We start from the raw sequence: 72,089 nt of genomic DNA, 5'->3' as shown, positions 1-72,089 counted from the left end.
TTTTTCTATTTATCTTTTCAAATTCCTCTTTCTGGTCTTCTACTATCTTCTTGATCTCCTTTGTCATTTGCCATCCCACTTATTTTATTAAGTGGAGTTATATGAACATCTTTGGTTAGTTGTTCCAGTGTCTGTGTCTTCTCTGGTGTTTTAATTTGGTCATTAGGCAGGGCTATATCTGTCTGCATCGTGATATGCTTAGTGATCTTCTGTCGTTTTTGATGCATGTAAATATCTTGATTGATTTTCTTTGGGAGTTGATTTCTTTCAACTTTGTGTTTGCGAGATGGATGGATGTGTTGCAGGGAGCAGGGTATGGGGCCAGGCACAACAGCGCAGTGATTCATTTCAGGGCAGATATAGATGCAGGTTGGGGATGTTACGCAGGTGCTTGTGAACATGGGTGCCCAGTGGCCAGGGACGATGTAGCTGTGCAGGTGAACGGGTCTGTGGGGACAAAACCTTGGTGTGTGCTAGTCTCAGGCATGGGGCCCTTTGGTGCATGCATAGAGCTGTCCCAGCAGGTTGGTGTTATACTTCATGTGTTGGGGGCAGATGTGATCCAGCTGCACAGATCAGCACCTTCTCAGAGATGGAAAGCGTGACTGAGGACCGTGCACATGTGTGGGCCTAGGACTGCCATAAACTGCCATTCCCAGAGCTGAAGGACGTGATTGGGGGCCCATGTGCATGCACGGGTTTAGGATGCTGTAAACTGTAAAAACCTGCGGAGAACAGGGAGAAGGAGGTAGTGCTCCGGAGGGGTGCAGGAGAGGTGGGTTGGGCTGCACGTAGGGTGAGGGTGTGGGACAGGTACATGCTGTGTGGGCTGTGGGGGCGAGGGCAGGGGCGCCTGGAGCACAGGGAGTGGGGGTGGGTGAGGGGGTTCAGGTGCGTGGGGTGTGAGATGAGTCACCGGTCACGGGACTGCTCTGGTAAGGGTAGCATGTTCAAGGAACATGGCCTGGCTTACTTCCAAGTCCCCCGCTCCCCATGCATGCGCTCTGATGGGCTCTGCACCTCTGCATCAGGGCCCAACTTTCTACTTCTCAATTCCTTGGCCTCTGCAACCAGGGCCACCCTACGTGGTGCAGAAGGCTCTCCCAGGTCAGTTGCACTCTTGAATGGCTGCCTCAGTTGCCCTCCCATCCTTCCTCTAACTTTTCTGTAGAACAGGGCTGAGCTCGAGCTACTCTGTTTGGCCATCTTCCTGGAAGTCTTCCTTACAGTTTATTTTTATATATTGTTCTTGTATCCTGCACCCTTGCTGAACTTACTAGCTTTTGTGTGTGTGGATTCCTTAGGGTTTTCTATATGCAAGATCATATCACCTTCAAATAGCCCTAATTTTATTTCTTCCTTTCCAATCTGCAGGTCTCTTTTTCTTTTTCTTGCCTAATTTCCCTGGTAGAACCACCAGTACAACATTGAACACAAGTGGCAAAAGAGAACATCTTTGTCTTGTTAATGATATTAGGGGGAAAGCTTTCAATCTATTACCATGCAGCATGTTATTTAAGGGGCTTTTGTAGATGCTATTTATCAGGTTCAGAAAGTTCCCTTCTATTCCAAGTCTGTTGAGTTTTTGTTTTGTTGTCATGACAGGGTGTTGTAAAATGCATTTTCAGCATCTATTTAGAGTATCATATGGACTTTTCCCTTTATTCTATTGATGCATCATATCACATTAATTGATTTTTGTATGTCGAAGCAATCATGCATTTCTGGGACAAATTTCAGTATTTAACATGGTTATAATCCTTTTTATATGTTGCAGCATTTGGTCTGTCAGTGTTTTGTTGCTGATTTTTGTGTCTATTTTAATAAGAGATATGATCTCTAGTTTTCTTTTCTTGTGAAGTTTTTGTCTGATCTTGGTAATACTAGTAATATCAAGAATGATTTTGGAATTACTTTCTCTGCTCATAGAATGATTTTGGAATTACTTTCTCTGCTTCTATTTTTTTGGAAATGTTTATGAAGGATTGGTATTAGTTATTCTTAAGAAGTTTGCTAGAATGGTAGAATTCACTAGTGAAACCATTTGATCCATGACTTTCCTTTGTGGGAAGTATTTTGATTATTTTTCCAAAATCTTTATTTGTTATAACTCTATTTAGATTGTCTATTTCTTTTTCCAAATGTTTTTTTGTGTGTGTGTGTGTGGAATATAACATATATACCAGGAAAAGAAAGAAAAAAGCAATAATTTTCAAAGTGCACAAACAAGTGCACACATTTCAGAGTTTGTTATGGGTTACCATTCCACTATTTCAGATTTTTCCTTCTACTCCAAAATGCTGGAGGCTAGAAGGAATATCAATATAGTGATTCAGCAGTCATACTCATTTATTAAATCTTATTTTCTCTGTTATACCTTCTCCTTTGATCCTTCTCACAATCTCTAGGGATCTTAGGCAATGCCTGTTCTGACTTTTTCATGTTGAGAAGGGGTGTCAACACTAAAGGATAGGGGGATGTAATTAACTGATAATCTTGGAGAGGCTGGTCCCTCTGGGTTTCAGGATTTATTTGACCTAAGAACCCTCTGAAATTTATAGGCTCCAGGAAAGCAAATTTGGTGCATAAAACTTTTATAGAGTCTCAGTTTGAGCCCTAGGTGTTCTTGAGAGTTAACAGGAGGACTTCTGGGAAGATAATGGAGAAGAGTGGAGTGTGTTCACTCTGCTCCATGAAACAAGATAGGGGATGGAGAGAAAATGACCAGGACTGAAGATCCAGGTTTGTGAGTAAACAAGGAGGGTCTTCAGGCAAGTTTGGGAGGAGAGCATTGGTGGGATCCACCAGGGAGAAAGAGTGGGTCATGGGACTCCCAGGGGGCCATGGGATCCCCACCGGGCGGGCTGTGGGCTGTGTTACATGAGGTACAATAGGAGGGAGCTGACAGTCCTTGGCTCCAGCCTGCACAGCTGCCAACTGGTGAAACCTCCACACGTGGTTGTAGTGGGTGGCACCTATGGGGAGATGGCAGCCAGCCGATCGTCCACCATGGGCTGGGCCTCAGGGTGGGAGGATAGTGGGCGTAATCACCTGGCTGAGTGTGGGAATAGCCAGCCCTCAGGCACGGTGTCCGGCAGACCCTCCAGCGCTGTGACTCAGCTGATATCCCAGGTGCTGGTCAGCTCCCAGTCCCCCTGACAGAGACTGACCAACAGGCCACTGGGACCAGGAGGAGCCCAGCTGCTGAGCAGGCCAATTTCAAGTTGCTTTGGTCAGGAGGGGTGGGGCTAACAGAGGAAGAGATTTGAGCATACCACCTGCTGTCCAGACCCCGTAAGCGCACGTCAGCTGCACTAGAACAGGAAGGGGTAAACCGGAGGCAGGAGGAGTCTCATGTTTGTCACCTGCTGGTGGGCACCAGCTTGACTTCACTTCCAGTATATCCTGGGTGTCTGCTTTTGATTCTGGGGCCCACTACTGTTTAGGTGTATTTTGTTGTTGTTCTTATTTTTGTGTTTCATATTTTTATTATATTATATGATTTTATTATTATTATCTTTTCTTTTTGTGTGTGCATAGGCTGAGTCAAGCCTGGTTTTTCTGCGTGGTGGGCAGCCATTCTGCCACTGGAGTACCCGTGCAGCTCAACCCAGCTTCTAATAGGCCTTTAAGTTGAGTTTTATCCCCTACATGAGATCCAGACTGTTGTGGGGCGCACCGAAAGGGAGACCACAGAATTTAAAACTGCAAGCCAATTTGGAGTCTTTATTAGCCGGCCAGCGACTGCCTCAGAAACCTCCAAGAAAGAGGATTCAGAGAGCAGCAGCCAGAGGTTTTCGTGGCGTGCTTATAAAGGCTAAAATCATGTTGTGGTTTTTGCAGTTGCTAGCAAGCAAGCGGAGCATAGAAGCAGAAGAATACCGTTGGCTGTTGCCAAAACACATCCCATTCCCTCGGTTTCCTAACATTGGTTATTGTTTAACTCTTGGGGACATTCCGCCCCAATGTTGTGGGGACGTTCCCTGCTTGGGCCTGATTAATGGCTCCTGGCCCTCCACACAGACCTTGATTTGGCAGAGAAAAACCAACAAAGTGCAGAAGGAAGCACTCCACAAAACCCAAATAAATGCAAAGCTTTAGAAAAGTGAAGGAAACCAACTTGCAAAATAACCATATCAAGATAATCTAATGCCCCATGCACAATAGAAAATCACAAAGCACATGGAGATCCAAGCAGAAGTGGCCCAGCCAAATGACCAAATCAAAATTCTAGAGGGGACACAGAATGTGGAATAACTACTAAAGGGTATTTATAAAGAAAGGACATCAGGGAGACACTACAAGAACTTCAAGAAGAATTTGGGAGGTGTACTGGTTTGCAAAGGTTTATGTACCCTAGAAAAGCCATGTTTTAATCTTAATCCCATTTTGTAAAAGCAGCTGTTTCTTCTAATCCCTATTCAGTACTGTATATTGGAAACTTTAATTAGATTATCTCCCTGGAGATGTGACTCAATCAAGAGTGGCTATTAAACTGGATTAGGTGGAGATGTGTCTCCACCTATTCCAGGTGGGTCTTGATTACTTTACTGGAATCCTACAAAAGAGGAAACAATTTGGAGAAAGCAGGAGATTCTGAGAGGGCAGAGAATGCCACAGTGCCACAAAGCAGAGAGTCCTCCAATCAGCAAATTTTGTAGCTGAAGAAGGAAAATCCCTCCTAAGGAGCTGGAGAGGAAGCTTGCAGATGACACCATGCTTGCCATGTGCCTTTCCAGCCAAGAGAGAAACCCTGACTGCATTTGCCATGTGCCTTTCCAGATGAGAAAGAAACTGTGTGTTCACCATGTGCCTTTCCACTTGAGAGAGAAACCCTGAACTTCATTGGCTTCTTGAATCAAGGTATCTTTCCCTGGATACCTTAGATTGGACATTTCTATAGACTTGCTTTAATTGGGACATTTCCACAGCCTAAAAGCCATTAACTTGCAACTTATTGAATTCCCCTTTTTAAAAGCCATTCCATTTCTGGTATTTGCATCCTGGAAGCTAGAAAACTAGAACAGGAGGTTAAATAGAAAAATGTCAGATCTCACAAAAATGAAAGGTATAGTATTTCAAATTTAAAATATACTGGAGACACATGATAGGAGATTTGAGGAAGCAAAAGGAAGAATAAGTGGTCTAGATGATAGAACAATTGAACAAAAGTGCACAAAAGAACAAATGTCAAGAAAGATGGAAAAAATACAACTGGATCTTAGGGAAATGATGGACAACAAGATGTGCACAAATATAAGAATCATTGGTGTCCCAGAAGGAGAAGAAAAGAGTAAAGGGTTGGGAAGGCTAGTTGAAGACATAATCAGAGAATACTTTCCAACCCTTGTAAAAGACATGAATATGCAAGTCAGAGAGGCCCAGCAAACTCTAAATAAAATAAATATGAACAGGCCTTCTCCAAGACATATCCTAGTCAGATTTTCAGGTGTTGAAGAGAAACAGAAAGTCCTGAAAGCAGCATGGGAAAAGCAATCTATTACATACAAGGGAAAACACAGAAGGCTGACTTTGACTATTCATCAAGCACTATGGAAGCAAGAAGACAGTGGAATGATATATTTAAGATCCTGAAGGATCTTATCCAGCCAAGTTATCCTTCAAAATTGAGGGAGAGTTTAAAATCTTTCAAGACAAAGATTGAGAGAATTAGTCAATGAGAGACCAGCCCTACAAGAAATACTAAAGGGAGCCCTGTGAGCCAATGAAGAAAAGACAGGAGAGGGAGGTCTGGAGGAGGGCACAGAATTGAAAAATGTGAGTAAAAGTAATTTAAAGGACAAAAGAGAGAGAAGGAAAATAATATATAGATGTTACAAATAAAAACTAAAGGACAAGATGGTAGAGTCAAGAACAGCTTTTATGGTAATTACTTTGAATGTTAATGGACTAAAATCACCAATTAAAAGATACAGACTAGCAGGATGGATCAAAAAACATAATTCACCTATATTCTATTTACAAGAGACATATCTTAGACTCTGGTATGTACATATGATGGAATATTAAGCATATAACAACATGAATGGAACTTGAAGACATTATGCCAAGTGACATTAGCAGAAACAAAAGGACAAATACTGTATGGTCTCACTAATATGAACTAACATTAATGAGTGAATTTAGAGAATTGGAGTTAAGAATACAAGTTATCAGGAGATAGAAATAGGGTAGAGATTGGGTAAATGATGCTGAAGGAATACAGATTGTGCAACAGGACTGTGCTGGTTTGAAAGGATGTATGTCCCCTAGAAAAGCCATGTTTTCATCTAAATCCCATTTCATAAAGGCAGAATAATCTCTATTCAATACTGTATGCTTGAAACTGTAATTAGACCATCTCCCTGGAGATGTGATGTAATCGAGAGTGGTTGTTAAACTGGATTAGGTGACAACATGTCTCCACCCATTTAGGTGGGTCTTGATAAGTTTCTGGAGTCCTATAAAAGAGGAAAACTTTGGAGAATGAAGGAGATTCAGAGAAAGCAGAGCAGAATGGCATAGCCATGAGAAGCATAAGTCCACTAGCCAGTGACCTTTGAAGATGAAGAAGGAAAATGCCTCTGGGGAGCTTCATGAAACAGGAAGCCAGGAAAAGAAGCTAGCTGGTGATGCCATGTTCACCATGTGCCCTTCCAGATGAGAGAGGAACCCTGACCGTGTTTACCATGTGCCTTTCCAGATAAAAGAGAAACTGTGACTGAGTTTGCCATGTGCCTTCCACTTGAGAAAGAACCCCTGAACTTCATCAGCCTTCTTAAACCAAGGTATCTTTCCCTAGATGCCTTAGATTGGACATTTCTATAGAATTGCTTTAATTGGGACATTTTCTCGGCCTTAGAACTGTAAACTAGCAACTTATCAAATTCCCCTTTTTAAAAGCCATTCTGTTTCTGGTATATTGCATTCTGGCAGCTAGCAAACTGGAACAAGGACTGATTATAAAAATTCAGAAATAGATAGCACAACACTACCTGATTGTAGCACAATAATTTAAGTACTGAATGAAGCTGAATGTGAGTATGATAGAGGGAGAAGGGCTGGGAGCACCTATGAAACCAGAAGGAAAGATAAAACCAAGATGGTATAATTTAGGAAAGCCTAGAGTGTATAATGAAGCTGATTAAATGTATAAGTTAAAAAATGTTTTTTGCATGAGGAAGAACAATGGAATGTCGGTATTGCAGGGTGTTGAAAATAGATGGTAAGTGGAAAAAAAGTACAATCAATGTAAGCTAGGGTCTATAGCCAACAGTAACATTGTAATATGCATCCACTTAATGTAACAAAGGCATTATGCCAAAACTAAATGTCAACAGATGGGGCATTAGGAAAGGGGTATGGATTTTTTTGTGGAAGAAAAGGAAATGTCTTCAGATAAAGTATGGTGATGGAGGCATGCTTATACACTTAGGCTGGATTGTATGTGTGAATAAAATTATTTTGAAATGAACATAAAGAAACAAGTGCTACAGAAAATGTGGAGAAAAAGCTGTACTTATGGAATGTTGGTAGGGAAATGAGAGGTGAAATCCCCTGGAGGGCAGTGTGGTGGTTCCACAAGAGGCTACAGTTGGGTTTGCCATCTGTTCCTGAAACCCCATTGCTCAGTATATACCTGGAGGAACTGAGTGTGGGGATGTGAATGGACATCTGCACACTGGAGTTTCTGGGCAGTGTTTGTGATCCACAATGAATGGAGGTGGACTAAGGATATAATGACTGAGGAATGGAAGGGGGAACTAAGTTATATACAAACTGAGTGGTCACAAGAAGGAATGAAGTTGTGAGGCATGCAACTAGATGAATGATCCTTAAGAGCAGTAGGTTGAATGAAATGTCAAGGAAAAAAAAGATGAATATTATCATGCCTCAATCATATGAACTAACTATAATATAATAGTTTTATATTATAGTTAATATAAAAAATCGATGTTTTTTAACTAACCCGACTATAATATAAAAACTTGGTGAACTAAAGTCGAGAGCATGGGTTATCAGGTTGGGGCTTATTGTAAAGGTCTTGGATTGTGAACTTTTACAGCAGTCACATATATTCAGGAGGTATAACTGTTAATTCTAAATTCTGAGATACTGAGCTGTTTGTATATAACATAGTCTTTCCCAGAAACTTCAGGTATTTATGTGACACCTGAGACTCAGAGTCAGAGCTCTGAAGCTATGAAAGTCAGCAGTACCCCATACAGGAACTGTTTAAAAGGTTGAAAAAGGGATCAGACTTTAACTAGAGATATGAGTGATGCTGATCTGGATAGGACTAAGGTGTGCTAGAAGATTGGATAAAGGATATCGTCCATATTTTAAAATCTCAACTTCTGGGTGAGACAAAAGGGAGAGATGTTTATTTGGTGCAAAGTTTATATTTTGGGTAGTGCATTTCCTAACTTAGCTTTTATAGTCAGTTTAGCTGAACACCATAAGTACATGGAATCTTGATTAGGGAGTAAGATTTTGTTGGTTTGTTCAGGTTAGTGTGGTGCTCCAATGAATCCCAGAGCGATTTGGGCAGTGAATAAAGAAGTATTTGCAAAGATTTGGGGAGAAAGGAGGAAAAATTCAACTTCCCCATTTGGAGAATTTCTAAAACTCTCACAAGCAGTGGGGACAACCAAATCAATAGGCCGAGACTTCAATCTTGGGGTTCACCCCTCTGAAACTTATTCCTGAAAAGGACAGGCTAAGCCTACTTAAAATTAGGCCTAATAGTCACCCCAAGAGAATCCCTTTTGTTGCCCAGCTGTGACCTCTCTTTCTAAGTAAACTCAGCATGTAAAATCACTGCCCTCTCTCCTACATGGGACATGACTCCCATGGGTGTAAATCTCCCTGGCAACATGGGACAGAATTGCTGGGATGAGCCAGAACCTGGCATCAAGGGATTCAGAAAGTCTTCTTGACCAAAAGGGGGAAGAGAGAAATGAGAGAAAATTAAGTTTCAGTGGCTGAGAGATTTCAAACATGGAGGTTATTCTTATGCATTATATAGATTTCCATTTTTAATTTATGGTGTATTGGAGTGGGTAGAGGGAAGTACTTGAAACTGTTGAGCTGTGTTACAGGAGCCTTGACTCTTGAAGATGATTGTATAAAGACATAACTTAAAACGTGACTGTGGGATTCGGAAACCTTGTGTCTGATGCTCCTTTATCCAGGGTTTGAATAGATGAGTAAAAGAATATGGATTAAATAAATAAATAAAGGGGATAGGGGTAAAAATGAGTAGTGTAGATGGAAATACTAGTGGGCAATGAGAGGAAGGGGTAAGGGGTATAGTATGTATGAGTTTTTTCTTTTTTCATTTCTTTTTCTGGAGTGATGCAAATGTTCTAAAAAATGATCGTGTTGATGAATACACAACTATGTGATAGTATTGTGAGCCAATACTATTGATTGTACACCATTATGGAATATAAATGTGTGAAGATTTGTCAATAAAAATATTTAAAAAAAATAGTGAATGCTTATCGAAAACAAAAGTTCCCCAGAGTCCAAAAGTTTACACCAGAAAGCAGAAGTCTCTAAAAATTTCTTTCACAATAAATTTCCCTCTTAGCACAGCCTTTGCCGCAACCCGTAAGTTCTGATATGTTGTATTCTCATTTTCATTCATCTCCAGATGAATTTTCCCACAATTTCACAACCTATTTTTCTCACAATTTCTTCTTTGATCCACTTGTTGTTTAAGAGTGTGTTATTCAATTTCCATAATTTATGAAAGTTCTCATTCTTTGATGGTTATTGATTTCCATCTTCATTCCATTGTGATCAGAGAAAGTTCTTTGAATAATTTCAATGTTTTTAAATTTATAAATACCTGTCTTGTGCCTGCTGGGCCCTTCTTAATGTATGTTTTAATTAGCAAGCTGCCAGAATGTAATATAATAGAACTGGAATGACTTTTTTAAAAGGGAATTTAATAAGTTACAAGTTTACAGATCTAAGTCTATACAAATATCCCAACTAAGGCATTTGAGAAAGATACCTTAATTCAAGGAAGTCTGATGGGTCAGGTAAACCTCTGTCAGCTGAGAAGTCACATGGCTGGCATCTGCTGGTCACTTGCTCCTGGGCTCCATTGCTTTCAGCCTCTGTTCCTGTGGGAGTTCCTTACTTTGCTTCTCCAGTGCTGGCTTTCATTGCCTGGCTTTCTTTAGCTCTGCCCAGGTTCTGGCTTGCTTAACATCTCATGGTGAAATCTTCTGGGCGCCAAGCATGTCCAAACATCCGTGTCTCTGTTCTCCAAGTATTTGCATCTGTGTAAGCTCTGCTCTGAAGTTTCTGTCATTTCTCTCTGTCAGCTCTGAGTCTTCTGTTCTTTCTCTCTACAAAATGTTTCCTCTTCTAAAGGATTCCAGTAAACTAATCAAGACCCACCTGGAATGGGTGGAGCCACATCTCCATGGCTCCATAATTTAATCAAAAGTTTTGGCCCTACAATATTGAATTAGGATTAAGGATTGAATCAAGATTAAAATATGGCTTTTCTAGGGTACATACTATTTTCAAACCAGCACCAAATGACAGAATTAAAAACCCAATTTTTTTTAAGTTAGGAATTTGTTTGCATCTTTCTAATTTAACGTACCATTTTCTGTACCTTATTTTTCTCATAGAACATTGATTTCCTTCTACATTTACTACTTTGTTTCTAAAAATTTGGTTGTAAATTTCTCAACGTCAATTTATACCTTCAGGAAAGGTAGAGTGGAATAGAGAACATTGAGAATGTGTGTATACATGTAAGAGCCTGTGAGCTTTTCTCTTTGGGTCAGTGACAGGAGAGAGTGCACTTGGGAGCCAGTGAGCGCTGGGAAAATCCCCCTGCTTCCCAGTGAGTGGCTGTGCTTGCTGTCCTGCAATGCTGGCATCCCTGGGACCACATCCGGGGAGAACAGAGCCCCATCTGCCAGGTGCAGTCAGCCACTGTTTGCAAGGAATGCCATCAGGCAAGCACCATTGAGGCACACAGGGGACAACTGAGTGGTAGGAAGGACACCTTCACCTTTCAATACCAGTAACTGGCTAGTTTTTTCTTAAAACAATTTTACTTGATGGCCCTAACAACCAACTCTCCACCTACCAGCATTTTCACAAGAACAAAGGCCCAATGAGATTTATTTTTCCCTTTTTCACACTATATAACTCTTAAAGAGGAGTGAGAAGAGAGAGAAAGAGGCTGACTGCACTTTTGGAGGACTCAGCTCGGCCATTAATGTCATCCACTGCATCCCTCACTGCTTTGAGACAAGGATGATTTCCAAACTTCCAGTAATAAAAACAATGCACCTTTATCAACTGTCTTAAAGATAAAATTGAATTGCCTTCCTATTCTCTCTATTGAATGAAACAGTACAAAGTCATTATCACATGAAGAGCCTGCCCAATAATATATATTCAAATAAAACAGAGAAAAAAGGCATTGCAGAAGTGCATCAGGTAGTTGATTTATATCAATGTTGTTGTTTTTCCAGGTTTTAACATTTTTTTGGTATTTTTCAGCCTTTAAAAAATGTGTACTTGTGATTTATTTTCTTATCTTAAATGTTCACTTTTGAACTTTATTTTGTATTGGTAATTTGGTATTTACTTTATTAGAAGGACAGCAAAATCAAATAAGGCTCAAACCTTGTGGAACCTGGAGGTGCCCTAGAATAAGTGATATTCTTCTGCCCATTTTACAGATGACGAAATTGAGGCTCAAAGAAAGGAGATAACTTGCTCAGTCAACAAACTACTCAGTAGTAGACCTGGAGTTTGAACATGGGCAGTCAGCTCTAAAGCCATTGCTTTGAACCACCACATTATACTTCCTCCTCTATCAGACAAGATAGATGTGATGAGGCCACTAAAAATTTCTTTTGCAAAGAAAATTATTTATTACATAATCTCAGGCTCTTAATTGCTCACTGAATATAGGGGGAATTGAATCCTTATCTTAAACCCTAACCCCCCATCCTCACCTAAGACCCAACTCAAATGTTATTCCATCCAGAAACTTTCCTCATCCAGAGCATCCTGTCAAGTAGAAGTCATCTATGATTCATTTGGCTTCTTATAAAAGTCAATAAATCCCCATTGTAAAAGCCAAGCCATTTCTGGTATATTGCAGTTCACCAACTTAAGCTAATCAAAATAGTATTGGTAGCTGATTCCATGTCATGGGACAGAAAATAATCTCAATGGGTCTGGAATATTCTGTTATTACCAGGAAACAAAGATGATTCTAAAAATCTCATGTTCCATATTGAAAGGATGAAGATACCACCATTCAAGAATGAAGTGTACCATATAACCCTCAAATCTCATTTCTAGGTATATATTACCTAAAAATTGACAAGTGGGACTCAAACAGACATTGGCATACCAATGTTCATATCATCATTATTAACAAAAACCAAAAGATGGAAGCAACCCACTTGCCCAACCACTGATATATGGATAAAGAAAATGTATATACCTACAATGGAATATTTTTCATCCATGAAAAGGCATGAAGTTCTGATATACGCTACAACATGAATGAACCTTAAGACATCATGTTGCATGAATAAGTCAGACTCAAAGGAACAGATATTGTATGATTCCATGCATGTGAGATAATTGGAGTATACAAATTCCTACAGACAGAAAGTCGAGTACAGGTTACCAGAGACAGGGAACAGGGGGAAATGGGGAGTTAGTACATAATGGGTCGACGGTTTCTGTTCGAGGTGAAGGAAATTCTTGGTAATGGATAGTTGTGAGGAAAGCACAACAGTGTGAATGTGATTAACCCTACAAGAATTGCATGCTTGGGGATGCCTGAAACTGGAAATTTTATGCTGCATATATGTCTCCACAATTAAAAGAAAGAGAGAGACTAAAGAGACAATGACAAATGCAATACGTGTTCCTGCACTGGATCTAATAACAGAGGAGAAAAGGGTCAAAAGATCATTACTGGGATAATTGAAAAAGTGGAATATGCTTTATATCAATGTTAAATACCTTGAACTTGATAAGCGTATTTAAGGAATTATAGTTCTTATTCATAGGAAATGCACATAGGAGTATTAGGTGATGAAGGAACTTGATGTATGCAACTTATACTCAAATGTTTAGAAAGTAGATAGATGATAGATAGATAGATAGACAGATGATAGATGAAAGATATTTTCTGAGAAATAGAAACAGAGAGAATTTCCTGTAAATAAAGGACTTGATGCAAATGTTCTAAAAATGATCTGGGTGGTGAATACACAACTATGTGATGACATTGTGAGTCACTGATTGTACACCATGTATGGACTTTATGTGTGTAAAGATTTTCTCTATAAAAATATTTTTAATAAAAGGACTCTTGGAACTACCCCAATAATAGGGTAGTCCTTTCAAGGTTTATAGTACACCTTTATGGAAACGCAGATTCTGAGCTTCCTGGGTAAAGAACAAACCCTGAACTTCCAGCAACCCTAAACTAATTCCTAGCAGTAGGACACTGAGCAAATGGGATATAGCTCTGTAGATCCCAGGTGTCTGTATTTGTAAATATGAGGCTAGGAATACCTACTTCGTGGAGTTGCTTTGAGTATTAAATAAGACGAGGCATAGTGCACTTAGCAGCTTGTCATAGAAGTGCATTCACCCGAAAAATTGAGGCCTGGGAATTCCCAGCCAGTTTCTCAGCTTTACAAGAGCATCAGGTCACCACACAGCTGGCTTTGCCTCTTCCTGCCAGCCCAACCCAGAGCTGTCATCGTGTGTGCTTCTAAGAGCACATTTCCTTCTAACGGGCAGTGATGTCATATTCAGTGCTTAGAGCCAAGAGGGAAGCCCTGGATAGTCAGGAATTTTTATTATTGCTCAGCTTTGAAGAATCTGGCTGTATTAAAAACAAACTCCCAAGCATCAGGACTGTCAGGTGCCCTCTGCACTTGTCAGGAGTGCGCTCTGCAGAGGGGTCACTAGCCACTGCCCACTGGACCTGGGCTTCAGGTTTTTCAGGGTGTTTGGGAGAAGGCGAAGCACTCATCCCACTCCCATGTGCAGAACATGCTCTGTGAATCACAGCCCTAGAACCGGAAAGGCCCTTTGAGAGAGCAGGCACCCAGAAAGAACACAGGCTTTGGAGTCACACAGACTTGGTTTGGAATGGCAGCTCAAGCACTTACTAGCTGGTTAACCTTAAGCAAGCCTTCAAGCCATGACCTTCATTTTTCCATCCGTAAAATGGGAGAACTAAAACCTGTTTCACAGAATTATCATGAGCATTGCATTACAAAGTTCATTGTTTCCCAAAGATTATTTGTGTTACTGGTGTTTATCAAATAACTTATGGTGCAGACCACAAATAAACATTTTAAGTTTTTGAATAAATACTTATTTTCATGTGTATTTGAAAAATGCTGGAGTTCCTTTTTATAGCAAAGATACAGTGTCCTTTTAAAATAGATGAATAGGGCGGTGCAACGATGGCTCAGTGGCAGAATTCTCACCTGCCATGCCAGAGACCGGGTTCAGTTCCCAGAGCCTGCCCATGCAAAAAAAAAAAAAAGTAAAGTAGATGTATTTTTCTACTTTTTGAAGTAGAAAAAGCGTGATTTGATTTAGAGGAAAGTAATATTTCAGGTATCAGGCAGACAGGGCAGAATTTGTCAAGGTGGTGGACAAGTGGCTATAGTTTGGGAACTGTGTCAAGAGCCCCTCTAGACTGTAAGCTCCATGAGGGAGCCTGTTTCCATTCTAAGTCAGCATTACAGTTTACAGGCCTGAGACAGGGCAGGAGCCAAATACAATCTTGCAATTTAATTAACTGCCAGGAAATGATGTGTAGCAGGCACTCGGCAAAGATGAGTGTTCTAGTTTGCTAGCTGCTGGAATGTGATTTAACAGAAATGGAATGGCTTTTAAAAGGGGGAATTTAATAAGTTGCTAGTTTACAGTTCTAAAGCCGAGAAAATGTCCCAATTAAAACAAGTCTATAGAAATGTCCAATCGAAGGCATCCAGGGAAAGATATCTTGGTTCAAGAAGGCCAATGAAGTTCAGGGTTTCTCTCTCAAGTGAGAAAGCACGTGGCGAACATGGTCAGGGTTTCTCTCTCATTAGGAAAGGCATGTGGAGAACACGGTGTCATCTGCTAGCTTTCTCTCCTGGCTTCCTGTTTCACGAAGCTCCCTGGGAGGTGTTTTCCTTCTTCATCTCCAAAGGTCACTGGCTGGTAGACTCTGCTTCTCATGGCTATGTCATTCTGCTCTCTCAGAATCTCTAACTTCCTCCAAAATGTTTCTTCTTTTATAGTATTCCAGTTAACTAATCAAGACCCACCCAAATGGGTGGAGACACGTCTCCACCTAATCCAGTTTAACAACTCTTGATTGAGTCATATCTCCAGGGAGATGATCTAATTACAGTTTCAAATATAAAGTACTAAATAGGGATTAGAAGAAACGGCTGCCTTTACAAAGTAGGATTAGGATTAAAACATGGTTTTTCTAGGGTACATACATCCTTTCAAACCAGCACAGTGAGGTTTCATTCTTGTCTCTCTGCCAATCAGATCTCCTGATACTCAAAGTATTTTCTAGTTTATTTTGGAACCAGATGTCACAGCCACATTTGCCTTTGGGAGCCTGGGCACCCCTTTGTGGGTCAGGCAACTGTCTCCCCTATTGTCAAGAGAAGGCTGTACATTTAGCCCCTTTTCTGGCTTTCTCCTGGGCATGAGCTTTTGGAAAAAGTTTTTAACAATAATAATAAAATTTGAAGGCTGCTTGTTTAGCAGAAGCAGTGAAGTTAAAAGAAGCTTAGCATGGTCATATAACTTTTAGTAGCCTAGTAACAAAAATGGTTAATGATCATACAGCTACCTCTGACAGGCACACTCTCTGTCATGGATTCTACCTCTCTGATCTTCCAAGCTTGCAAGAATCCTGCCATCATTCCCAGTTTGCAGAAGAGAAAAAATAGCTTCAGAAAGATAAATCTACCTGCCCAGAGTCATTACATTACTTTGCCTCACTCCCCTTCTTAAAGGAATAAATGAAATATGGAATTATATGAGTACTTCATAAACAAAAAATGAACTTTATTGTGCTGTGATTACTGGTATAACTTGTGCCGCTGATGTGTTTTGTCACCAGCTGGGGCATAAGATAAGGGCAGATGTTTTTAAACAGTCACAGAGAAACTACTTAGAGACCCAGCTTTCCAAGAGGTCCCTCTCCCCATGTGATTTCTGGCTTCCCTAAATCAAGCCTGTCTGTAGTTCCCAAAAACCTGAACCAGGGTTGGTTTTTTCCTCTCTGCTCCTCTCCAGGCTTCTTCCAGGCTCTCCATGTGACCCATGTGATTTCAGAGCATAATTCTTCAGGTTCCGTGTTATATCTGTCTGCTCCAAGCTTAGACACAGCTCTTTCCTTTTACTCCCCCAAACCAGAGCCAAGGCCAAGCTGACTAAAGCACAGAGCTCAAGCACTCCCTGCCACTGGCAGCATTGGCTCTTGGGTTCACAGGCCATGAACGTAACCTTGGAGTCCCTGCCTGCATAGAGGTCACCTCCCAGGCAGGGTCAGCTAACAACTCCCACCTTCCACCTGGCTTGGCTTCCCTGGATTCCAGAAGTCTCCAGTCGCTCACGCCTGGGTGTGTTCCAGCTCTGCCAGCCCAGTCTGTTCTCTCCCCCACATAACTGAGAACAGGGACAGCCATTTCCTTTAAGGAAAACCCCAGCCCCACCAGCAGGGTGTAGCCAGAGGCAAAATCTCAAGAGTCAGTAAAATGTTTCCCAAAGTGGTGTGTGCGTGTGTGAAATCCACATTTAGGAAGTTTTGCTAATTCTTTGAGGGGATGTGCTGGTTAAAAAGTTACCCAATTCACATGACTAAACAGATCACACCTGCCTACAGCAACTGCATTTTAACCCCTATCTGTCCACCCCCCCACCTCACCCACCCACGCACCCCCACCCCTGCAAAGCAGCAGATTGGTCGTCTCTAACCCCCATCCTCTTTTTCTTGGTAATTCAACCATTTATTTGGGTGATTCTCCCCAAACAAGGTGAGTCTATTGGAAAAGAAATCAGTCTCTCAATGCAAAATCTCATCACTGCCAGCAATTCCCAAATGACACTAAAAATAGGATAATTTGTGTTTGCTTCCCTCCAGGCTTAAAAATGATGAACCCAGGTGTCCCTCCCACCCTGCTCCTTTCGCTGCATGAAGCTGTTCGTCCCAGTTGGTGAGGCCCAGGGATGGCACAGACGCAGCTGGAAATGCCAGCTCGTGTGGCTTGCTGGTCAATCCAGAGTGTGCTTGTGTTAACACAAAGTGTAAAGCCAAAAAGTGCAGCCAGGAAGCCCCATGTTGCAGGCAACTGAATCCAGCCCCAGCCTCTTTGGCCATTTGTATCTCCCCAGCCTCGGGCAGTCTGGGCCCTCTTGGGGACCATGCACTGTCGGGGCCAGCCTCAGTGGCACCTGTTGAGGTCCCCAATGTGCCTGCCCCTACTTAGGCTCTTACATGCAATGCCCCCCAGCTGCCCCCCAAGGCTGGCAGTGTCTCCCTCAACCCCACTCCAATCCCCAAATCAGGCCCCAGGACTTGACTAGAGCACATGTCTTTCCTTTTGTGTAGCTGTTTGGGTTTGTGCGCCTGACACTCTTGGTAAGGCAAGCAGGGCTCTCCATATCCTGCCGAGAGAAAAGAGACTTTAAGGGCAGATGGGCCTCAGGAAATGGCACTGAAATCCAACTCTGGTCAGTTAGCAGGATACGACCTGCCTTTCAAACTTAACTCCCCTCCCCATCCCTTATGTCCAGTCACCCCTGCCCTTTGCCGCTTCACATTCAGACAACTGTTAGGACCTTAATTCTTCTGGTCATTTCTCACTTAGACAATTATAGATGGACATTAGATCTCTGGTCTCCTAACCTTCACCTCAGCACCACCCAGTTGCACATGGTTTGCTCAGGTCGATATGGTTGGCTATTCAGAGCCTTGTGGCTCTCCCACAGCCTCCTCATCAGATGCCAGCTTCTGATTCTGGTCCTTTGAGACAGTGTCCCTCTCATTTGCCCTGCCTGACTCACACATGGTATTGTCCTCTGTTCTAGTTTGCTAGCTGTCAGAATACCAGAAACGGAATGGCTCTTAAAAGGGGGAATTTAATAAGTTGCTAGTTTACAGTTCCAAGGCCAAGAGAATGTCCCAGTGTCCCAAACAAATCTATAGAAATGTCCAATCTGAGGCATCCAGGGAAAGATATCTTGGTTCAAGAAGGCTGATGAAGTTCAGGGTTTCTCTCTCAAGTGAGAAGGCACATGGTGAACACAATCAGAGTTTCTCTCTCATCTGGAAAGGCACATGGTGAACACGGTCAGGGTTCCTTTCTCATCTGGAAGGGCACATGGCAAACATGGCATCATCTGCTAGCTTCTTCTCCTGGCTTCCTATTTCATGAAGCTCCCCGGGAGCCATTTTCCTTCTTCATCTCCAAAGGTCGCTGGCCGGTAGACTCTACTTCTTGTGGCTATGTTGTTCTGCTCTGCTCTTTCTGAATTCCCCATTCTCCAAATGTTTTCTCTTTTATAGGATTTCAGAAACTAATCAAGACCCACCCAAATGAGTGGAGACATGCCTCTACCTAATCCAGTTTAACAAACACTCTTGATTAAATCACATCTCCAGGGAGATGATCAAATTGCAGTTTCAAACATACAATACTGAATAGGGATTAGAACAGCTGCCATTACAAAATGGGATTAGGATTAAAACATGGCTTTTCTAGGGTACATACATTATTTCAAACCAGCACATCCTCTGTACCCTGTCACTGGCCACTCTAACCTGTTTACTTCATGATGGAACCTCACATGGTTGACTTCCTCTTGGATCTGGGAACTCCCCGCCTCACGTCCCCACCCCCGGCCCCACCAATGTCCCTTTTGTGTATCACCAGTAGCAGACGGTCAATAAACATTGGTTTGGAACAGCTTGCCTCTTCTAGCCCACTGGACTAAACCCCTCCCCTCATCTAACCACATCTCAAGGCCCATCCTTCAAAAAATTTGCCCAATTTAGTTCCCACATCTGTAAAATGAGCTTTACACCTAGGAGTACAGTGTGAATCAAGGGAGAGAACACCTGCCAAGTATTTAGCACAGGATGGACATATAATAAAATTTCATCCCAATTCATGAACTTCAACTGTTGGCACATCCCCTGGGCCCCTCCCCCCATCTATTACTCTCTTCTGTATGAGCTCTTTGACCTTCTATATTTATTCACTTAAATGTGAAGTATTCATTTAGGGGACTCTTTGGTCATATCTTCATTGAGTTAGGTATAAGCTCATTCATCCATTCATTTGTCTGATGCATTGCTGGGCCAGGCGGTACAGCTCCACATGGTCCCAGCTTCTCTTTGAAGGAACTGACTGTTGTGGGGGAAGGAGGCCAAGCAGAGAGATAGGTCAGTCCTCCTGGGGACAGAGGAGTAGGAAAAGTCTCTTAGAGAAGATAATGCTTGAGCTGAATCTTGCAAAAGTCTTTTGGGGGTCTTTAACTGGCAGATAGGAGATAGAAAATAATAAAAGTGCTTGGGGAACAGAGAGGAGTGGATCCAAGATGGTGGCTTAGTGAGGTGTGGGATTTACTTCATCCTCCAGAGCAGCTAGTAAATAACCAGGAACAGTACAGAACAACTGCTGGGGCCACGTCAGTGACTGGACATACAGCATACCCCAGTCTGGACCAGCTGGACCAGCTGCGAGCCCACCCTGAACTGTGAGTCCCCCAAGCCGCAGAGGCTGGTGCCCCTCCCACACAGGCTGCTTCCCAGAAGGGAAAGGAAAAACTTACTAACAGCAAGGGACTGAGCTCAACCAAGTTCCAATTGTGGAATTGATTAACAAATTCTGACTACTGAAAATAGGTCCCCAGCTCAGATAGCACCAGTAAGTGCTAAAGTTACTAGTTTTTGCCCCAGCACAGAGGAGGCAGGGCTGACAGGAAAAAAACCAAAAACCAAACCAAAACAAAACAGAAGTTTTTTGGATTGGATAGCACAAAATACTTGAGAAGGTCTGGACTGTAAACAAAAAAGGGAGTGGGGGTGTACATAAGACTGTAAACAAAAAAGGGAGTGGGGGTGTACATAAGACCTGGAAATACATAGAGCAACATACCAACTTTAAGCTCTTGATTAACAAACCCAAGTAACGGGGTTCTGCTCTGAAATGGATTTTTTTTGCTTTGTTTCTATTGTTTAACTGCTCATTAGACACAACGGCAAGGCTTCTCAGGTTCCAACTACCCCAGAAAGGGTGGAATTAAGCTTGTCTGAGAGACAAAGGTGAAAGGAGTTAATTCCCTGGAGGCTATGCCTTCCCTGGCAGAGGGTCTGGGCCCTGAAGGAAAGGAGGGGGCACATAGGACCTAGAGGTACACAAAGCAACATAACAACTTAAGCTCTTGATTGGCAAACTCAAGGAATGAGGGCCTTGCTCTGAAAAGGATTTTTTTTTCCTTTTTGTGGCTGTGTTTCTATGACTTGACTACTCTTTGGATACAGCTGTGGGGCTTATCAGGCTTCAACTGCCCCAGGCATAGGCAGAATTAAGCTTGTTTGAGAGTTTGTCTGGAGCCTATGCCTTCCCCAGGAAAGGGGTGGGGCCCAGCTCAGGTGGAATCCCTCCCCCAAGGAATCCAGATCCCAGGGACAGAAAAACTGAAGCAATTAAAGCCACATACAACCTCTCCTCTGTCTCAACCACGCCCCCAGCAGGGAAAGTCTGCTGAAGTTAAAGGTACCACATCACTTTATGCTGGTGAACCTGCAGGCAAGCATCACATACTGGGTGGGATAGGAAAAACACAGCCTAGAGGCTTTATAGGAAAGTCTTTCAACCTGCTGGGTCTTACCCTCAGGGAAAACTGATGCAGGTGCCTCTTTCTTCCTGAGAGGAGGCCAGTCTGGTCTGGGAAAATCTGACTGGGGTCAAACCAACAATTCAAATGAGATACAGGAGTTGAAACAATTAATTCAAGATGTTCAAACAGACATGGAAAATCTCATCAAAAATCAAATCAATGAACTGAAGGAGGATATAAAGAAGGCAATGGGCGAACAAAAAGAAGAAATCAAAAGTTTGAAAAAACAAAATAACAGAACTTATGGGAATGAAAGGCACAGATGAAAGAAACAATGGAAACCTACAAAGTTATATTTCAAGAGCAAAAGAAAGGATTAGTGAACTGGAGAATGGGACATCTGAAATTGGACAAGCAAAAGAAAATAAAGGGAAAAGAATGGAAAAATATGAGCAGGGACTCAGGGAACTGAATGACAACACGAAGCACATGAATATATGTGTTGTGGGTGTCCTAGAAGGAGAAGAGAAGGGAACCAGAGGAGAAAGACTAATGGAGGAAATTATCACTGAAAATTTCCTAACTCTTGTGAAAGACTTGAAATTACAGATCCAAGAAGTGCAGCATACCCCAAACAGAATAGATCCAAATAGCCATACTCCAACACACTTACTAATCAGATCTCAGACGTCAAAGAGAAAGAGAATTTTGAAAACAGCAAGACAAAAGCAATTCATCACATACAGGGGAAGTCCAATAGGACTACATGTAGATTTCTCAGCAGAAACCATGGAGGCGAGAAGACAGCGGTATGATGTATTTAAGATACTAAAAGAGAAAAACTGCCAACCAAGAATTCTATATCCAGCAAAACTGTCCTTCAAGAATGAGGTGGAAATTAAAACATTTTCAGACAAAAAAATCACTGAGCGATGTGGCCTCTCTCTCTAGCCAACACAACAAGCAATCTCACCACCCTCCCCCTGTCTACGTAGGACATGACTCCCAGGGGTGTGGATCTTCCTGGCAACGTGGGATAGAAATCCTAGAATGAGCTGAGACTCAGCATCAAGGGATTGAGAAAACTTTCTTGACCAAAAGGGGGAAGAGTGAAATGAGATAAAGTGTCAATGGCTGAGAGATTCCAAACAGAGTTGAGAGGTAATCCTGGAGGTGATTCTTACACATTAAGTAGATATCACCTTGTTAGTCAAGATGTAATGGAGAGGCTGGAGGGAACTGCCTGAGAATGTAGAGTTGTGTTCCAGTAGCCATGTTTCTTGAAGATGATTGTATAATGATATAGCTTTCACAATGTGACTGTGTAATTGTGAAAACCTTGTGTCTGATGCTGCTTTTATCTACCTTGTCAACAGATGAGTAGAACATACGGAATAAAAATAAATAATAGGGGGAACAAATGTTAAAATAAATTTAGTTTGAAATGCTAGTGATCAATGAAAGGGAGGGGTAAGGGGTATGGTATGTATATTTTTTTTCTGTTTTCATTTTATTTCTTTTTCTGAATAGATGCAAATGTTCCAAGAAATGATCATGATGATGAATATGCAACTATGTGATGATATTGTGAATTACTGATTATATATGTAGAACGGAATGATCAAAATAGGAATGTTTGCGTTTATTTCGTGGGGCCTTTTTGGTATTTAAAAAAAAGTTACTGAGAAAATTTGTGACCAAGAGATGGGCTCTGCGAGAAACATTAACAGGAGCATTAGTGGCAGATAGGAAAAGACAGGTGAGAGAGGTGTGGAGAAGAGTGTAGAAATGAAGACTATCAGTAACGGTAAAAAGAGAAAGAATTTAGATATGACATATAAAATCCAAAAATGGTAGAAGAAAGTACTGCCCTTATAGTAATAACATTAAATGTCAATGGATTAAACTCACCAATCAAAAGACATAGACTGGGTGGTGCGATGGTGTCTAAGCGGCAGAATTCTTGACTGTGATACCAGAGACCTGGGTTCGATTCCTGGTTCCTGCCCATTTAGAAAAAAAAAAAAAAAGACATGGACTGGCAGAATGGATTAAAAAACAAGACCCATTGGTATACTATCTACAGGAGATGCATTTTAGACCCAAAGATAAACATAGGTTGAAAGTGAAAGATTGGCAAAAGATATTTCATGTAAACAACAATCAGAAAAGAGCAGGAGTAACTATACTAATATCCAACAAATTAGACTTCAAATGTAAGACAATTAAAAGAGACAAAGAAGGACACTATGTATTAATAAAAGGAACAGTTCAACAAGAAGACATAACAATCATAAATATTTATGCACTGAACCAGAATGCTCCAAAATACATGTGGCAAACACTGAAAACACTGAAAAGAGAAATAGATACATCTACCATAATAGCTGGAGACTTCAATTCCCCATTCTCATCAATGGACAGAACATCTAGACAGAGGATCAATAAAGAAACAGGGAATTTGAATAATACAATAAATGAACTAGACATAAAGAATATTACACCCTGCAACAGCAGGATACACCTTTTTCTCAAAGTGCTCGTGGATGACTCTCAAGGATAGGCCATAAGCTGGATCACAAAGCAAGTCTCAATAAATTTTAAAAGACTGAAACCATATGAAACACTATCTCAGATCATAAAGGAATGAAATTGGAAAACAATAACAGGCAGAGGGCCAGAAAATAAAAAAAAATATATATATATAGAAGCTCAATGACACACTCTTAAATGACCAGTGGATCAAGGAAGAAATTATAAGAGAAATCCATAAAAATCTCAAGGCAAATGAAAATGAAAATACAACATATCAAAATTTATGGATGCAGCAAGGGCAGTGCTGAGGGAAATTTATTGCCCTAAACGTCTATATCAAAAAAGAAGAAAGAGCAAAAATCAAGGAATTAACTGTTCACTTGGAAGAACTAGAAAAAGAACAGCAAACTAGCCCCAAAGCAAGCAAAAGGAAAGAAATAATGAAGATTAGAGCATAAATAAATGAAATTGAGAACATGAAAAAAGTCAAGAAAATCAACAAAACCAGAAGTTAGTTCTTCGAGAAAATCAATAAAATTGATGGACCCTTAGCAAGGTTGACAAAAAGAAGAGAGAGGATGCAAATAAATAAAACCAGAAATGGAAAAGAAGACATAACCACTGACCCTGCAGAAATATAGGAGGTAATGAGAGGATACTATGAACAACTTCATGCTAATAAACTAGATAATATAGATGAAATGGACAACTTCCTAGAAAGGCATGAACACCCAACATTGACTCAAGAAGAAATAGACAACTTCAACAAACCAATCACAAGCAAAGGAATTGAATCAGTCATTGAGAAGTTCCCCAAAAAGTAAAGTCCAGAACCAGATGACTTCAAACATGAATTCTACCAAGCATTCAGAAAGAATTAGTACCAATCCTGCTCAATTTTTTTGAGGAGGCAGGAAAACTACCTAACTCATTCTATGACACCAACATCACCCTCATTGCAGACTAAGCTCTCTAATGAATATAGAAAATTACAGACCAATCCCTCTAATGAATATAGATGCAAAAATCCTCAAAAAAATTCTAGCAAATCGAATCCAACAGCACATTAAAAGAATTATACAGGGCTGCATGACAGTGGCTCAGTGACAGAATTCTCACTTGCTCTGCCAGAGACCTGGGTTCAATTCCCAGTACCTGTCCATGCAAATAAAAAAAAAAGGATTATACCAAGTGGGATTTATCCCAGGTATGCAAGGATGGTTCAACATAAGAAAATCAATTAATGTAATACACCATATCAACAAATCAAAGCAGAAAACCACATGATCATCTCGATTGATGCAGAAAAAGTATATGACATAATTCAACATCCTTTCTTGTTGAAAACACTTCAAAGGATAGGAATAGAAGGGAACTTCCTCAACATGTTAAAGGGAATATATGAAAAACCCACAGCTAACATCATCCTTGAAGGGGGAAGACTGAAAGCTTTCCCCCTAAGAACAAGAGAAGGATGTCCACTGTCACCATTGTTATTCAACATTGTGTTGGAAGTTCTAGACAGAGCAATTAGACAAAAATAAATGCAAGACATCCAAATTGGAAAGGAAGAAGTAAAACTCTCACTGCAGATGATATGATACTATACATCAAAGACCCTGAAAACCCACGATAAAACTACGAGAGCTAATAAATGAGTACAGCAAAGGCGCAGGTTACAAGAGCAACACTCAAAAATATGTAGTGTTTCTATACACTAGTAATGAGAAATCTGAGGGGGAAATCAGGAAAAAAAATTTCATTTACAACCAAAAGAATAAAATGTTTAGGAATAAATTTAACTAAGGTACAAAAGACCTTTACAAAGAAAACTATAAGAGATTGCTAAAAGAAATCACAGAAGACCTAAATAAATGGAAGGGGATACGTGTTCATGGATTGGAAGACTAAATATAGTTAAGATGTTAATTCTGCCTAAATTGATTTATAGATTTAATGCAATACCAATTAAAATCCCAAAAACATACTTGACAGAAATAGAAAAACCAATAACCAAATTTATCTGGAAGGGCATGGTGGCCCGAATAGCTAAAAATATCTGAGAAAGAAAAATGAAGTCGGAAGTCTCACACTACCTGACTTTAAGGCATGTTATGAAGCTACGTGGTCGACACAGCATGGTACTGGCATAAAGATAAATACACTGATCAATGGAATAGAATAGAGTGCTCAGATATAGACCCTCTCATCTATGGACAATTGCTAAGGCTGTCAAGCCAACTCACCAGGGACAGAACAGTCTCTTCAATAAATGGTGCCTAGAGATGCGGATATCCGCCTGCAAAAAAATGAAAGAGGATCCATAACTCACACTTTATACAAAAATTAACTCAAAATGGATCAAAGATCTAAACATTAGATCTAAGACCATAAAATTTTTAGAAGAAAATGTAGGGAAATCTTATAAAACTTGTAAAAGGAGGCAGTTTTCTAGATCTTACACCCAAAGCATGAGCATTGAAGAAAGAAATAATAAATGGGAACTCCTCAAAATTAAACGCTTTTGTGCATCAACAAACTTTGTCAAGAAAGTAAAAAGGCAGCCTACACAATGGGAGACAATATTTGGAAATGGAATATCAGAAAAGAGTCTAGTATTCAGTGTGTATAAAGAGACTGTTCAACTCAATAACAAAAAGACAAACAACCCAACTTCAAAATGGGCAAAAGCCATGAACAGACACTTCTCAGAGGGAGAAATACACATAGCTAAAAGGCACATGAAAAGATGCTCAACTTCCCTGACTATTTGGGAAATGCAAATCAGAACCACAATGAGATATCATCTCACACCCACCAGAATGGCCATTATCAATAAAACAGAAAACGACAAGTGCTAGAGAGGATGTGGAGAAAGAGGCACACTTATCCACTGTTGGTGGGAATGTCAAATGGTACAGCCACTGTGGAAGGCAGTTTGGCGGCTCCTCAGGAAACTAAGTATAGAATTGCCATATGACCTGGTAATGCCATTGCTAGGTATCTACTCAGAGGACATGAAGGCAAGGACACCAATGTTTATAGCAGCATTATTTACAATTGCCAAGAGATGGAAACAGTTCAAATGCCCATCAACAGACGAGCGGCTAAACAAGCTGTGGTATATACATGCGATGGAATATTATGAAGCTGTAAGACAGAATAAAGTTATGACATATGTAGCAATGTGGATGGACCTTGAGGGCATTATGCTGAGTGAGATTAGCCAGAAACAAAAGGACAAATACTGTATGGTTTCATTGATATGAACTGGCATTAGTGAATGAACTTGGAGAATTTCAGTTAAGAACAGAGGTCATCAGGAGATAGAAATAGGGTAGATATTGGGTAATTGGAGCTGAAGGGATACAAATTGTGCAACAGGACTGACTGTAAAAATTCAGAAATGGATAACATGATACTACCAAACTGCAATACAATAATGTTAGAACACTGAATGAAGCTGAAGTTGAGAATGATAGAGGGAGAAGGCCTGGGGGCACAAATGAAATCAGAAGAAAAGATATATGATAAAGACTGAGATGGTATAATCTAGGAATCCCTAGAATGTTTAATGATAGGAACTAGATGTTCAAGTTCTAAAATGTCTTGCATGAGGAAGAACAAAGGAATGTCAATAATGCAGGGTGTTGAAAATAGAGGTAATTCATATTTTAAAACTTCATGTGTGAGACTAAAGCATTTAATTTTTCCCATTGTGTAGGCTGCCCTTTTAGTTTCTTGACAAAATTTGTTGATGCACAAAAGCGTTTAATTATTTGGTACAAAATTTATTTTTTGGCTAGTGCATTTCCTAATATAGCTTATGTGGACAGCTTAATGGAACATCATAAGTACATGGAACCTTGAGTAGGGCATGAGATGTTGTAGGTTTGTCTAGAGTGATTCCCTGATAAATCCCAGAGTGATTTGAACAGTGAATAAAAAAGTATTTGCAAAGTCCCCTTGAGGAAATAGTAGAAAGGGGGAAAATTCAACTTCCCCAAGTGGAGAAGTCTTGATATTTTCACAAGCAGTGGGGACAATCAAAGCAATAGGCTGAGCCCCCAATCTTGGGGATTGTTCATATGAAACTTAACCCCGCAAAAGATAGGCTAAGCCTACTTAAAATTAGGCCTAAGAGTCACCCCCAAGAGAACCTCTTCTGTTGCTCAGATGTGGCCTCTCTCTCAGCCAACATGACAAACTCACTGCTCTCCCCCTCTCTCCGTGGGATGTGACTCCCAGAGATGTGGACCTTCCTGACAACGTGGGACAGAAATCTTAGAATGAGCTGGGATTCAGCACCAAGGAATTGAGAAAACCTTCTCGACCAAAAGGGGGAAGAGAGAAATGAGACAAAATAAAGGGCCAATGGCTGAGAGATTCCAAACAGAATCGAGAGGTTATCCTGGAGGTTATTCTTACACATTAAATAGATAACACCTTTTTAGTTAAGACATAATGGAGAGGCTAGAGGAAACTACCTGCAAATGTAGAGCTGTGTTCCAGCAGCCATGTTTCTTGAAGATGATTGTATAATGATATAGCTTTCACAAAGTGACTGTGTGATTGTGAAAACCTTGTGTCTGATGCTTCTTTTATCTACCATATGGACAGATGAGTATAACACATGAATTAAAAATAAATAAATAATAGGGGGAACAAATGTTAAAATAAATTTAGTAGCTTGAAATCCTAGTGATCAATGAAAGGGAGGGGTAAGGGGTATGGCATGCATGGATTTTTTTCTGTTTTCTTTTTATTTCTTTTTCTGAATTGATGTAAATGATCATGATGATGAATACATAGCTATGTGATGAAAAAAAGAATGTTCAAATTGTATGTTGGTTGGTTTTATTAATAAAAATTAAAAAAAAAATAAAGCACTTTGCCTTGTGCTCCAGGGTCCCGGGAAAAGAGCCCCCAGGGTCCCCAGATTTGCTCATTAGAGCAAGGCTGCTGCCATCTCAGCTCATGCTATTTTAAAATCAGTTTTAACCAAATGGCTTCTTTGACATCCTCTTCTCTACCCCACTTCTCCAAAAACAAACAAGCAAGAAACCCTCACAAAAGCAGCGGAGGACTATTTAAACTTGAGCAATAGAACTTCTTTGCATTCCCTCCAAAGTAAATTTGTTGCAAATTATAAGCTTAGATCAGTCAATGAGTTATCTGGCCATACCAGATTCTTGAGGTTGAGTTGGTTATGCAGGAGTGGGGGTGAGGGGGTGGGGATGGGAACAGAGTCCCCAAGGAAAGAGCTGAGCCTGGGAGGTGCTGGGAATCAGGAGGCCGGGGCGGGTTGCTTGTTAGGGTGACTCAGTTATTAACAGTAAAATCATGTCTTGTGAATACAAGGGACTGATTATACTCCCTATGGCTTGGGAACACCATTGGGCACTCAGACATATTGCTGAGTGGAATATTTTTTATACATAAAATACAATACATAGTGAAAAAAACTGAAGGAAAAAAAGGGTTGATTTTTGTGAGGAAAGCATAAGATAGGGAGATGAAAAAAACAGCTACCTCAACAACCCCTAATATTTGCATCCTGGTCCTACTCTAGCTGTGTGGCCTTGGCAATCCTGTTTCGTTCCCCCCACTTACCCCCCTGGGTCTTAAGCAGACTAGAAAAGGGTACCTTCTGAGCAAATTCCAGCATTATCATTCTTTGATTCTATCTCAGCTCTAATACCTCTCTGCTGAGGTAGCTCTAATCTTATTATTTATTTCAAACACCCAGCGTGTTTCAGCACAATATTTTGCATTTATGAATCTGCTACTGTGGTAACTAATCACACGTTTTGTGTTCCCTAAGCCCTGCCTGTGTGGTATTTCTGGCATGACAGCTTTTAGCTGCGGAACAAACATGTTCAGCTCTGCCTCTTTCGGAGGGTCAAGTCAAAGAAATCTGGGGCAGGAAAAACACAAAACTCAGACCAACTCAAGTACCTACAACAAGGTTTGAATACTCTTTTTAAATACTACCCAGTGTCAACTCAAAGTCTTCGTGAAGATGCTTCTTGAAATGAAATCATTAGCATTTCAGGCTTCTATTTGAGCTTTTCAATAGCCTCTGTTTTGTTTGGGGGCAGCTAAAATGTTGATCGATGGTGGCAAATTTTGTGCCATCTCTAGATAGCTGCATGGGCCCTCGGGGGCTAGAATCTTTTACCTGACAGATATTTATCGAGTGTGAACTGGCCTCAGGGTTAGAAAGGGAGCCACATTCCCAGACCATTCGGGGATGGCCGCCTCCCTTTGGGACCAAGCTAGACACAAGCAAGGGAAGGGCAAGGAAGCAGCCTCCTAGAACCCTGCTTCAGGTTGCCCAACCTGGGAAAACTCCCATTTCTTCTGAGGACAAGGGCCAAATCAGGTGGCCTTAGACAAGAACCTCATATCTTTGAGGTCATTTACACACCTGAAAATTGAGGAGATTGGATTAGATGATGAATTAGGAATGGTATATAACGGCGGCATTATTTGGCACCTGGATTCCTGGCTTAAGAATTTGCATTTGGATTGCCAAATGCTTACAGACCTTTAGTTTAAGAGGAACTGCACCATCTGACTGTCCAGTTACAGCGAATCTCAGCCCTCACAGTGCGCTAGAATCACCTGTGGGGCTTTCAATACATATAAATCCCCAAATCTTAATGCCCTGGAGAGATTTGGTTTCAATTTGCCTGGGGTGGGGCCCAGGCATTCTCTTTTTAAAAAGTGTCTAAATTGATGCCAGGGCTGAGGACCCAAGAAGGTTTGTCCTGCTGCCACTGCCATGGTCACAGTGAAGCAATCTGAGCTCATGACACATGGCTGGAGGGAGGTGTCAGAAATACAGATCAGAATTTCAGGCTTGGAAGGGAGTGGGGAGGATGTTCAGAATTTTATATTGGTCTCCTTCTCATAGTTTGTTCTAACTCCTAAAAATGTTGTGAAGTCAGTAAAAACGTCAAATGAAATTGATGTCACCTACCAATAGCTGCTGACGAGGACAGAGCTGGCTGGTGAGTGAGCTCAGCGACAAGCTGAAACCCAGCCGGGAAGAATGAATCTTAGTCCCCAGGTGGAAAAATTGCTTCCAACAGCAATTCATTTCCTTGTTTTTTTCCAAAGCCCTGCCTGGCTACTGCTATGTAGCGAAAGATTATAGGGGCAAGAGTAGAAACAGAGAGACTGATTAGAAAGCTACTCTAATGCTGTAGGGGAGAGATGAAAGCTGTTTGAACTGAGCCATAAGCCTGGACAGGGAATAACGGTCGGATTTGAGGTCCACTGTGGAGGACATAGTGACAGGACTTACTGGATGTGAGGGAGAAGGACTCAAGAATGACAGATGGTAGTTCTGGGCATATGGACAGTGCTACCAAAGATAGAGTTGGTGGGGTGGGGGTGGGGGAGGCTCAGGGGGAGTCATCAAAGTTTTCTTTGGGCCCTGCCACGTTGGAGCTGCCTTTTTGGCATGCCTGTGGAGGTATCAGGTATCCAGGGGGCTATACGACTCTAGAACTCAGAGGAACAGAATACATTTTGGAGCCATCAGCAACAGATGGTATTTGCAGCCCTGGGCCTGAGTGAGAGATGGTACGTGGAGAGGAGGTCCTAGCACGGAACCACAGGCATCCCAACACACAGATGCACCTCAAAGCAGAGAAGTTATTTCCCATCAGTTGGGCAGCCTTGCTGTCTTAGCATAGCTGAATCTTCAAACCTCTTGATGTCTCGGTGAGGATCAAGTCCCCTCGCTTTTCCTGCCAAAGCTGTTACTTTGACACAGGTAGAGCCTCTGGGAGATTCTGCCCCTCTTCCCCTAGTGTCCCGCTCTCCCCTGCCTTGCTCCTCCTCTCCCCTAGCCTCTAGCCCTTCTCCCTGATGGAAGCTTCCAGCTGACGGGCGTGCAAGAATCTGGGCTTCATCAGAATCACCTGCCAGGTCATCAAACCCACACCTGCCTGGTTCCGATGGGTGGCGTCTTGACAGCTTGTGTGTCTAACGTCCATCCTCTGCCCCCGGTGATTCTGATAGCAAAGCTTGGGAGTCTCAGGTGTAGGCTGTGGAGGTACCTAATGGGCTTCTAGCACCTTCAGGGCCCTCAGAAGCTTTGTTCTGCAGAGATGAACCCTTTCTCCCCTTGTCTTCTGCTGCCTGCAGACTTGGCCCAGGTATCCTTTTGAGCTTCTCCACCTTTTGTGTTACATGACTATTTCACAAAAATTCATTTTAGAGGTGGACAATGAGAGCCTGAATTTACCTATAATTGATGGATAGAGTGAATCATACTTAAAATTATTTTATTTCACCAATTGGACTTCTGCTTGTTATGAAATGATTTTCAATATGCTCCAAGCCCTTCACTCCCATATGTAAATGATAATGTGTTCATATTTAGCTGACAACTTATATGTGCATTGTTGAAGCTCTACACCAACCCAGTGGGGTAGATAGTATCATGATTTCCACCTTATAGACAAGGAGTCTGACGAGTGGGGAGGTTAAGTGACTTGTCTAAGATGACAAGGGTGAACAGGTGGAGCCGCAGGATTCTGAAGCCCAGGTGAGCTGCTTCCAAGCCCAGGTCCCTGGTCACAGCCTGACTTCAGATCCTTTGCATGTCATGCGAGACAGCGCCTTCCAGCAGGTCCGTAGCTTTCCAAGAGCAGCCATCAAGGCCGAGCGGTTTATCTAAACAAATTCTTAGTGTTGCAGGAGTGTAATTTTACATATAATTCACGTTTTGTTTTTAACCTGTAAACATTTGCTAACAATCAGCTTTTCCCCTTCAAAATCAAAACTTTTTTAAAAAATGAAAAATTAGAATTCTATAATTACTGACCAAAATTAAAAATTAAAATTCCTCACATGTAAACTAGTATCTTGAGTCTACTAAGTCCTGATATCTTACACTTTCTCATTTCTTCTTTTTTTTTTGGTTTTAATTGCTTAAATATAGGGAATTTTTTTTTAATTTATTTAGTTTTTGATGGTTGTCTTATTCTGTTTTTAAGGTTGGCTTTTAAGAGTGCGTGAGGAAAATATTGAAAGGGTATGTGTATATATACACATACATATAAACAAATATACATAAAAAGATACATAGAAAAAAATTTTTATTTACATATAAAAACTTGATTGGAGTGCGAACATTAGACTTTTCTGTGTGCTGTGATGCAAAACTGGGAAGAAAGCACTGCCCTATCAAATCAACCCGCTTTATATGTATTGTGGCACTTCTCATAGGCTTATTGTCTTTCCTGACAACCCTGGAATGGCAGCTTCACGTGAACACTTGGGAACCTGAGTCCCCAAATAGAACAGTGCCTGGCCTCAAGAAGTGCTGGTGGAATGAATGCTTCTCCCTCACTCCTTTCCAAATAGCAAGAAAGCGTATATAAAACATGACGTTGACTTTGATAAATATTAATATGGACTCTGCCCATCTCACCCCCCCTCCTCCCGGACTCTCTGTTGTCCTATGTGGCAGAGAAGGAGGCAGAGGGAGTGGAGGAGAAACCTGGAAGGCACAGTGGAGCCAGACTGGCTCAGGTCCCAAAGTGTAGAAAGCTACTTACAGAAGGAAATAGATTCTGAAAGTGGCGGGAGGCTCCAGAGTGAGAGGAAAGAGGGAAGAAGTGGGAACCCCAGCCCAAAGGAGGCTGAGGGAGAAGGTTCAGGGCAGCAGCGTGCTGTGTGAGACACGGGGTGAGAAACGAGTGAAGAAGATTTGGGGGACATTTTCCTGTGTGGCACGCAATGTAAAGTAATTGTCTTTGGGAGACTTCAGTGAAAGCTTAAATTATGCTTCACAGTCTTTTTAAGAGTTAGCTTATTTCCTTCAGGTGGATCCATTTGGGTCCAGTGCCAAGGCTGGCTGGAAGTTTTATTCCATTTATAACCAAAAAGGTTATAGGGATAGAAATAGAAAACCAGAGTCTCTGCAAGGCTGGCCAGCGTGGGGACTGTGCAGCTACTCTGAGGAATTCTGAATTGGGCACCAGGGTTCAGGGTGGACATGATGGGTTAGGTTAATTTCACGACTCAGCTAGGAGGAAGATTGTGTTTCAGCAAAGACTCACATTTCTCTGGTCAACAGATTGTAAGAGAGACTTAAGAAGTCTATGCCGGGAGCACTGAGGCGATATTGGACAGCACTTCCACCTGGTTACAGCAAAGACTATTTCCTATACAGGTCCCTGATTGACCAAAGGTCCAACTAGCAACCGCATGCTGATGAAGGCACATCTGCTGTGGCGTTTCTGTTGGGTACAAATGGTAAGGTATTTTGTTATGATGAAAAAAAAACCATCATAAATGTGGATAAAGATTTATGTAAAGTTGTTCATATAAGATGATTTATTAGAGTAGAAACCCACTAAATCAGATGATGATTAAGTATAATATAATCACAGGGTAGAATATTTGGCAACATTAACAGCTATTTTTTCTACGAAGTTGATGGAAAATGCTCACAAAGTGGTCAGAAAAGGGATATTCCAAAATTATGTATGACTCCATTTCATTTTGTTTAAATTAAAAAACATTTTATTTTTGAATATATATATTGCTCAAAAAATTTTCAAAATTATATATGCTTATAAGCCAATTTTATTTAAAACCTGTATTTGTGATATGTAAATACATGAAACCAATGTTAATGGAGGCTACCTGTGGTTTGAAAGGATTGTGCACCCTACAAAAGTCATGTTTTAATCTTGATCCATCTTGTAGAGGAAGCTGTTTATTTTAATCCCTATCCAGCACTGTAGGTTGGAATTTTGATTGGATTATCTCCATGGAGATGTGACACACCCAACTGTGGATATTAACTTTTGAGTAGATGGAGATGTGACTCCACCCATTTCAGGTGGGTCTTGATTAGCTTACTGGAATCCTTTAAAAGTGGAGACATTTTGGAGAGATCAACAAAGCCAAGAGGCCAAGAGCCCACACAAACCAGAGACCTTTGGAGATGAAGAAGGAAAACGTCCCTGGGGGAGCTTCATGAAACAAGAAGCCTGGAGAGAAAGCTAGCAGGCATCGCCATGTTCACCATGTACCTTTCCAGTTGAGAAACCCTGAATGTCACTGGCCTTTTTGAACAAAGGTATCTTTCCCTGGATGCTTTTGATTGGACCTTTCTATAGCCTTGCTTTAATTTGGACGCTTTCACAGCTTTCGAACTGTGAACTTGCAACTTAATAAATTCCCCTTTTTCAAAGCCATTCCATTTCTGGTATGTTGCATTCCAGCAGCTTTCAAACTAGAACACTACCTTTCAGTGCAGTGAGTATTGGTAGATTTATCTCCAACTTTTTGTTTTGAAAATTTTCAAACTTGATAGAAAGATTAAAAGACTAGTATAGCGAATACCTACATAGCCTGTAACCAGATTCGCCAGTAGTTAACATTTTCCCATATCTGCTTTACTTCTTTGCATGTTGTACATGCACACATGTGCATTTTTTGCTCCATTATCACATCTATGAAAATTAACAATAATTCCATAATATCAGCTTTTAGTCCAGATTCAAATTTCCCCAATTATTGCCCAAAATGTATTTTCTGGATGATTGATTTTATCAGCCCGTGATCCACCAGGTTTTGTCCATTGCATTTAGTACTTATGTGGTCTTTAGTCTTTTAAAATCTAGAACAAGAACTCCATTCCCCCCACCCCCCCCATGGCATTTATTTTTGAAGATGTAGAATGTGAATTGTGGGTGATTTTTGAACGTATATTTTCTTTTAATCTGTTTTCTAATTTATTGTCACAAGCACAGTTTTTTTTTCCAGAAAATAGCAAAAGGTTAAGAAAACATAATATATGCCTTTCATTTGTTAGTGGCTTTGAGGGTGCACTGACTAGGGGTCGGGGTGTTGGGCAGTGTCACGGGTGTGGTTTCTACTCTAGAGGTGAGCATGGATCACTACAAACTTCCCATCCCAACTGAGCAGTGCTTCTGTGGTCCTCAAGAAGACTAGGCAGAAAATAACCCATAGATGTCACATACATTTGCAAGATCAGCATGCTGAATCAAGGGTTTGTGATGAGCTATTCCTTTGTCATCACAGGACTTGACTGTGTTAGCAACAACAGCCCTTCTGCAACCCTGAGAGACAGTATTCCTCTGCCTTCCTCTGCAGTGAGAAACCAGTAGGGTGCCCATAACAGTTTCATCTTTCCTGGGAGACGTTTGAGGACAGAAGGACAGGTGTGAAGCCAGAGTGCCCCAGGTAAACAGAGTTTTACTTACTCAGGGAATGAGATGTTGAGGGACTGCCTTGGAGACACAAAGGAAGGGTTTCTCAGAGCAAAACTAAGATAGATTTGTTGAAGGCCAGGCCAGTGCTCGCTTAGCACAAGACTGTAGTCACACTGGTAAGGTGCCCGGGTCCCAGAAGCCCATTCCATACCCTCTGCCACCCTGATAGCTGGTTTCTTCAAAGGTAAACTAGTGATGGAGCTGAGGGGAATCTGTGTTGTCAGATACCTCAAACCAAGAAGTTTGCTTTGCTCTCATTTGTTCATTCAACACTTTAAAGTAGTATAGTTAACGGGGAAAAGTCTGAGACTGCAGAGCTTTAAATTTTTGAAGAAAGGGGAGTTCTGATGGGCAAGGGGGCTATTCAAAATATTTAACAACCAGCACACCACAGGTACTGACTAACCAGAATGGACACTGGTCCTAAGGCTGAAGCAGTCTTCTAGAATCTTCTCTAAGGTCTTCTGGGCCAGACATTCCAATTCCCCCTTTAGTGAGTGGGTTAGGGAGAGATGAGAAAGGGGCATTCCAGATGAGGGGTGGGGGGCATCTGGAGGACTTGGGTGCCTCAAAGGGTTACTTAACAGCATAGAATTATTTCAGTACTTAGAGCAAAAGTCCTAAAGTAAGGCAACCAGCTGGCTTCGTGGTTGCCCAAGTCCATAATCTTAGCTCTGCTTTTCCTTAGGTTTGTTTAGGAAGTGGGAGGGAAGGAATGGTGCTGTGCCAAATCTAAATGGAAACAGACATAAGTCATAGAGGATGGAGAAGCAAGAAAAGAACCAGTCGAGTCTCTTTTGCAGAAACTGTGCTATAGCCTCTAAGGGGCTTTAAATATGAGTTTAGCTTTAAGAAAGATCTCTAAAACATCGATTAGAAAAATGCCTATTTGCTGTGAGAGGTTACCAAGAAATAGATGTAAAGTTAGTAAAGTTAAAAATGTGTGTGTGTGTGTGTGTGTGTGTGTGTGTACATATATATATATATGGTGGTGGATTATACCACCATAGGGGAGTTCCCGAGGAGAGATGCACAGACACAAATGATGACAGCCAGTGGGAGTCACCCCCTGCACCCCTGTGCTTCACCGCCCATATCTAATCTGTGGGCGCCTCAATCTCTCTTGAAGTTCATTCTTCAGTACTCAATTCAGGGCCACTTTCAGGTGGCCTTCCCAGGGGACCCCACTCTGTGCTCATTCTGGGGTCCCCTCAACCATAGGACTTACTACACTGAATTGGATACGTCTTTTACATACGTGTCTCCCCACCCCCCATCCCAGACTGCAGGCTCCAACTGACAAGGTCCTGACAAAGCGTGGGATGTGGGGCAGCGGGGAGGGTGGGGTGGGGTGCTGCTCCAAAAGGAGAATGGACCTGACATGAACTAAAGCCAAGTCCCAGAGCTGGTCAGTGAAGCAAGAGGCCACCTTGGGGAAGACAGTCTGGAGAAATGGTGCTGAGGGGTCAGCAGTAAGGTGGACGCTGGAAGAGTACAAGAAATAAGAAAGTGAAGAGGTGAGGGCCGGGAAGCCAGCTTAGAGAAAATGATCTGAAACAAAGCTTAGTCAAGTCACGGCCTGACTGAGAGCAATTAGTGGGTAAGCCAATTTGGCTGGAACATAGGAGGGTTCAGAGGCCAGCTGGATGGGGGAAGAGGGGGAGCCAGGATCCCATTCGGTCACTTGGGGATGTGCCCGAGGGACCCACAATACCTTGCTTTGTTGTCCTCACCTTCCACCCACATCCTTTCCCCTCTTTTCCTGTGGCCCTTCCCTCCCCCCACCCCCCTTTTGGCACCCCTGCTCTCACGAGCTCCTGCCCTGGTGGTGCCGTTCTCTTCCATTGCTAAGAAAAGCCATCCTGGTTCCGGTTCTGGATAAGCACTTCCCACCTCACCCCTCCACTTCTGCTTACGTCCAGTACTGCCTGCCTGACTCCTCGGCTCCTAAGAGAAAGCCACAGAGTCGAATCACCTGGCAAATGACTCTCCACCTCCCCCCAAGAGCTTCCTGTGCGGATGGAATATTCCAATAGCAAGCTACAAAATGAGTCCAGAGAACCATCCCACCACAACAGGACATTTTCCTTAAAAATTCATTTCCCAACATATTGCCCTTTTAAATAACCTAAAATATGGCTCTATTTCAGAAGGGATTGTTTGATTTTGATAACCGAAACCTGTTCATCACAGACATCTGTTGCATTTGTTTTTTGTTGTTTTTGCCTTCTTAGATTCTGACCCTCCCCCCACCACCCCTTTTTTTTGTTTGTTTGTTTAGTGAATCCCCCACTAAATGATCTTGCCTTCCACTATGGGAGCTGAAAAAAATCAGGTACTCATTTTCCCAGCTTCCCTTGCAGCTAAGGGCTGGGCAGCTAAGCCAGGCCAATAAGATCTGCCCACCCTAGATTTTGAATCTAGTGGCAGTGATGCAAAGAAGCAAGGATGGAAGAATCCTTTTGTGACGGTGGTGAAGAAAGCAGCTGCATCCAGTTCCAGGAGTGGTGGCGTCAGCCAGAAGCAACACCCCCAACCCGTGCGAGGAGTGTGGGGTGTGTGGCATAGCTGTTCTGAGACAGTGGCTCTGGCCACGTTTGTTTGCTCCTGCTATGTTTTCCAAGCCTGAATTTGAGAATATCTTTATGATAAATTATTTTTCTGCTTAAATCAGCCAGGGTCAGTTTCTGTTGCTTGCATCGAAGAATGTTCTCTGGAGCATTTCCTTGAACATAAGCAGGAAACGCATCCTGACCTCGGGAGTGCCTGGACAGGGCAACTGGGACAACTCAGGACACAGGGATATTCTCAGGCTCCTCCTCTCCCTGGGGTCTTCCGGGCCTCTCTTTCTGCTGCTTTCCACACGTCGACTTTAATCTCTAAGAAAGAAAAATGTATTTAATTATAAAAGTCAGCGCTTGTTAAATATAAAAAATTCCAACAATTCAGAACTATATAGAATAAAAAGTAAAAGCCTACTCTACCCTCCCCGTACACTCTCTCTCCAGAAGTCACGCTGTTAGCAGTTTGCTGTTATCTTTCTAGATCTTATTCAATGCATTTTAAAGCTTTAAAGCCCTGGGAATGTGCATGTCTGTTCCGGCCAGGATTAACCGGGTAGCCTTTGGGGGAGTTCTAGGATGCAGTGTCAGATTCTCCTGCGGTGACAGCCTATCTGGTGTAGAGTGACTCTGCACCGTGAGCAATCCCTTGGTGGTTCTGTAACCAAGCAATTAGGATTTAAGGGATGATTTTGATTACTGAATCATATTCCTTTTTGCTTTCTGGGATATTGGAGTAGACAGAGGGGAATACAGAAATCCCTAAACTGTAATTCAGCTGCCCTGATACCTGAAATGAGTGTAAAAGCCCTTATCTTATGCCTGTGTGATTTTAAGAGCTGCTACTTCCTTTATCTGGTCATTTTCTTGTAGGGCAGAGGCCCTAATGCTAATGAAATCAGACATTCACTAGCCTCAGCCCCGGACATTTGTAAATCATATCAGCTAGACTCTGCTATTGAAAGATACCTTGTCTCCCCTCCTTTCAGCTTATGTTCTCCTATTGAAATGATAATGCTAACTCTGTCTTCTTTTCTGCTTTGAACTTGCTGTTCGTAATGACCTCATCTCCCCTTTCTAAACACCTTAAAAACCTTGAACCCCCTAAACTCAAGGAAACAGATTTTGGGCCGCTAGGCCATCTGCTCTCCTCCTATGTGCCTTGTAATAAACTCTCTCTCTCTTTGAAACCCTGGTGTCTCCAGAAATTGATTACTGACGGTGTTGGGCAAAAGAATCCATGGCCTTTGTCCGTTAACAGTTCCTCTTGGCTATTCATAGCAAAGGCAAGTTGATACCCATTTGCCAGAGAGGAAAGAAGTAACAGGTAAGTTTTGAGCAGAGCTGCCATTCATTCATTCACTTGCTCACTCACCTAACATCTTTTGAGTACCTATGTGCCAAGCACCACACCAAGCATTTAGAATCCCGCAACAAACAAAACAGAAAAAGACTGAGGTGCAGGGAGGGGGTAGATAAACAATACACATAATAAATAACAGAACAGTAGATAATATTAGAAAGCAGCAAGTGCCATGGGGCAAAAAAAGTAGAGCAGGGTAAAGAAGAGTTAGAAGTGTGGGGAGGGGTGGGTGGTCCAGGCAGGCCTCCGTGGGGAAGAGGAGACTTGAGCAAAGTCATAAGGAAGGGCAGGGCTGACCAGGCAGAGGGGACAGCCAGGGCAAAAGCCCTAAAGCAAGGTGTGTGCCTGATGCAGCCAAGAGCCAGCAAGCAGCCCGTGCGGCTGGAATGGGGATGAGGCCAGAGAGGTTTATGGGGAGCCAAGTGGCGCAGGACCTTACCATCCATGCTAAAAGCTCAGGCTTCTACTCTGAGTGAACTGGGGTGCTAAAGAGGGAGGGGTTTGAACTCAGGAGTGGCTTGATCTACTTTATGTCACAGAAGTTCTTCATCTGCTGCGCGGGGAACAGACACTAGGGGGCAGGGCCTGAAGCCGAAAGACCAGTTAGGAAGCCACTGCTTTCCCCAGGTGAGGGATGGCGGTTGCCCTCATGGGATATGGGTTTCATTTCAAAGAATTTCCAAATAGACTGGATATGAGTTCAAGAAAGAGGAATCCAGGGTGATGCAAGGGTTTTTGTTGTGTGTGCATGTGTTTGCATAAACAACTGGAATTGCTCTTAGATGGGGCTGGCACAGGTGGAGCAGGGGTATTTTTTTTTTGCAGGAGACTGACATTAGGAATTCTGTTTTAGAACATGGAATTTGAGATGTCTGTTAGACGACGAGTTCCTAAAACCCTGGTAGGCAGAGGCGTGGAGGAGATGGCACCTTTTCTATTAGAACCCAAGACCTCCTTGGGGACTGGGACCTTACCTTCTGCCACCTGATTCAAATTGAGGAGAGCCTGCTGGGCTGGACTAGAGGGACACGGAAATGGCTGAACACGGTGCCGAGTGGGTCTTCCCGAGCAGCCTGGCTCTGGACCAGCTTGAGGGACTGGACCCAGCCACCCTGATCTGAGGCTGTGCTTTGGAGCACGATGGCTGTGTAAGCTGTGAGCGCTGGGAGCTGTGATTTCTGCCAGAACGGGCGGCAGGCACTCCCTAGCAGACAGGCAGACCCAGGGCTGTGCAGGACCCGGTTTTAACAGCAACTCCACGTGGCAATACAAAGCCCCCAGCAGCGGGCTGATCAGGCTGCTGTGCTCTCTGGCATGACTCTGTCCAACTACTTATTTTTCTTCCTGCCTGTCCATCCATCCTTTCTACCTATATGCAAATTTGTTTTTAATTTGCCAATCTGATTTGAAAAAAAAAATCATTGTTCATTCTACAATCGCTAGAGGAATTTGAATATCCCATATGAGTCCTGACTTATACCGAATTGTTATTTCTCTTATTGATTTCCCAGTTTTCCTTACATCTTTCTGCTTTATTCTTTTCTTTCTGGAGGGCAGCTCCTTCTGCTGTAAAAGCACATGGAATAAACACGATTACCTAGCGTCTCAGTTCAGGGCACAACTAGGCAACCTGGGGTCTCTGAGTCCCACCTCCAAATATATGGAAGAGCTCATCTAATTAATTTCAAAGGTCAACTGTCAACCCCTGGGCAAATAAGCACTGGTAAAAAGGGCCAACTAATCTGGCCCACAGCACTCGGTCTAGACAGATCTCACAAGACCTTCTCACACTTTCACATGGAAGCAGTGTGAAAACGGTGGGTGGAAGGCATGATACATTTCATAGCCAGGATTTCTCTCTCAGATATTCCCAGTGCTGGAAGTGTGCCCTGCTATTCACAATGGTCGCCAGAGCTGGGCCAGAAGGGCCCAGTTACGTGGTTTCGACCTTAACCAACTGGTCATTAGAAACGTTTCCATGTTTTTGAACAGGGGGAGGATAGCTGCAAAGTGGTGTTTTAGGAATATTATTCTGACAGTGTGTTAGGTGGAGGGAGGAAGGAAGGGAAAAAAAAGGCAACTAGAAAAACCCTTGAACAAGAGTTAAAGAGTGAAAAACAATTAAAATGTAGAAAATAAAAACTGCAAGGTGGAAAACAATTAAAATGTAGAAAATACAAACAAACCACCACCATGTAATATTGATTTGGTGTTTTAGCAAACGTGAACGTATTTTGTTGGGCCACAAAAACAGCTCAAAAAGAACAGTATTCTTTTATTAGAGCGTATACACTATAGCGCAGAGGCAGGTTATAATATAAAGCAGCAAAAATCTCAAAATCAGCAATGATCAAGTTTTGTTGGCTAATCTCAATCGTTGGTAAATGTCCAGGAACCTGGCAGCCTCTTGTCTGGCCAACTATCACAAACATTTGGACTTAATCACTGCTAACATTATTTGATTGCCATGTAGCTATTTTCTATCATTTTTGCTCTTGAGTGGTTATTTTTCTTAATCTTCATATTATTCATCCACAACCTCCCCAAAAGCCCTCCAGCCAGACAAAAACTTTGGACTTTTCCATCCTAGCCACATCCCAAATCCAATCAACATTGTTTGCTATTTGGATGATACAATTATTTTGCTATTCTGTCTGATGTTAGGGGTGCGGATGAGATGGCGGTGGGAAACTTCATGGAGCAGCAAAGGCCTCTGGAGAAACAGGACCTTAGGAGGCCTGGAGAAAGGGAAGGAGGAGGAGGTTCTGGAACTCATGGTCACTCCCTAACTAACCACACCTTTGTTGTCACACTACATAACAGAGGGGAAATAACCAATACCTGTGACCCAGCCATAATGACAGAATGACTGATTCAGAGCACAAAGAATGTGGCTGAGAGTGGGAAAGAGCTGGTTTATGAACTGGCCCTGTATCTCAGCCTAGCACTTGATGAAATCATCCAGCAATTGAAATCCTCCGCATTAGGCCTGATAGGATCACATGAAGTTACTGAGGAAAGTGAAGTTCAGAACAAGAAGGAAGACATGCTTTGCAGTGAATTTCTTCTTGGGATAAGTTAAGAGCTCATATTATCGTGTGTTTGGTGGTTATCTTCTTGTGGGATGTGGAGAAGCAGCAGCATCTAAGCTGCACTCAGATAATGACAGATGACTTGGGGCAAGCTGTGGCCTTTTACAGGTGAACCAAGGGCGGTTGCCTTTGGCTGGGAAGGTCAGTCGCGCGATTGGATTGGAGATCAGTGAATACAAACTGATGATTAAGAATTAGACCATTATAACTCCACCCAAACTTATGAGTGGAGTTTGTTTTTGCTGTCTTGTTACCACCTTTTTTTTTTAAATCTCCCTTCATATACCTTCTAATCCCGAGTTTTCTAACCTCTCCAGGAAGAGACATTTACATGGTGGGACTTGAGGCATTGTTCAAGACACATAGGAAGTAACATTTCAGGAAGGCCACCCTTCTTGGTATCCCTCTGACTGAACCATCTAGGTGACTGTTTACTGGGACTTCCCAGAGAAGACTGTTCAAAACTGTGTTGTGAAATTGCACTCAATTAATGAAAAATTGATAGTCAAATTAATGACGCTTAATTTAACAAAGAACCAGGTAGATGCTCAGGGGTTGATTGGCATTTGTGATTTCCTAAAAGGAAAAAAAAAGCTGCACATCTTTGGTTAACTGAAGCAGAGGTTCAATTCTAAAATAGTATTTGGAAACCAAAGGCAAAGTCCTCATGCTATTTTTCCAACATGCCTTGTATAAAGAAACTTCTCCCTGCTGCATACGGAGAGAGCTGTGGGGTTTGGTTTCACTTTGCTGTATTCTGACTCCGCAGACGGTGATTGCTCCTAGCCCAGACCCCAGTCCCCTGAGAACTCGCGTCCCACACTTTGGGCTCCAGAGCCTTCCCTCAGCCACAAAAGTCTGTGAGGCTCAAATTATCCCTTTGTTATTTTTGAAGCTTCTGTTATTTATAAATTCTCTTTGTCCTTGTCTTTCCCTCAACTCCGGGCTTTCCTCCTATGTCATCTTCAGATTTGTTCCTTTGGACCTCCCTCCATGAAAGTGCTATTACGCCGAGCTCTGAGCCAGAGGGGTCACAGCCTCCCTGTTCCCAAAGGAAGAAAGTCACCTGCACGCACCTGGTGCCCTCTAATTAGGCCTGTTCCCTCCTGGCTCTGTGGGGCCTCTCCTCATCGCTCCTGCTTATTATGTCCTTATCAGCCACAACTAGATTTCAATACAGAGGTGTTTTATTTTCACAGGATGTATGAGCAATCATTAACCTTTCCACCATCCCCTGTAGATTGTTAAGTTCTCACACTAGGTTACAATTACGATAACTATTGTTTTAATTCTGACACTGAATCTATTACAAAGTATTCTATTATAAAATAGAGTTGAAAGCTATTCAACTATAAATGTACTTGAGATTTCTTTTTGGCAAGAACTTTTTAAATGGAAAAAACAATAGAATAGTATCAGTAAAAAAAATTATTCAGGACTTCTGCCTCTATCTATGAAAGATAAGCTGCTAATAGAATTGTATTCCATCATAAAAACAAGAAAACCAACAAAATAAATGAACAGTTGTCTTCAGACTGTTCAAGCAGTACAGGAAAGCAATCTCTGTGAGAAGAGGAAAAATCAAGATAAGACCTTCAGTTGCCCCAGTTGATTTCCTGGGTTACTTCCAGGAGCAGGAGCGTGGATGGGAACAACCTGAAATGGGAAATACTTTTTTTTTTTTTTCATTTTTAAATGTCTTTAAATGGTAATTAATTGTTCAAAGCAAAAATAACAACACCGTATAGTGGGGCTATAAAATATGTAGAAGCAAAATAAATGACAACAAAAGAGGACAAAAGGGGGAGAGAGAAGGATAATGTATAAGATTCTTATACTATACATAAAGTGATAAAATATTATTTGAAGGTAAACACTGATGAGTTAAAAATACATATCATAAACCTTGAAACAACCGCTGAAAATAAAACAAAGAGGGATAGAGAGGTGCATAAGTTGCATGGAACACTGGGTGGAGGAACCAAGGGGGCACGATTTATTGCAGACATACAATAAGGAAAATATCATTAATGTCTCTAAATTACTGGAATTGAACTGAGAATACCATGTGAAATGCAGACGCAGTACATCTGTGACTTGATACATGGGCCGTTGTGATTTGATGAGTCCTTTATAGCAGTTAGTGGCACTCTCGGAGGCTGTGGAGCAGCCTCCCTGGCTTTGCTCTGGAAAGTCAACAGGCTTCTTTGCAACCTGAGCTTATTTTCTCGTACTGATCTAGGAAATGTAAGTACTTTGCTTTTTAATTAAATATTTTATAATATTTATAACCAAAATTATTCAAATTAAAAATTTGTTGCTTGTAGTTGACATAAAAGAAAATTCGACTAAGAAATGATCATAATGATGAATATACAACTATGTGATGATATTGTGAATTACTGATTACATACATGAAAAATGGAACGATCATATGGTAAGAATGTTTGTGTTTGTATGTTGGTATGTTTAATGAAAAAAATAAAGTCATTCTGGAATTTAGCCCTCAGATGTAGCTCTTAATTTCACATTGGTAATGTTATCAAAGTGGTGACTATAATAAAATCCAAGCCTCCGCGGTGCCATTTGTTTTCAGCTTTATGTAAATGGAATCAGGCACCATGTTCTGTTGTCTCATACTGCAGCTAGTAGGCTGTAAAGAAAAGTTTTGTCATGAGTTACTAAAGGAAACTGAAAATTTTGTGTGTGAACAGTAACCACTTTGCAGATCTGTTGAAGGATATTTACTGGCTTAAAAATACACACTTTCTGAACATCTGGAGGGTCCTGCAAGGAACAGGTGAAAATACATTAATATGTACTGACAAAATGATGCTCTGGTGATATTTAAGTTTAGTTATTTGAAGAATAAAAAGTAGTAGATGTTTGTATGTCAAGAATATTTGTATGTTAAGTTTTTACAATAAAAATATTAAAATAAAATAAAAAGATAAAAAGAAAAAAGAAAATTTGATGCAAAATCATTTGAATATATAAGCCTATTTCTACCTGCTGAATGCTTGGAAGTTTTGGATCTGTAAATGGGTGAATTCCTAAAAGATATAAATACTGTCATGTTTATGATTCTTATCCTCTTGTTACAGCTACTCCATAAACAATTCAAATTTGAAAAAAAAAAAAAGAGGTATATAAATTGCTCTAGTTTGCTAGCTGCCTGAATGCAATATACCAGAAACTAAATGGCTTTTAAAAAGGGGAGTTTAATAAGTCGCTTGTTTACAGTTCTAAGGCCGAGATAATGTCCCCATGAAAGCAAGTCTATAGAGATGTTTAATCAAAGGTGTCCAGATAAAGATACCTTGGTTCAAGAAGGCTGATGACGTTCAGGGTCTCTCTCTCATCTGAGAAGGCATATGGCAAACACAGTCACGGTTTCTTCCTCAGCTGGAAGGGCACATGGCGGGCACATAGCGAACACGGCATCATCTGCTAGCTTTCTCTCCTGGCTTCCTGTTTCATGAAGCTCTCCGGGAGGCATCTTCCTTCTTCATCTCCAAAGGTCACTGGCTGGTAGACTCTGCTTCTTGTGGTTCCATCATTCTGTTCTACTCTCTCTGAATCTCTTTTATTCTCCAAAATGTTTCCTCTTTTATAGGACACCAGAAACTTATCAAGACTCACCAGAATGGGTAGAGACATGTCGTCACCTAATCCAGTTTAACAACCACTCTTGATTAAATCATGTCTCCAGGGAGATGATCTAATTACAGATTCAAACATACAGTATTGAATAGGGATTATTCTGCCATTACAAAATGGGATTTTGATTAAAACATGGCTTTTCTAGGGTCCATGCATCCTTTCAAACCAGTACATAAATCTCTAGCCAAATGGATCAAGAAAAAAAAGATGATATAAACTATGAACATGACCAAATATATATGACCAAATGGGTTTTGTATTAGAAATGCAAGATTGATAAAACACTCAAAAAACAATTAATGCAGTCAAGAGGTTATCCTGGAGGTGTTCTTATGCATTATATAGATATCCCCTTTTTAGTTTATGGTGTATTAGCATGGTTAGAGGGGAGTGACTGAAACTGTAGAGCTGTGTTTCAGTACCCATGTTTCTTGAAGATGATTGTATAATAATATAACTTTCTCAATGTGACTATGTGATTGTGAAAGCCTTGTGTCTGATGCTCCTTTGATCTGTGGTATAGACAGATGAGTAAAAATATGGACAAGAAATAGACAAATAAGAGGGGGAATGAAGGTTAAAATTAACTGAGTAGATTGAAATACTAGTGGTCAATGAAAAGGAGTGGTAATGGGTATGGCATGTATGAGTTTTTTCTTTTTTCTTTTTCCAGAGAGATGCAAATGTTCCAAAAAACGATCATGGTGCTGAATACACAACTGTGTGATGATATTGTGAGCCATTGATTGTAACCATGTTGTCATGGTCAGGTTCATGTGTCAACTTGGCCAAGTTGTGGTACCTGTCTGTCTGGTTGGGCAAGTGCTGGACTGTCTGTTGCAATGATGACATTTCATAGAATTAGATCATGATCACGTCAACTGCATCCACAGCTGATTCCATTTGTAATCAGCCAAAGGGGAGTGTCTTCTGCAATGAGTGATGTTTAATCTAATCATGGGAAGCCTTTTAAGGAGGATTCAGAAGAGACAGGCTCTATTCCTGCCTCGGTTGGCAAACTTCTCCTGTGGAGTTCATCCGGACCTTACATCGGAGTTGTCAGCTTCACAGCCTGCCCTGCAGATTTTGGATCTACATTCCCGTGGTCTTGTGAGACACTTTTTATAAATTTTATATTTGTGAGTGTTCCCTGTTGATTCTGTTTCTCTAGGGAACCCTAACTAATACACATGTCAAGAATGTTCATATGTTGTTGTAGTTTGCTGGCTGCTGGAATGCAATATACCAGAAACAGAATGACTTTTAAAAAGGGGAATTTTAAAAGTTGCTAGTTTACAGTCCTAAGGCTGAGAAAATGTCCCAATAAAACAAGTCTATAGAAATGTCCAAGTTAAGGCATCCGGGGAAAGATACCTTGGTTCAAGAAGGCCAACGACGTTCAACGTTTCTCTCTCAGCTGGAAGGGCACATGGCAAACATGGTGGCATCTGCTGGCTTTCATGTGGCTCTACCAAAAGGGACTCTCTCCAAAATGTTTCCTCTTTTAAAGGATTCCAGCAAGCAACTCCACCTTCAGTGGATGGAGACACACCTCCATGGAAATCATCTAAGCAAAAGTTACCACCCACAGTTGGGTGGGTCACATCTTCATGGAAACAATCAAAATGCTCCCACCCAGCAATATTGAATGAGGATTGAAGGGCATGGCCTTTCTGGGGTCCACCACAGATTCAGACCAGCACATATGTCAAGAATGATTGTATTCAAGAATGTTGGTATGTTGGTTTGCAATAAAAAATTTTAAAAAAGCTATTAATGTAATTCACCATATTAACCAAATAAAGGAGAAAAAAATGTGATTACATGCAGATGAAAACTAAAAAAAAATCAACACTCATTCATAAAAAAATATCCCCAACAAACTAGCTATTGAAAGGGACCTTCTTCAACTTCATAAAGGACATTCAAGAAAAAAGCCTAGAGTTAGCATAATATTCAATAAAGAATGAATGCCTTCATGCTAAGATCAGGAAAATAAAGCAAGTATGTCTACTTTCACCACTTCATTCATCATTGTACCAGAGGTCTTAGTTAGTGCAGAAAATGCAAGGAAAAGAAATAAAAGGCAAATGGATTAGAAAGGAAAAAGTAAATGTCTTTACTTACAGATGACATGATTATCTATGTAAAATATTAAAAACAAAAGAACACATAAGAAGCTACCAAAATTATTAAGTGAGTTTAGCAAGGTTACAGAACACAAAGTCATTATACAAGCATCATATATTTCTATATACTAATAACAAACATTTGGAAGTTGAGAATTAACTAGCACATGTACAGAATTTGTTCATCAGGTTGTTTTTATATTAGCAATTAATAAATATGCAATACTTACAGATAAATCAAACAAAAGAAGAGCAAGTCTTGTTCACTAAAAACTGTAAAACACCACTAAAAGAAATTAAAGAAGACTTAAATAAATGGAGCGATATACCATGTTCATGGATCCTAAGATCCCTTATTAGTAACATGTCAATTCTCCCCTTATTGATCTATAGATTCAATGAAATTCCAATCAGATCTTAGCATATTTTTTATTCTAAAGCTTATATGGAAATGTAAAGAACCTAACATAACCAAAACAATTTTGAAAAATAACAAAGTTGGAGGAATTATACTATCCCGTTTTCTTTTAACTTTTTTATTGTATGCTATAACATATATAGAAAGCAAAGAAATAAAAAAACAATCGTTTTCAAAGCACTCTTCGCAAGTTATAATATCCAATGTTGAGACTGTAAAGCTACATGAGCCAAGACGGTGTGGGATTGGCATGTGAACAGACATCTATATCAACGATTCAGAATAAAGTCTAGAAATGGACCCACATATATATTCTCAACTGATTTTGACAGAGATGCCTAGGTGGTACAATGGGCAAAAAAATAATCTTTTCAACAAATGGTGCTGGAATAACTAGATATCTACATTGAAGCAAAATCAACCTGACCCTTACCTAACATATATACAAAAGTTAACAGAAAAGATCATCGACCTAAAATATAAGAACTAAAATTATAAAACTTCTGAGAAAATCCAGAAAACCTTTTTGACCTTGAGTTGATCAAAGATTCCTTAGGATATAAGAAGCAAAAAACATATAAGAAAATAATTGATAGACCGAACTTCATCAAAATTATAACTTTTAATTATACACTTTAAATGGTTGAATTGTAGGCATGTGAATTATATCCCAATAAAATTATTACCACATATATAGCTTTATGTTTTCTGTTCTGTGAAAGACACATTAATAAAATGAATATGAAAGCCAGAAATTAAGAGAAAATATTTGCAAAAAAGATCTAATGAAGGACTTGTTTCCAGAATATACAAAGAACACTTACAACTCAATAATAAGACTGACAACTAAAAAAATAAGATGAAATATTTGGAAACTTTACCAAAAAAATATATAAAAGCAGATAAGCACATTAAAATAAGCTAACTAGGAAATACAAACTAAAAGCACAATGAGTTATCATCCCACTCTCATCAGAATGGCTAAAATTTAAAATATAGATAGTATCAAATGTTGACAAGGGTCCTAAGCAACTGGAACTCTCCTACTTTGGCTGGTGAGAATGCAAAATGATATAACCAGTTTGGAAAAGAGTATGGCAACTATATATAAAGTTAAATAAGCACTTAGCACAATTCCATGCTTAGATATTTATCCAAAAAAAATGAAAACAGATTCTACCACAGAAAACTTGTATAGGAATGTTTATAGCAGTTTTTTTCATAATAGCCAAAAACTAGAAATAACCAACTGTCTATCACCTGAATAAACAACTGAAGTATATTCAGTCAAAATAATACTAATCAGAAAGAGAAAGGAATAACTGTGGATAGATGCAGCAAGATGGATGCATCTCAAAGCATTAAGCTAAATGAAGGAAGCCAGAGTCAAAAAGATTACAGGCTAATGTTTCCACGTATATATAATTTTAGAAAAGGTTATAGTGAGATACAGAAAATCATTGATTCTCAGGGATGGGAAAGAGGGGATTGACTGAAAAGGGGCGGGAGGGAACTTTTTGGGTTGATGGAAATATTCCATATTTTGACTGAAGCTATGGTTACACAATTCTGTATGTTTGTTAAGCTCAATGAACTGCACATAAAATGGGTAAATTTTATTGTATGTAAATTATATCTCAATAAGAAGGATTAAAAATTATTCATGCTCTCACCATTCTATCACATAATTATTTTCATGCTAGTGTATTAACTTCTAAACTGGCGAAAGTGTGGCTATGTCACATGACTAGGAGTTTTGTGTTATAGTAGGCTGTAGGTATGAAAAACTCATATTAAAAAATAAATTAAAAGTAATAAATAAAAAGAATTGTTGTCTAGTTCTGGACAAGATAGGAAAGTCCTATTTTGAAGGGGTTATGAAACAATTATCAGACAAAGGAAAACTAAGAATTTGTTGCTGGTGATCTTACCCTTAAAGAATGTCTAAAAGAAGTTCTCAAAACAGAAAAGAAATGATAATAGAAGGAAGCTTGGAACTTCAGAAAAGAAAGATGAATGTTGGAATGGGTAAAAAATAGTAACAAATGCAATAGACTGTTTTATTTCTTGTGAGTTTCTTAAATGATATTTGATAGCTAAAGCAAAAATTATAACACAACCTAATGTAGTATTCAAAGTACGTAGGGGCAATATAAGACAATCCTATTTAAAAGCAGGAAGGGTCAAGTGTCCTAAGTGAGGTTTCTACATCTCACTTGAAGTTATAACCTTAACACCAGTAGACTTTGATAAGACAGATATGTATATTGTATACCTAGAGCAAGCACTAAGAAAACTATACAAAGTGATATACTAAAAAAACCCACCATAAACAAAACAAGACAGAATCCTAAAAATTGTTCAAGTAGCCACAGGAAGGTAAAAAAAGAGAAAATGAAGACCAAAGGAAACAGAAAACAAACAATAAAATGAAAGACTTAAACTCTAACATATCAGTAATTATCTTAATATAAAAACACCAATAAAAAGACAGAGATTGACAGAGTATATAAAAAATATCCAACCCTATACTATCTATAAGAAAGTCAATAAGATATAACAACATAGGTAGTGTCATGGTCAGGTTCATGTGTCAACTTGGCCAAGTTGTGGTACCTGTTTGTCTGGTTGGGCAAGTGCTGGCCTGTCTGTTGCGATGAGGACATTTCATAGAGTTAGATCATGATCAGGTCAGCTGCATCCACAGCTGATTCCATTTGTAATCAGCCAAAGGGGAGTGTCTTCTGCAAGGACTGATGCTTAATCTAATCATGGGAAGCCTTTTAAGGAGGATTCAGAAGAGACAGGCACTATTTCTGCTTCGCCTGGCAAGCCTCTCCTGTGGAGTTCATCCAGACCCTCCATCGGAGTCATCAGTTTCACAGCCTGCCTTGCAGATTTTGGACTCTGTGTGCCCACGGTCACGTGAGACACTTCTATACATTTTATATTTGCGAGTGTTCTCTGTTGCTTCTGTTTCTCTAGGAAACCCTAACTAACACAGGTAGGAAGAAAATAAAAGGATGGAAAGGGATATACCATGTATGCCAATTTGAATCTGTTGTGTCCCCCAGAAAAGCCATATCCTTTAATCCTCATTCAATATTGCTAGGTGGGAGCTTTTTGATTATCAATAGAGATGTGGCCCATCCAATTGTGGGTGGTAACTTTTGATTAACTGGCTTCCATGGAGATATGTCTCCACCCATTCAAGGTGGGGTTGCTTACTGGAGCCCTTTAAGAGGAAATTGTTTTGGAAAAACCTTTGGAACCCACGCAGCCAGAGACCTTTGGAGATGAAGAAGGAAAACACCCCTAGTGAAGCTTCGTGAAACAAGAAACCTGGCGAGAAAACTAGCAGATGTTGCCACATTTGCCATGTGCCTTTCCAGCTGAGAGAGAAACCCTGAACATCATTGGCCTTCTCAAACCAAGGTATCTTTCCCTGGATGCCTTCGATTAGACATTTTCATAGCCTTGCCTTAATCTGGACATTTTCTGAAACTTTAGAACTAAAGACTTGCAACATAATAAATTCCCCCTTTTTAAAAGCTGTTCTGTTTCTGGTATATCACATTTCAGTAGCTTGCCAACTAGAATACCACATAAACTGACTTTTAAAAATGAGAAAGGGTTCATTAATATATCAGATAAAGTGGACCTCAGAGCAAAGAAAATTAGTAGAGAAAAAGGGAGACATTACATTATGATAAAAGTATCAATAAGCCAGGAAAACATATGATCCTAAATGTATACACACCAAACAATACACGCTAAGAATATTAAGTAAAAATTGATAGAGCTGAAGGATAAATAGTCAAATCCACAACTATAGTTTGAGACTTCAACATCCCACTCTGAGCAACTGATTAACTACTAGACTGAAAATCAGCAAAGACACAGAAGAACTGAACAACGCAAATAACCAACAGGATCCAATTGGCATATGTAGAACATTCCATCTAACATCAGTAGAATACATAAATTTTTAAATCACCCACAGAACATTCACCAAAATAGAGCAAATCTTCAGCTATAAAAAATCTTAACAAATTTAATGGAAATTGAATCATACAGACCATGTTCTCTAACCATAATGGAATCAAACTAGAAATCAGTAAGAGAAAGACAGCAGGAAAATCTCCAAACACTTGTAAATTAAACAACACACTTCTAAATTATCCATGGATCAAAGAAGATGTCTGAATGTAAATCTAAAAATGTATATAATACTGTATGAAAATGAAAAGTCAACATATTAAAATATGTGGAAGGCAGCTAAAGCTGTGCTAAGAGGAAATGTTAATAGCATTAAATGCTTATGCTAGAAAGGAAGAACGATTGCAAATCAATTGCCTAAGTTCCTTCCTCAAGAAACTAGAAAAAGAAAAGCAAAATAAACCCAAAACAAACAGAAGGAAGGAAATAAAAAAATAAGAGTAGAAATCAATAAAATTGGAAACAGGAAAACTATAGACAAAATCAATGAAACAAAAAGTTTGTTCTTTGAAAAGAATCAATAAAATTAATAGCCCTTTGGCAAGACTGACAAGGATAAAAGAGAGAAGATGCAAATCATCAGTATGGAATGAAACAGAGGCTAACACTGCAGATACTGAAGACATCAAAGAAAAATAAGGGACCGCTACAACTTTATGCTCATAAATTCAACAACTTAGAAGATATGGACCAAGTCCTTGAAAACCATAAACTACCCAAACCCAACCAAGATAAAAGACAACCTCAATAGTCCTGAAACCATTAAAGAAATTGCATTTGTAATGAAAAATCTGGAAAAAAAAAATCACCAGACCCAGATGATTTTGCTGGAGAATTCTACCACACATTTAAGATTAATTAACATAGAGTTTACACAATTTCTAAATTTATTGTATTTTTCCCAGATAGTTAGTTCTTTTAGTTGCTATGATAAGTTGAATTTTTCCCTTGATTTCCTCTTCAGATAGTTCATTACTAGTATATAGAAACATTATTGATTTTTGTGTGTTAAGCCTTGATCCCTGCCAGTTTGCTGAATTTGTTTATTAGCTATGAAGCTTTGGTGTGGATTTTTCTGGATTCTCTCTTTAGGATCAGTCATCTTCCTTCTTCATTGCTCAAGGATGTTAAAGTCCTTCTCAGCTACAATAAACAAATTGTCACCTTGTGTCTTCACAGGGAAGAAGAGGGAAATGCTGTCATTATTTTAGGGGATAATTAGCTGAGGACGGATCACTAGGTCTGGCTGGTGGGAATCTATTGGCCTGTTCCCATTGCTTTCATTGACACATCTGGGATTCATGGGCAAGACGCCTGAGCTTGGATTTCAATTCTTCATTCATAAAACAATGGTAATAATCCGTTCCATCCCTTTCCTTGTAAAGATGGTGAAGGAATTTTAGCAACTTCAACAAAGGTATTTTTTTCAATGGATTCAACACAATGCTTTGTTCTTTGAAGTACATTAGGTTTACTGTTGGCACTAAGCTCCGACTGTAACTGTTCACTCATGAAAAGAATGGCCTTTCTCCCTCATCCTACAATTGTCATTCAGCATTTGCGACCATGAATCTACTCATAACTCCTTACTTGAAAACTACGTACTAGATGTAGCACTTTGCAAATTGTACTGATGACAATTAGAATTTTTACATTCCTTTCTGCTTCTTGGATACAGGTCCAGTAATTACTTGATTTCTGCCTGAGATGTTGAAAAACTGAAAAATATTGAGCTTCTTGAAAGAAAACAACAATTTTTGGTTTTGTATTATGATCAGAAAACCCACTGGGAAAATGCACATTTCTTGGCTATGAGCATACTAAAGTGTAGACTGAGGAGGAGAGGGGAAGGCAAAGTGTGAAAAAGAAGGCAAAGAGGGAAGAAGGAGAAATAGGAGGATGAGGAGGGAGAGGCAAAGAAAAGAACAGAGACATAAGTTGGGGAAAAGGAGGGCTGTTTCTCAAAACTGAGTTGGGTCCCTTTAAGTAAAAGCATCTAACACTATATTTCTTTTCTACAGCATGGATTCTTCCTGTACTCTATACAGTGCTTTTGTAACTTTTGCCTCTGATATCTAAAGTAAAATATAAAATATGTTTAAAGAGTTGGTCCACTGTATTTGCTGATGGACGAATAGGAGAGGCATTCTATAACTGGGCTGGGGAATAGTTCTCTCCCTTCTTCCCTGGACTTTACCACTTACATGCAATGTCCCTGATCCTAAGAACAGGGGCTGCCCTGACTTTCTCTGGAGTTTTTTATGCTTCAAATCAACAAACTGCTTCCGTGTTCTGAGATCTTGGTATCATGCTCCCCTTGGGATTTTGTGAGGGTAACTAATTATCCCATTTCCTAAACAGAACAATCAAAAGTCAGGGAGGAATTTCCTATATGGAACAGTCAGAATATTTTGCTCTCTTGCCTTGGTCCACTACTTCTCTACCTCATAATAACTCACCCATTTTCCTGAGGAAAAAGTAAGTATCAGAGACAGAACAATGCCTTTACCCACTCTGGGAGCCGATGGACTTCTGGCTCAACGGACAGCCTTCATCAGCTTCCTCAGCAGTGTGAGTCTGTGAAGGCAAACAATGTGTTTTTCTGGCTGGTGAGACCTGGTTAGGGTAAGTTACTGATTTCAGTGTCCTGGGCAACCTCTTGCCAATGGCTTGTCTAACCTTTGCAGTATTCGCACAGGGAAAGCCCCACTCCCAACCCTAACCCCAGCCTCAGTCATTAGTGAGGGAGCTAGCTCCACTCCGGTGCTTTAGGAGAAACAGGTGGCTCTAATCCCACCTTTATCCGTAGGTACCCACTCTCTCTAGGGCCCTTCCTGATGTAAGATGGACAGGAGTAGGACAGGATGTGCTTCAACAGCCAAAAATTCCAAATTGTCCAAAGACAAACATTGCTGAGTATTTGCGACCATGATGAAGCTCAAAGGGTTAGATCTATGTGGGCCCAGATGAGTGGTGGTGGCTTGAGGGAAGTCAAGGAAAGCTTCCTGGAGGAAGTCATGGCTGAGCTGAGTCCTGAGGATGGAAGGGAGCAGTGAATGAGGATGGGGGTGGTGGAGAGAGTATTACAGATAGATACAGGGAGCAAAGAAAGTGTGGGTGCATACAGAGAATGGTAAATAATTCAGGTTGCTTGAAGAGTGACATGCATGAAAAAGAGGAAGGCAAGGCTGGGTCTGAAAGACTTTATATGTCATGTTAGAGACTCAGACTCTTAGCAATGGGGGGGTCATCATATGGTTTTTAAGAAAGGGAAGGTCTGACTGCCCCCATTCATGTTTCTTGTATACTGATTATTGACATAGCTTTTACTGATATATATAGGATGAGAGGCCCAATTTCTGTCAATGTCATGGATCCACCGAAGCAAAAACAAACTACAATAAAAGCAAATTTTCATAGACAAATGCTGAGAAAATTTGTAAACTAGAGACCAGTTCTGCAAGAAATACTAAAGGGAGTTCTGTTGGCTGAAAAAAAAGACAGGAGAGAGGGCGGTCCACAGTGGCTCAGCAGGCAAGAATGCTCGCCTGCCATGCCAGAGTACCCGGGTTCGATTCCCAGTGCCTGCCCAAGTTAAAAAAAAAAAAAAGATAGGAGAGAGAGGTCTGGAGGAGGCTACTGAATTGAAGAGTATAAGAAAGAGTAACTTAAAGCATAAAAAGAAAGAGAGGTGGGGGGCTCAAAGGGAGTTCAGTGTTAGAATTCTTGCCCGCCATGCCGAAAACCTGGGTTTGATTCCCGGTCCATGCACTCCCCCAAAACACAAACAAACAAGTAAAACAGACAAAAAACAAACAAGCAAACAAAAATTCAACAAGTGGTGCTGCAATAATGGGATACTCACATAGAAAAATAATGAAATATGACCCTGCCATGCAGCATACAAAAAATAATAATAAAAATAGAGAAAGAAAGAACCATCTTAGACTCAAGGACATAAATAGATTGAAGGTGAAAGGATGGAAAAAGTTGTTCTATGCAAGCTATGGCCAAAATAAAGCTGGAGTAGCTACCCTAATATCAAACAAAATAGGCTTTAAATGCAAAGACGCGGTAAGAGACAAGAAAGAACACTACATATTAATAAAAGGGACAATTCACCAAGAAGAAATAACAATCATAAATGTTTATACCCACAATCAATGAGCTCCAAAGTACATGAGGCAAACAGTGGCAGAACTGAAGGGAGCAACAGATGTTTCAACAATAAGAGTGGTAGACTTCAATACACCACTCTCTTCTACAGATAAAACAACCAGACAGAGGATTAATAAGGAAACAGTGAACCTAAACAGTGTGATAAATGAATTAGGCCTAAGAGACATATACAGATGGTTGCACCCCAAAACACAAGGATATACATTCTTCTCTAGTGCTCATGGGACATTCTCCAGCATAGCTCATATGCTGTGGCACAAAACAGGTCTTAATAAATTTAAAAAAATTGAAATTATTCAACACACTTTTTCTGACCATAATGGAATGAAGCTGGAAATCAATAACCACCAAAGAACCTGAACTTCCACAAATATATGGAGATTAAATAACACACTTTTAAACAATCAATGGGTCAAAGAAGACATTGCTAGAGAAATCGGTAGTTATTTGGAGACAAATGAAATTGAGAATACAATATATCAGAACTTATGGGAAGTTGCAAAGGCAGGGCTGAGAGGGAAATGTATTGCTCTAAATGCCTATGTTAAAAAAGAAGAACAAAAATCGAGGCCTTCTCTCTCTCTCCAGCCAACACAAGCAAACTTACCACCCTCCCCCTGTCTACGTGGGACACGACTCCCAGGGGTGTGGACTTTCCTGGCAACGTGGGACAGAAATCCTAGAATGAGCTGAGACTCAGCATCAAGGGATTGAGAAAAATCCTAGAATGAGCTGAGACTTAGCATCAAGGGATTGAGAAAACCTTCTTGACCAAAAGGGGGAAGAGAGAAATGAGACAAAGTGTCAATGGCTGAGAGATTTCAAACAGAGTGGAGAGGTTATCCTGGAGGTTATTCTTTCACCTTGTTAGTCAAGATGTAGTGGAGAGGCTGGAGGGAACTGCCTGAAAACGTGGAGCTGGGTTCCAGTAGCTATGTTTCTTGAAGATGATTGTATAATGATATAGCTTTCACAATGTGACTGTGTGATTGTGAAAACCTTCTGTATGATGCTCCTTTTATCTACCTTATTTATCAACAGACGAGTAAAACATATGGAATAAAGATGAATAACAGGGGGAACAAATGTTAAAATAAATTTAGAATGAAATGCTGGTGATCGGTGCGAGGGAGGGGTGGGGGTAATGGTATGTACGAATTTTTTTCTGTTTTCTTATTTCTTTTTCTGAATAGATGCAAATGTTCCAAGAAATGATCATGATGATGAATATGCAACTATGTGATGGCATTGTGACTTTAACTGATTATATATGCAGAATGGAATGATCAAAAGCTACGAATGTTTGTGTTTGTTTGGTGATTTTTGGTATTTAAAAAATAATCGAGGCCTTAACGGCTCACCTGGAGAAACTAGAGAAAGGACAGAAAACTAACCCCAAGTAAACAGAAGAAGAGAAATAACAAAGATTAAAGTAGAAATAAATGAATTGGAGAATAAAAAATATAGAAAGAATCAATAAAACCAAAAGTTGGTTCTTTGAGAAAGTCAATAAAATCAATAGACCCTTAGCTAGGCTGACAAAGAAAAAAAGAGAGAAGATACAAATAAGATCAGAAATGAGAGAGGATTCACTATCAAAGACCATGAAAAAATAAAAAGAATCATAAGAGGATACTATGAACAACTATATGCCAAAATTAGACAACTTAGATGATTGGATAAATCCTAGAAACACATGTACCACTTACACTGACTTGGAAAGAAATAGAAGTAAACCAATTTCAAGTAAAAAGATTCAGTCAATCATCAAAAATCAAAAGAACAAACCTCTCAATTGTAAAATGGGCAAAAGATACAAATAGACATTTCTCCAAAGAGGAAATACAAATAGCTAAAATGTGCATAAATATGATAAACAGTATATATGAAGAACCCACAGCTAGCATCATACTCAACTGTGAGAAACTTGAAGCCTTTCTCCTGAGATCAGGAATGAGACAAGGATGCCCACTGTCATCACTTTTATTCAACATGGTGCTGGAAGTTCTAGCTAGAGCATTCAGGCAAGAAAAGGAAACAAAAAGCATCCAAAACAGAAAGGAAGAAGTAAATTTTTCATTATTTGTAGATGAGACAATATTGTATTTGGGAAATCCTGAGAAATCTACACCAAAGCTACTTCAGCTAATAAATTTAGCAAAGTGGCAGGATACAAGAATAATGCGCAAAAATCTAATGTTTCTATACACAAATAATGACCTAATTGAGGAGACAATTAAGAAAACAATTCCATTCATGATAGTAACTGTGCTGGTTTGAAAGGAAGTATGCCCCCTAAGAAAAGCCATGTTTTGATATAAATCCCATTTCATAAAGGTAAAATAATCCCTATTTAATACTGTATGTTTGAAACTGTAATCAGATCATCTCCCTGGATGATGTGATATAGTCAAGAGTGGTTGTTAAACGGGATTAGGTGATGACATGTCTCCACCCATTTGGGTGGGTCTTGATTGGTTTATGGGAGTCCTATAAAAGAGGAAATATTTAGGAGAATGAGAGATTCAGAGAGAGCAACACTACGAAGCAGAGAGTCCACCAGCCAGCGAACTTTGGAGATGAAGAAGGAAGATGCCTCCCGGGGAGCTTCATGAAACCGGAAGCCAGGAGAGAAAGCTAGAAGATGATGCTGTATTTGCCATGTGCCCTTCCAGCTGGGAGAGATGCCCTGACTGTTCGCCATGTGCCTTCTCACTTGAGAGAGAAACCCTGAACTTCATTGGCCTTCTTGAACCAAGGTATCTTTCCCTGGATGCCTTAGATTGAACATTTCTATAAACTTGTTTTAATTGGGGCATTTTCTCAGCCTTAGAACTGTAAACTAGCAACTTATTAAATTCCCCTTTTTAAAAGCCATTCCATTTCTGGTATATTGCATTCTGGCAGCTAGTAAACTAGAACAGTAACTAAAAGAATCAAGTATCTAGGAGTAAACTTAACCAGGGATGTAAAGGACCTACACATAGAAAACCACAAAACATTGCGAAAAGAAATCAAAGAAGATCTTTGGAAATCGGTAGAAAGATATTCCGTGTTCATAGATAGGAAGGCTAAATATCATTAAGATGTCAATTCTACCCAAACTGATCTACAAAAGGAGTCAATGTGATACCAATCAAAATTCCAACAACCTACCTTGAAGACTTGGAAAATGTATCAAACTTATTTGGAAGGGAAAGGGGCCCCAATTAGACAAAGACATACTAAAAAAAAGAAGAAAGTGGGAGGACTAACACTTTCTGATTTCAAAGCTTATTATAAAGCCACGGTGGTCAAAACAGCATGTATTGGCACAAAGATATACATATTGATCAATGGAATTTAACTGAGATCTTGGAAATAGACCCCCAAATCTATGGTCAATTGATCTTTGACAAGGCCTCCAAATCCATTAAATTGGGACAGAATAGTCTCTTTCAATAAACGGGGTTGAGAGAACTGGCTATTCATAGCCAAAGGAATGAAAGAGAACCCCTACCTCACACCCCGTATAAAAAATTAACTCAAAGTGGATCAAAGACCTAAATAAAAGATCCAGTACCATAAAACTTCTAGAAGAAAATATAGGGAAACATCTTCAAGATCCAGTAATAGGAGGTAGCTTCTTTGACATTACTTCCAAAGCACAAGTAACAAAAGAAAAAAAAAAAGATCATTGAAAACTTCTTAAAATCAGCTGCTTCTGTGCCTCAAAGGACTTTGTCAAAAAGGTGAAGAAGCCATGAGAGAAAATATTTGGAAACCATATATCTGATAAGGGTTTGGTATCCAGTATATATAATGAAATCATACAACTCAACTTACTTAACATAAAGTGGAGTTACAATTTTGGTTCTGGCAGTTTGGCAAGCTGGCTGTTGGGTAACCATTCTCCTTCATTCTCCTTCTCTAGTTCCTATCTATCTCTAGGTCCCCTATTTTCTACATTTTAAGATTCCGAGTTTACATTTTTGAGGGGGTTCATGTTAGGGAACTCATACAGTAGCTAACCTTTTATGTCTTGCTTATTTGACTCAGCATTATGTCCTCAAGTTTCATCCACCTTGTCATATGCTTCAGAACCTCATTTCTTCTTACTGCTGCTAAATATTCCATTCTGCCTGCCCTTCTTGCCATCCAGTCCCTCTCTGGCTTGTCAGACTCTCATCTGTTCTCGAAAGTCTGGGTACCAGGCTCCGACACAGCCCCAAAAATCCCTCCGGATGAGGACGTGCCTGGTCTCCAGATTGAACCCAGGACGCGGCTGCCTACTGAGGGACCACTCTGATCTGTCTGGTTCCTTTTGAGTTTGGGGATGCCAAGCTCTCCAGGAAATCTTTGTCTGGTTCCTTTTAAGTTAGGAAACGCCCAACTCTAAGGAAACCTTTTTCTTCCCTTACATTGGCGACATGGGCACCGGGCACTCCCTTCCCTCAACAGCCGCCCCCCTGGGGTGCCTACTTAAACAAAACAAAACAAAACCTTAGGTTACTGGAACCAAATTTGACACAAACATCTCATATTTTATTATAACATTGTCTGGCCACAATATAAACTAGACAATAATTCAGTGTGGTCAGAGAACAGGACTTTTAATTATAAAATACTCCATAATCTTAACAATTTCATTTATCAGACTAGAAAATGGAGTGAAGTTCCATATATTTAGGCCTTCTTTTCTCTTTGCTCTTATCTCTCTCTCTGCAATTCCTGCTCAACTCACCACATCCTCGTAACCTGCAAACCCTCACCCCCCCACACACACCCACACAACTCCACTCTGCTGCTGTGGAACACCCACCCAACACCAGACACAAATCACAGCGGGGTGAGTCATGGATTCTTTCACCAGAGGATGCTGCTCTTTTTCTCTCTCTCTCCTTTCTCCATTGTCCAAATTCTCACCATCCCCAAGGGCCACCTCATGGCAGCCGTTTCTCTCTCTCTTCAAGCACTGCCTGGGAGGCTCTGTTTCTCATTGAAATAAAACTTCAACTGAAAAAAAAAAAAACTACTTGTAAAGAAAGTTACTTTAAAATTAGCATTTCTATTAAAAATTACAGCAAATAATAGAAGATTTTAATACCCAGCTCAAATTTCCCTTCCCCTATTCCATTTTCTCTACCCGCATTCTGGCCATTATATTTCAGGGTCTGCCAAAATTAGGGAAGTGTTCTTCTTTGGACTAGACTACTTTGAATGCAGTCAGACAAAATCAAATCTTCAGGACACCTAGAGCCAGATGGCCTCCATGTAATTTATTCCCCATCCACCTTTTACCTACAGGTGGAATTTAAATCACCTCAATGATTCTGATCCCCATAGATGGTGAGGTTCCCTTGGCAACTGGGAAGCAGATGATAAAGATCTGCCTGTAGTCTACAGCCATACCCTGGAGGGAAAAGGGGTTGAATCTTCCTATACTTAACCCAAGAACCAGTCATCCAATGACAACCTCCTCTTGCCTAATTTGGTCTTCCACTATCTATCTATAGAGATACACATATCAAAAAGAATAAGCAAGCTGTATTTCTTTAAAACAGGGCTGGCAGATTTTACTCATTCCCTTTCTATGTATATGTGCAGCCAATCTTCCTGAAAGGGTGCCCAACTTGAGCACACCTTGCCTAACACTAGGATGGTCTCAGCTGCAAGTTGTGAAAAGCTGAACTTGTAAACTGGCTTGAACAATAAGAATCTTTACTCACATGTTAGAAAGCCCCACCATAGGGCAGCTCAGAGCACAACAGGATCAGAGCCTCCTCTCTATTTTTCTGAAATTCTCTCAGCTCTGCCCTTCTTTCTGTGCTGGCCTTGTCCCAGGGTGTCTTCTTTCATTGTCACAAGTCATCAACAGCACTGGGTAACATGCCACCTCCGGAGAGAGCCTCTCTTCCAACCGTGGAATAACAGTCCTTCCCTTCATTCTCATGGAGGCAACTTCCCCATCCTTAGACCAATAATAGCTGTCAGAAGAATGCCAAGCCCTGATTGGCTCAAGCCTGGATCCCTGAACCAATCACTAGTAATGGGAGGTGGGACTAGTAAAATTGATTTATTTAGACTAATCAGGACCCAGCTAGCATAAGTCACCTTCTCCTGAGTCATGGCGTTTAAAATCTGAGTTCTAATAGGAAGAAGGATAAACAGACAGGATACTTTGCAGACAAATGTGTGTCCACAACTCCTTGCTTAAGAGCTGAATTATCTATTAATCCCCTTAGTTCCCAATCTCTGCTGGTGCCCCCAGGCCCTATCTGGAGGTTTTCCTAAGTCCCTCGTTGATGCCCCTCTCCTCAGAACTCCTGAAGAGCTCCTAGGCTCAACTGAGTCTTGTCTTATTTGCTATTTCCTGCATTCTAGTCTTGTCTCTCAACTAAAATGTAAGCTATATGAAGACAGGGTTTGTGACATAAAAATAAACCCCCTGGTAAAGAGGATGCTTTCTAAAGATGGTATATAATAGCTTATAAGTAAAAAAAACTTCATTAGATAGAAACAATATGAAGCATAAGGATGCTTCTAGAACAAAAATCTCATCCCTAAAATACCCTTAGAAATAAGGAGTTACAACTACCTAGCTACATTTATGCCAGAATAATCATCTGGCATAATGTCCAGCTCTGATTATGCCCACCTCTTGCTCAAACTCCTTCAATAGCTTGGTCACTCCTGAGCCTGGCCCTAAAGCTCTTTCTAGCATGGTCCTCTGTTATCTTTCCAGCACTTCTATTTTAGATCCTACAGACCAACCTGCTCAATTACCCTATCCTGTCTGGGCCTTTCCCCCTGCTATTCCCAGTTAGGAATGCTTTTTTTAAATATCACTGCTTCTTGAAATTTTCAAGGCTCAGCTCACACACTTAGGTCTTTCTTGCAGAATTGGACTAAGGCATGAAGTCATGCTTTCAAAATAATGTTCTGTAAATATTTATCCTGCATCAATTTGTGGAGACAGGGAGAAAATGATTTTATGTAAATAAAAAATGAAAATATCTCTTTCATATTTAATGTAAGGGATTTATCACATGCATTGAATATAAAATAACATTTGAGTGGTTTACACTTTATAGCTCTCTCTACTCATAATTGGATAGCATTAGTCACAAATGATGATTCAGACATGTATTTGACAGGGGTAATCACAAATTCTTCTTAATAAGTTTAGATCTACTGTAACCACAAACCAAATTTGTAAATAGAATTTTCCACGAACATGTTTTAAATAACACATTGAAGCAGAGAAACAGCTGCTACTGAAACCTCAATGAGAAATGTTCTCATTATTTTATTGTATATTTACCTTGTGTTATATTCTGGTCACAATTCATCAAATTAAGTGCAGTAGGATAACCTGTCAGATCATTGGAATAAATTTCTATAGCATTAATTCAACATTATTTAGCCATATATAGGAATTTTGATTTTTCATGAATATAAAAGTAGAGTCATTCTAAATAGACCTTTTTTTTTTTTTTTTGGTGCATAGTCTGGGAATTGAACCAAGGTCTCACGCAGGAAAGGCGAGCATGCTACCACTGAACCACCATGTGCCTTATAAATAGACGTTTAAGTAAATGACTCTGGAAAATATGTTTCTAGCACAGCAGAAATTTAGAAATAAATCTTATTTTAAATTCTTTCACAACCTTAGCTCATTACTCAGTGTCTACATGCACGCACACATGCACACACCTTACCTCTTATTAATAAAGATAAGCTTACTGATTCAACCCCACTGACTAAAGGAGGGTCAACATTCTGGGGGAAAAGAAACAGCCAAAGAATTCCCACGGCCCTGTAATGCTTCAGTCTTGGTTGTCTTTCCCAACTAGACATATTAAAGAGGTTTTGGTTTAAAAAGTAAATCTCTCATTTCCTAGAAAGGCGCCATACCCCAGGCATTATTTGGACTTATAACTTCAGCTCTCTGAGCTGCTGACTTCAGATTAGCATCAGCACATGGCTGTAGGGTCTATAGTTACAGCATCAAACCTAATGCTCAACACGCAAAAAATACTCAACTCAAAACCATTGGCACCATCAGAACTCTTATTTCTCCTTTCTGTTTTGACTAGAGTGGGACTGACACATTTTTACAGTTATGAAAGGAGTTATATGAGAAAATTTAAGTCACCCTGCATTACATTTCCTATTTATTCCAGAGTTGTTCTAGTGCATCAAATAGAGAGGCCCCAGGACTCCTCCTGGTAGAAGAACTCCTTGACAAATCTCTGTCTCCTTGAAGGTTGGGGGACCCTCTGACCTGGAGGCAAGCCTCTCCTTCTTCTGTGCTCCCATAGCACTTTGTACCTGTCCTATCAAATGCTTTCCTACTGTGGATCTAGATTGCTGTATAATCCTTAAAATCAGAATACTTGCACTAACTTTAGTATGAGGACCTAATCTTCCTCTATTTTCCTCACTCAGTTGCTCAAACCAAAACCCAGGATTAATTACTGGTTCCTCTCTTTTTCTTATCTGGCCCATCCAATCTGCCTGCCAATCCAGTCCACCAAAGCCCTCAAAATTACCCCCAGATTGTCCCTTCCCTCCATCTCTGTCACTCAATCCAGACTATGGTCATTTCCTCCTGGGTTCCCACAGAAACCTACTGATGATCTCTCCACTTCCACTCTTGCTGTCCTGCAGTCCTTTCCATTCACATGCCAGAGTTTTTCTTTTAATGTTTTTTAAAAAATCAACTTTACTGAGGTACAGTTCATGTGATGAAATGTATAAATTTTAATTACATGTGATTTTGCTCATGAATCTCTCCTACACAGCCAAACTGACCTACTTTGTATCCCTGGAGTACACCAAACTCAGTCTTGGCTTAGGGTCTCCTCAATGTCTGTTCCCTTTGCTTGGAGTGCTCTTCCTAGCTCTTTCTTGTCATTCAAGTCTCAGCTTAAAAGTCATCTCTTCAGAGAGCCCCCCCCCCACCTACCCAATCTAAGGTAGTTGCCTAATGGCTTTCACCACATCACCCTGTTTTACACTTGTCATTGAACTGCTCATTCATTATTTTAAAAATCTTCTTTTTTGTTCAGTTTCCCCTACTAGCCCATGAGAGGAGAGATTTTATCTGTGTAACTTCCATTCTGTCCCCTTACCTCCTTGCATTCCCACACCTGGAAACCTGTCACTGTGCCATCTGAAATTCCTAGTTGAATGCCACAAAAGCCTCCATATACTTGCTCCATAAAAGGCACTGCTTCTGCGGCAACCTGATCAAGTAGTGGCTAGCGTTTCTTCCTCTTACCACTGTGACCTGGAAGTGGGGTAGGTGTCCTTGCTCCCCATTGCCATGCTAAGACCATTCTCTCCCTTCTCCCTAACCCCCCCGGCCCTCACCTCATGCTCTCAGATTATGTTACCCACTACTTCTCCTTTCGGCTGACATCAGCCAACTCCAGAGCGAATGGTTCACCCTCATTTCTCCTAGCTCGGTTTCTCTCTCATATCTTTCAATGCACATGAGGATGATTCTTCGCATACCTGGTCCTCTCATTTCCATGAATTCTTCTCCTGCTGTGATCTTGTCAAGACAAGAGCTTTGTCAAGGTCACCACTGACCTGCATGTTTCCGAACCTCGTGATCAGCTCTCAATTCTCACCTCCTTGGCCTTTCAGCAGCATTTGGCCTGGTGATAATGTCCTCTTCCTTGATCTCCTTCTTCTCTTGGCTTCCAGGACAGCACACCCTCCTGGATTGTGCCACATCGCAGTACTTCTCAGTCTCCTGTGCTGGCCACATCTTCTCTCTGATCTCCCAATGTTGGGATGTCCAGAGCTTGGTCCCGAGTCCTTCTCTTTTTTCTCTGGATGATCCTGTCTGATCTCATGGCATCAAGTACCACTCATCTGCTAGCCATCCCCAGTCTCTAGCCCAGTGCACTCTCTATACTCCAAACTTGTATATCCATCCCCACTTGGAGAGATGTTAGGCATCACCAACTCAACACATCCAAAGCTAAACTCCTAATCATGCCCTCCCACCCTGTGCCAGTTTGAAAGGATTTATGTACCCTAGAAAAGCCATGTTTTCATCCTAATCAAACTTGTGCAAGCAACGGTTTCTTCTAATCCCTACTCAGCACTATAGGTTGGAAACTTGATTAGGTTATCTCCACAGAGATGTGACTCAATCAATTGTGGGTATTAAACTTGTTTAGACAGAGACATGTCTCCACCCATCTAAGTGGGTCTTGATTAGTTCACTGGAATCCTATAAGAGAGGAGACCCTTTGGAGAGGGTCCCTTTTTGAGAATGAGGAAAGAGCCACAGAACCATGATAGATAGATGAGAGAACCAGAGTCCACCAGCCAGCAACCTTTGAAGATGAAGAAGGAGAATGCCACGGGGATGCTTCATGAAATAAGAGACTGGAGAGGAAGCTAGCAGATGTCGCCATGTTCACCATGTGCCCTTCCAGTTGAGAGAGAAACCCTGAATGTCATCAGCCTTCTTGAGCCAAGGTGTCTTACCCTGGATGCCTTTGATTGGACATTTCTATAGACTTGCTTTAATTGGGACATTTCCATGGCCTTAGAACTATAAACTTGCAACCTATTAAATTCTCCCTTTTAAAAGCCACTCTGTTTCTGGTATATTGCATTCCAGCAGCTAGCAAACTAGAACACCCACAAATCTGCTCCATCCATAGCCTCTTCTATCCCAGCTGACATCCATGCCTTTCTTCCTTTACTCAGGGCAACATTTGGGGCGTCTTGGACTACTGTTCTTTTCACTCTTCAGATCTCATCAGTCAGCCTCTATATTCATGATATATCTAGAATATATTTCTCTCTTACCACCTGCAGCGCTCCTCACCTGGCCCCAGCCACCACCGACTTTTTTTTTTTCTTTTAAAAACCATTGACCTTTACCAGGATGACTAAAGATGCTTCTTAGCTGTTTGGTGTATTTGCAATGCAGCAATCAGAGTGGTCCTTTAAAAACAACTCGGCGGGGGGAGGGGGGGGAACCAACTCAGATAAAAAAAAAAAACAACCCTCCTCTGATCAAGACTGTCCTTTCTGGCAAAGTAGAAGCCAAAGACCTAACAGTGCCTCGCAGCAGCTGCTGTCTCTCCCTTTAACCTTTCCTAGCCTCCTATTCTATTATTTCCTCACTGACTCTACTCCTGCCACTGTGGCCTACTCCTGCCTTAGGGCCAGCACCCTTTGCCCCCAGATGACTGTCAGGCTTCTCTTTCACCTCTTTCAAAACTTCGCCCCAATGATTCCTTCTCAGTGAGGTCTCCTGTGACCACTCTATTTCAAACTTGCATTCTGTTCCACCTCCTGCACTGCACTCCTTAAGCTGCTCTACTGTTTCTCTTTTCCTTAACACTTATACCTTCTTATATGCCCTATAATTTACTTATTATGTTTACTGTCTTTCTCTCTTCTTTTACTTTCTCTCTTCTTTTAAGCGCCACGAATGCAGTGATCTGATGTATCCCTTGACCAGAACATCATCTGACACACAGTTGGCACTCAATAGGTAGGTGCCACATGAATGACTGTGGTGAAAGGGCATTGAATGAGGCATATGTGTACTCACTGCTCTGCGATTTTGGAGAATTAATTCAGGCAGCCATTCAGCCGCTTCCTACAGCCCAAACTTCTGACTTAGGGAAAGAAGAAAAGGCAAAGGGCCAATGCAGGAGGTAGGAAGAGGGCCTGTACCTCCTGTACATTTTAGTTTTTCTCTCTGATATGGCCTGTAGCCTCTAGCTGAATTAAGAAAACAAAATAATCAAACAGGGACTTTTGTAAGAAGGAGAGAGGCATGAGGCCTCTTGGCTTCAATTTTGTTTCACTCTGTTCTGCTGTCAGATTTATTTTTTTTTACTGAGGTATAATTTACATATAAAATTCCCCTGGTAAAGTGTACAGTTCGGTGGTTGTGCAGCTATCACCACTGTCTAGTTCCAGAACATCTTCACCCCCCCAAAAAATCACATACACATTAGAAGTCACTCCCCATTCTTCACTCTCTCCTCCGCCATCCCTGGGCAATCACAAAACTCCCTTCTGTCCCTATGGATTGGCCTGTTAGGAGACATTTCATATAAATGGAATTGTACAAAATATGGCCTTTTATGGCTGGCTTCCTTTGGCTGCCACGTGGATTAGCGTCCAGCCCAGAGCATGCGTGTAAGTTTGTCCAGGCCATGAGCTAGAGGCAGGATTTGGGTTCAATAGGCAGAAATTGCCAGTTGATGACGAACTTACCGGGATGCTTAAAGTTGGAAGTGGAAACAGTGCTGTGCATATCTAGGACCCCAAAGATTTCAGATTTCTGCTGTAGATTTTCATTTTGGCTGCTTGTCCTTTCCCATCTTCACCCTGAACCCTTTACTGAGGGGCAGGGGAAGGAAGAGAAGGAGCCAGAGCCTGAAACCCAAGAGCTCCCCTGAAATCCAATTTCTGGAGGGCTGGGAGAAATTGCGAAGTACTCTGACATCCGTCCTAGGCCTAAATTGGCTCTGGAGGCCAGAGTAGCCCTAGCCCAGCGCCAGACCTTTCTGGATGCTCCTGCTTTGAAAGCTGTAACCGGGCCTGTCCAAGTAAAGAGACCAGCCCCTCCTCCTCCGCCCGCCTTCCCCACGCCCCAAGTTCCTTGGGAAAACATCTTAGCAGCACTTTATGCTTGGGGGTGGGGTGGGGCTGGGGGCGGGGTAGTGTTTGATCGTTGGACTGTGGCTTTGGATGGCTTTCAACCGAGTCAACATGTCTAGGCTGAAATCACCATTGTTACGTGGTATCCTCTACAAACCTGTTATTTAAGAGAAATTTCTCACCCAATAATCAACAGCTTGCTGTGGCTGGTTCTGCTACTTGAAAGTCAGTGCATTTTTCTTTAAACACATTGGCTGAACTTTTGGCAAGTCTGTCGTAAACACTTCCCATCATTCCTAAGTATTTTTAGTCCCCAGTTTTGCAGTGCCAGGGAGAGACCCGAGGTCTCTGCTCTGTCATTCGTAAAGTAAACCACCTGCCTTACAGCAGAACAGAGCGGACTGCTCTGGTGTTTATGGTGGAACACTGCAAAACCTGCAGAACTGGCTGTGGCCTGACCTGCCCAGGTGCCCCAAGGCAGGTATGAAAAGCAGAGAACAAAGCTGAGATGGTGCTGGGAGGGGATAATCAGAAGGACAATTTCTAATGCCCTGGTCAATGAGTTCACAGGAAGGAAGAAGGTGGGTCCAAGGGGGAAAAAAACAAGGTCAGGGAGGGGTGGGCTTGGCCGATTTCTTCCCCTATCCCCCAAAGTAGCTCACACACACCGCCCTGGTTTACTGAAGGGAAGAACCAGACTGATTTGAAGGCTGACCTGGCTTCAGAAGATGGGTCAGCCACTCTGTGACCCCAATCTCCAGTGATTCTCAAGTTCCTTTGTGCCTCAATGGTCTCCTTTGTTCCAATGCGCCTACAACATGCAAAGGTATGATTAATAATCAGATCGTCATCGTTTCATTTCTATTTCCCTCATGAGGCTGATGACTACAGGAGAACAGGAACCCTCCTTCCTGGCATGTATTAGAAAACCTCATAAATGTTTGTTGAGTTGAATGAGATTTTAGGTTAGGTGGAGAGTGAGAGAGCAGATATTAATTTTTTGGAGTTAGCTATCACTTTTTCTTGGAAACACATTTTATTTGTTCAGAGACACTTGGCAATGGACTAACTCTTACAAAATAGCAGTTTTTATGAGTTAAAGTGTAAATGATCCAAACCATATGGATCAAATTTCTCTTTAAGTGTCTGACTGTGCTTTTAGAAATGGAAGCATGGATGGAAGGTGGGGTGGGGGCTGGGAAGGAAGAAAATGCTTGGCAGAGGAATTTTAGAGTTTACTGAACCAGAATGTAGGAGCGGGGGAGAAAGGGATTTTGCTGAGTCCAAGACATGAGTGGATTCTGTCATTCCTAATGAGAAGCAGGTATTGAAAATATGCTAGAGTTAAAGATCTCCCCGCAAATTGTTTCCTGCCGACCTTTCTCCACTTCTATGCCTGCTAACCCCAAGTGCTGGCTCTGCGTGATAAAGGTGCATGTTTTAAGTTTATGTTCTACCCTGTCGTTTTGTACTAAATGAATGTGAAAAGAGGCGTGAGAACCACTTATCAGCCAGAAGTTCATCTCACAGCCGGAGGCCTAAAAAATGTATAATATTCCCCAACCTGTCAGCCACCTACTTTGCAAGCTTGCCCTCTCTCTGCTTCCAAAACATTGTTCTGGGCCTTTCTAGAAGCCTGTGCCAAGCTCAGAAGGCTGCACACTGCTTCTAGCAGATTTTGGAGGTGGAGGGTGATGGTTTCCTACACAATGTCAGACAGGAAAGGAAGATTTGGACAAAAACGGGAAAATGGAGATCCAACTAGACCTATTTTCAGCTGAAAGGAGGCTGGCCCAGTCGGGGAACAGCAAAGGTCACACGCCTGAAAGCAGTGCTGCAGGGAGCAGGAGCTTGCCAGAAAAACCAGCACAGAGGACACTGTAGCGGTCAGGACCCGCAGCCCCTCCCCAGCCTCGGACCCACGGTGCCCGGACCAGGGCTAAGCAGCAGCTCGTCCCAGGAACTAGGTCACCAAGGGGTTTTACAGCTGCTGCTCCTGGACCGGTCTGACGTGTGGGGCCCCCTGTGCTTAGGAAAAGGTTTCTCTCTGCGCTATTATGATGAAAACTCGTGCTGCTCCACTCAGGGCTCAAAGCCAAACACAGAACTACTTACAGGGCCGACAAGGTAGTATGAGAGCTACAAATAGGGGCAGTTTCCCAGCATGACATTTACCATCAGAAGAGCACTGTCGTTTTATTTCTTTTCCATGAACCACCACTCTCCCACCCAGGCCCCTGTTTTCCCAGCACATTTTTCTTGTTTCTTGGATCATTCATATTATCCTTAAAATCAATATTCCCCAGAGTCGAAAGGCTACTCTGAAGGTCACTCTTACACAAGCTTCAGTTAGACATTG

The 72,089-nt window shown here is 41.0% G+C and overlaps 1 long non-coding RNA gene across 1 annotated transcript; it reads right to left on the bottom strand.

The window, feature by feature from the left end:
* Positions 1 to 37,966: 37,966 nt before the first annotated feature.
* Positions 37,967 to 63,061, bottom strand: LOC143661762 (uncharacterized). The gene is made up of 3 exons (XR_013164811.1): positions 62,806 to 63,061; positions 61,899 to 62,092; positions 37,967 to 38,572 (listed from the first exon to the last, which is right to left on the bottom strand). It is a non-coding gene; the product is annotated as an uncharacterized LOC143661762 (long non-coding RNA).
* Positions 63,062 to 72,089: the final 9,028 nt, after the last annotated feature.

This window comes from Tamandua tetradactyla, chromosome 17 (assembly GCF_023851605.1).
Source record: "Tamandua tetradactyla isolate mTamTet1 chromosome 17, mTamTet1.pri, whole genome shotgun sequence".
In the NCBI taxonomy this organism is placed as follows: domain Eukaryota; kingdom Metazoa; phylum Chordata; class Mammalia; order Pilosa; family Myrmecophagidae; genus Tamandua; species Tamandua tetradactyla.
The sequence above is the reverse complement of the archived record's forward strand: the minus strand, read 5'-3'. Positions and strand labels throughout refer to the sequence as shown.